Here is a 71,001-nt window from a genome sequence, read left to right as displayed (position 1 = left end):
TCATGGCTACATATATGGACTTCCCACCTTCACAGTTGAGACAGACCACAGCCCTTTGGTTGCCATCATAAAAAAAAACCTGAATGAGATGTCTCCAAGGATTCAACGACTCATGATGAAGCTGCAAAGATATGACTTTGAACTGATCTACACACCAGGCAAATACATAGTGTTAGCAGATGCACTATCCCGAGCACCCACAATGAGTCATGTGAGCTCTACCGAAGAAGACGTGGATGTTCATGTGAGTATGGTCACTGCTGCGCTGCCCATGTCAGACACAAAATCAAAGCAAATAGCAGAAGAAACAGTAAAAGATACAGTATTACAAACAGTAATAGAGAACATTCATCATGGTTGGCCAAAAGGTTCCTGTCCAAAATATTTTCACATAAGGTCAGAATTGAGTGTCGCAAGTGGACTATTACTAAAACAGAACAGAATAGTCATTCCACAGGCTCTACGTCAAGACATGCTCAAAAGGATTCATGAGGGACACCTCGGAATTGAAAAATGCAAAAGGAGAGCAAGAGACACTGTTTATTGGCCTGGCATAAATAAGGACATTGAGAGCATGATAGGCAAATGTGAGACATGTCAGAAACACCAAAACAAACAAACAAAGGAACCAATGATAGTAGCTGACATACCAACAGCAGCATGGCAAAAGGTTGGTATGGACCTTTTTCATTTAAATGGTAAAGACTATCTAATAGTGATTGACTACTATTCTAACTATCCTGAGATGGCGCTGCTCTCAAGCACATCAGCAAGCAGTGTCATAATGCATGTGAAATCCATCTTCGCCAGACATGGAATTCCCAGGATTGCCGTTAACGACAATGGTCCCTGCTTCAACTGTAAGGAGTGGCAACAGTTTGCAGCACATTATGACTTTCAGCACATCACATCCAGTCCTTTGTATGCTCAGTCAAATGGTAAGGCAGAGAAAGGTGTTCAAGTTCTCAAGCAGCTACTGAAGAAAGCGACAGAAAGCAAGTCTGATCCTTATCTTGCCCTGCTGAGCTACCGAGCCTCACCTTTAGACTGTGGTTCTTCACCTGCTGAACTACTAATGGGTCGCAAGTTGCGCACCACGCTACCCTGCTGTGCAAAAGAACAGCAAAGTGAGGAACTGAGACAGAGACTTCAACTGTTAAAGCTGAAACAGAAATCATACTATGCCAAGTCATCCAAAACTCTAAAACCATTGACAAAGGATGATGTTGTCAGGATTGAGGATCCAGATGCATGGAACAGGAAAGCTACAGTTCTTGAGGAAGTAGGACCAAGGTCATACACTGTTAGAACTGAGGAAGGACAGATTCTCAGGAGGAACCGCCGTTCCCCCCTAAAAACACAAGAGACTATTCAAGACCAGATTGATGACAATGCCGCAACTGCATCTTGTCATTCACCGCCAGAACAATCTCATGAAGACACATCAGACTTACCTGTGTTGAGAAGACCCACATGTGAAGTAAAAGAGCCTGATAGACTTAATCTTTGAGTACAATGTAAAGCTTTGAAAATGTGTTGACTGTTTTGAAAATGTTTATGTTTATAGAGCACTAACAAAAGTGTTACTGATATTATCTTTATTGTTTTCTTGAAAGTTGATTGATATTGATTTTGTTAAACCTCAAAGAAAGGGGGATGTAGTGATCAATAGCATGTCATTCTATAGTGGACACTAGGTGGAGCCGTAGAGCTGTATACAGCTATATATTATATTAAGACTACATTACCCATGAGGCTAGGCTACCCACAAGGCAGCAGTCAAGATGGAAGCCTCTACAAGATGCTGTACAAGTCCACATGTGCTCAATAAAGTAACTAGCAAAAGCTAGCTGTGTTCATAATAAGAATGTCTATTTATTAATGAACATAACAACCACTTGAGCCCATCCAGAAAGAAAGAAGATACAGTATCCCCCCCATCACCAGCATCCTACTGTTTCCTAAATTATTCCAGGCCCTACACCTCCACTTTCCTACTTCAAAGTCTTTAGGGGCTATATTGGATAAGGCCCGTAAATGGGCGTGGGGGGATCGCGATGTGCGATCTGCCCACCCGTTGAAAGTAGTGTAGGCATCATGATTGCAGCGCTGAGCCCGGGGCTCAAAGTGCTGCTGGTGGGCTCAGCGCTCAACAGGGGTCTCGATATCATGCCGAGTCTGCTCGCTATTTAAAGGTTGCCTGCAGAGTGAAAGGCTGTCTGCACTTTTTAAAGGGGAGGTGCTCTGTTACAGAAGTACCTCATTGTGACTGGAGCACTGCCTCAACAGGGGAGAGAAAGGGCACCTTGGTTCTCCGATGCAGCACTGGAGTGTCTCGCCTCCTGACTCCCCAAAACCTTTCCACCATCTACAAGGCAAAATTAAGGAGTGTGATGGGATACTCTCCACCTGCCTGGATGAGTGCAGCTGCAACAACACGCAAGAAGCTCGACACCATCCAGGACAAAGCAGCCCGTTTGATTGGCACCCCATCCACCACCTTAAACATTCACTCCCTCCACCACCGGTGCACCGTGGCTGCAGTGTGTACCATCTACAAGATGCACTGCAGCAACTCGCCAAGGCTTCTTCGGCAGCACCTCCCAAGCCCACGACCTCTTCCACCTAGAAGGACAAGGGCAGCAGGCGCATGGGAACCCCACCACCTCCAATGTTCCACTCCAAGTCACACACCATCCTGATTTAGAAGTATATCGTCGATCCTTCATCGTCGCTGGGTCAAAATCCTGGAACTCCCTCCCCAACAGCACTGTGGGAGCACCTTCACCACACGGACTGCAACGGTTCAAGAAGGCGGCTCACCACCACCTTCTCAAGGGCAATGAGGGATGGACAATAAATGCTGGCCTTGCCAGTGACGCCCAGATCCCATAAGCGAATTTAAAAAAAGGCCCCGCCTTAACACACCAATCAGAAAGCGAACATACAATTGGATGATTCTGGACCATCAGTCAAGCAGTCTTTTTTCCCCATGTCCAATATTTTTATAACTTGTAAACAAAAGAGTTTAAAGAATTTTTCTTTTAAACCATAATCTTTTAATGCCCTTATGATTTTTCTCCTAGGTTGCTCGGAGCAGTGCCCGGGAGATTAATCTTTAATTCCTGGAGACTCCAGGACAGTCCTGGAGAGTTGGGCAACCCTAGCTGTCTTGCCTGTCCCAGGAGATTGAGTGATTGGCAGGGGGTGGAGGGAGTTGGGTCAATGGCATTACCAATCTGTAGGGGGCGGACTTGATGGATCGGATGGTCCTTTTGGTGTGTCCAGATGGCCACTTTCTGGAAGTTTAAATCTGAGATTGATAGATTTTGCTAGCCAAGGGTATTAAGGGTTATGATGCAAAGGCAGGTGGATGGAGTTAGGATACAGATCAGCCATGATCTCATAAAGGGCAGAACAGGATCGAGGGGCTGAATGGCCTCCTCCTGTTCCTATGTTCCCTTGCCGGACGAGGCCAAGATCAGTCCCCCGCCCCCCCCATCGAATGCTGGGTTTATACCTGGGTTGAGGACTGGAGGACCCCCCGGTGCTTGCGAAACGACCCCCTAACAAAAGGCAGCAACCTCAGAAGAAAAGTGGACAAAAAATGAAAAAGTGCGGGTAAAATCTATCGGCAAATTCATGACAGTTTTTTTTTAAACAGTATTTTGAGTGTATTACTAACAATCTGTGAACAGTGGTTGTGTGTGTGCATTTATTAAAAGAATTATATGGCTTCTGGGTCTAACGTCATGGTACATTTGATAAGCTGTTCACATACGTGTATCCTTAGTGAATTGTTAATTCTCCCAGCTGTCAGCTCTCACACGCCTGGCACGAGACCTGTGCAGTTCAGCGTTGTCTCATGTGTGGAAAATGTTAGCTTATGCCAAACCACAGTCGCTGAGGTTTGTTTTTGAAAATTAACTCTGCATAGAGTGGGAACTGGTCGACGCATCGGGTTTTACAGCACAGACACAGGCCATTCGGCCCAAGGTCAACCTGCATTTATATAGCGCCTTTAACGCAGTGAAACGTCCCGAGGCGCTTCACAGTGGCGTCATCAGACAAGGGCCCAGAAATTCGGGTCTCCACGGGTGAGTACGCACGGGGTACTCACACGTAGGCCCAATGGAAGTGCCGGTTTCCTGCATGCACTGCGCATGCGCGGGAAACCGGCACTTCCGTTCCCCTGAAAGAAGGGGTTCAGAGGTCGAACGCGTGTGCGGGAGAGGCAGCGCGTGCGCATCGAACTTACGTTTTTTTCCCAGGTTTCCCCGGGAGGGTAAGTCTCCAGCAGTTACACTTTAAAAAGCAGTCGCAAGGCCTGCTTTTTACAAGGTAAGTGGTGAATTAATTAAAATTAAAACATTTTTTCCACAGGTTTATTATTTTTAAATGCTTTAACGAAAGGTAAGTTTATTTTTAGCCCCGTTAGAAAATGTAATTAATTGTCTCAAAAATTTAAATTATTGTTTAAAATAGTTATTTCATCTAATTTATAGTTTATTTTAAAAATGTGATGGTTTTTTAAAAAATTTATTTCAAGATTTAGCGATGTTTTGGGGCTTATAGTATTTATAGTTTTGACAGCTCTTCCTGTCAAACTTATGAATGAAGCATTCCCTGCTACCATTGGCTCTCCATGGCCCACGTGATCCCAGGGGACGCATCGAACGAACTGCGCCCCTGGGATACACAAGCACTGCGCGCTGGCAGCTGGAGGAGGCCCAGGATCGGAATCCCACACGGGCCCACAGCTCAACGGCCGGCGCGCTAGGTAAGTGCAGGTCGGGGGCTTGCAGCCACGGGAAGCCCCCGACCCGAATTTCTGGGCCTAGATTTGACACCGAGCCACATAAGGAGATATTAGGACAGGTGACCAAACGCTTGGTCAAAGAGGTAGGTTTTAAGGAGTGCCTCAAAGGAGGAGAGAGAGGTAGAGAGCAACGTTCCCTATAAGCGACACGATTGCGCCGGGCCCGTGCAGTCCGGCACCGGATTTTTCAATGTTAAGTTCCGCGCAGCCTTTTAAAAAAACAATTAGGGGGAACATTGGTGGAGAGGCGGAGAGGTTTAGGGAGGGAATTCCAGAGTTTAGGGCCCAGGCAGCTGAAGGCACGGCCACCAATGGTGGAGCGATTAAAATCGGGGACGCGCAAGAGGCCAGAATTGGAGGAGCGCAGAGATCTCGGAAGATTGTAGGGCTGGAGGTTACAGAGATAGGGAGGGGGCGAGGTCACAAGGATGAGAATTTTAAAATTGAGGCGCTGTCGGACCGGAAGCCAATGTAGGTCAGCACAGGGGGTGATGGGTGAACGGGACTTGGGTGCGAGTTAGGACACGGGGGCAGCAGAGTTTCGGATGAGCTCAAGTTTACGGAGGGTGCAAGTTGGGAGGCCGGGCCAGGAGAGCAACTGGTCTATGCCGGTGTTTATGCTCCACACGAGCCTCCTCCCACCCCTCTTCATCTCACTCTCGTCGACACATCCTTCGGTTCCTTTCTCCCTCACGTTCTTATCAGGGTCACCATCAACCCCCCACCCTCCTGGAAAAAGGAATGGTGCTTGGCCTGGGAAGACCCAAGAGGTTGGGAGAAAATTAAAAGAAATGGAAATGGGAAATGGAAGGGAAGCAGCTGGACACAAGATGCCAGAACAATGCAGCCGGCAAAAGACATTTGTGAAATGGAAGCGCTTTTCAGAAAATTACACCTTCACTGTTCCCAGCTGTAAACGATACTGCCTCACTCATCACTTCTGAAACAGTTCCACTTCAAATAAAAGGACTTTCCACAGGAACATTTCTGATTAATACGCTTCCTGCTCCTGCGGGGCATTTGGTCTGTGCCACATACACTGAAGACTGAGCAAATCAGTTATGCTCTCCGTTGACTGTATGTGCAACTGCTGGGATTTGGTGCATCAGAACTAATCTGGTACAAGGGTGGAAGCTACGCCGCCCTTGTGTGTGATCAGATTCCTCACTCCACTGGCTTAACGCAGTTTTAGGTTTGGGTTTGGCATGGGTTTATTAAGCTCCCGTACCAAAGAGTTGTCCTCGGTTGGAATTTCCGCCCAACACGTGCACGCGTGGTGTAGGGTAGAGCGTCCCTGTAGGATTAAGAAAACATTATTAAGATTCATTATTAAGATGCACGGTGGCATAGTGGTTAGCACTGTTGCCTCACAGCGCCAGGGACTCAGGTTCAAATCCGGCCTCGGGTGACTGTCTGTGTGGAGTTTGCACATTCTCCCCGTGTTTGCATGGGTTTCCTCCGGGTGCTCCGGTTTCCTCCCACAGTCCAAAGATGTGCGGGTTAGGTTGATTGGCCATGATAAAAATTGACCCTTAGTGTTAGGGGGGATTAAATATGTGGGGTTACGGGGATAGGGCTTGGGTGGGATGGCTGTCGGTGTAGGGACCGGGTGCTAGGGTTTGGATGATCAGCCATGATCTCGTTGAATGGCGGAACAGGCTCGAAGGGCCTACTCCTGCTTCTATGTTTCTATAACCATTTTTATATTACCATGCAGGAAACTTTCTGGTATCCGGCACGGACGGGACCGACCTGGTGCCGGTCCATCAACAATGCCGGATAACCGAACGCTATAGTTAAAACATACGGAGCTCAGAGCTCCGTCTAAAGCAACAAACCCTACAGCTTCAAAACAATCGGCACAACTTGCAAACGTCTCTGTAGCTTAGCAACAGCTTCAGCTACACGCTTGCACAGCCACAAATGAGTAAAAAAAGTAAAAAAAGTTATCTGAACCGACTCCTGAATTTTGCCGGTGGATAGAGCGTTCCGGTTATTTAGTGGCTGGTGAATCGAAAGTTTCCTGTAATATGTGAAATTGTATGTTAAAAACCTAAAAAGTCTGTATGAAATGGCGAATGGCTCAGACCAAAGCAGGATGGGAAATTATGCCAACCTGACTAAAAACCTCTGTTTTAAATTACTGGAGTAATGGAATGTGGTGCTAAGTAAATACAGAGACTGTCAGGGACATGGAGTTCAGGAATGTTATGGGAAAGAGATAAGAGAAGAGAGATAGGAGTTGGAGACATCCTTCATTTGTAGAAACTGGAGAATAGACAAACTGTTTAGAAAGCACCTCAAGGATGTTCTGTAAAGTGAAGTTCTTAGATAAGAGTATTTTGTTATGCGCAGAAAGAGGCCTAGTGGGATTAACGGAGTTATAAGATGATTGGCAAAGGAGAGGAGGGACATTTACTAGGTGTCAGAGAGCTAATTACAGGAAACTCGCGATTTACCGGCACCTAAATAACTGGAAATCTCGGTTAACCGGCAAAATTCAGGAGTAGGTTCAGGTAAGTTTTACTTCATATTGTACTTGCCTTCCTCGATCTGTTGCTGTGCAAGGGTGTGGCTGCAGCTGTTGCTAAGCTACAGAGATACTTGGAACTTGTGGCCATTGTTCTGCACCTGTTGCTAAGCAACAGGGTTTGTTGCTTTATACGGAGCTCTCAGCTCTCCGTATCTTTTAACTATAGCTCTCGGTTATCCGGAATTTTTGATGAACCGGCACCACGTCGGTCCCGTCGGTGCCGGATAAAAAAGACTTTCCTGTACTGCCAAGTAGGCAAAATGGGAGAAAAAGGGTATAAAAATGCAGATATTGAACACCGAAAGCAGCGTGGAGCCAGAGGAGGAAGAAGCTGCTTCAGTCAACAGAACACAGCAAGAGAATAAAGAGACTGCGCTACAGTCACTCGGAAGGAACGCCAGGGTTCGATGAACAAATCTTCTTGTTAAGTATTACTTCTTTGTACTGGATGTTTAATGCTTAACAAACCTGTTTTACTTAATCACAATATACCTGTACCCAGAGTGGTTTGTGTAGTCATGGACAAATTATTCTAAAGAGCTTTTAAAAGCTACAGTGGTTCAGTCAAGATTCAGATCTTCCTCTCTCTCTCTCTCTCATTCTGCTAGAAATAAATAGTCTTCCTTCCACTCCGGACGGCCCTATTTACGTCAGACGTCCTCCAGCAGCTCCCCCGAGCCGCCATTCTTCCTCTGGAGGCGGCCCGATCTTTCAAAATTATTAATAATTAAACCGGAAAATTATGGAAGTACTAGTCAGCAGGCCAGGCAGCATCTGTGGAGAGAGAAACAAAGTTAACGTTTCAGGTCGGTGACCTCTCGTCAGAACTTTTAAAATTATTCTTCGGGGTGTGGGCATTGCAGGCAAGGCTGGTATTTATTGCCCATCTCTGGTTACCCGTGAGAAGGTGGTGGTGAGCCGCCTTGAACTGCTGCAGTCCGTGTGGTACAGTACTGTTATGTGGGGGGGTTCCAGAATTGTTACCCAGTGACAATGAAGAAATGGCTGGTATATGTCCAAGTCGGGATGGTGTGTGACTTTGAGGGGAACTTGGAGCAGGTGGTGTTCCCATGCGCCCGCAGCCCTTGTCCTTTACAGTCTATCACCGAAGCCTCGTCTGCTCTCTCAGGTGGGTGTAAAAGATCCCGCGGCACTATTTTGAAGAAGATTAGGGGAGTTTTCCCCAGTGTCCTGGCCAATATTTATCCCTCAACCAACATCATGAAAATTTATGATCCGGTCATTGTCATATTGCTGTTTGTGGGAGCTTGTCACAACAGTGACTACACTTCAAAAGTATGTCATTGACTGTAAAGCACAGTGCGACATCCAGTGGTCATGAAAGGCGCTATATAAATGCAATCTTTCTTTCTATAAAGTTTATTGGGTGGAAAATCGGGTGGGCTGCGTAAGAGGCAGGTTATCCTCTGCGCTCGGTATTCCAATAAATGTTCCTAGCTCTGCACTGGAAGCAATAAAGGAAGAAATTACCCCAGTAAGCGTGTTCGGGCTGACTAACCATGGTTGACGACACAGCAAGGGGACAAGTCAGTCAATCTTACAACAACTTGCATTTATACAGCGCCTTTAATGCAGTAAAACATCCCAAGGCGCTTCACAGGAACGATTATCAAACAAAATTTGACACCGAGCTACATAAGGAGATATTAGGACAGGCGAAAGAGGTAGGTCTTAAAAAAGGAGAGAGAGAGGCGGAGAGGTTTAGAGATGGAAAGGGGAATCAAGGGATATGGGAATAGTGCGGGGAAGTTGAGTTGAGGTCGAAGATCAGCCATGATCTTATTGAATGGCGGAGCAGGCAAGAGAGTCGTATGGCCGACTCCTGTTCCTATTTCTTATGTAATTCCAGAGCTTAGGGCCTAGGCAGGGTGCAAAGTAGGAGGCCGGCCAAGAGAGCGTTTGAATAATCGAGCCTCGCAGAAGATTGATTTCAGCTTTAAGAGGCACATGTTGCTGTTCCTGCACCTGGGTCTATTGGATCATCTGGAATCAGTAAATGGAGTGCAGCGGATTGCAGTGGATGGAATATTGGGCAGGCTCCCTGTCCGGTATGTAATTTTTCCACCTGATTTTCCACTACTTATTGTGCCCAAACGATCCATTAAACACAGGCACAAGAACAGCAAAATCTGCCCCGATACCTGGTCCCCAAGTCACCAACGAGAACAAAAAGCCTTGGACATGCTTGATTGTGTTCTGCCACTTGAAGTTACTAAGGGGGAAGAACATGGTGGCTTCCTAAGGTCCTTCCATGGTGGCTGCTGTTGACATTCTAGATTTCTTCGACCTTCTTTGCTATTTCCAACATCATGGGCTCCCATTGCCCATTACAGGGTCCCAGTGTCAATGCATGGACTCCAATGCCCATTACAGGCGCCCATTGTCAGTGCATGGATCCCACTGCCCATTACAGGGTCCCGGTGTCAATGCATGGATCCCACTGCCCATTACAGGCTCCCAGTGTCAATGCATGGATCCCACTGCCCATTACAGGGTCCGGGTGTCAATGCATGGACCCCACTGCCCATTACAGGCTCCCAGTGTCAATGCATGGATCCCACTGCCCATTACAGGCTCCCAGTGTCAATGCATGGATCCCACTGCCCATTACAGGCTCCCAGTGTCAATGCATGGATCCCACTGCCCATTACAGGCTCCCAGTGTCAATGCATGGACTCCACTGCCCATTACAGGGTCCGGGTGTCAATGCATGGACCCCACTGCCCATTACAGGCTCCCAGTGTCAATGCATGGACTCCACTGCTCATTACAGGCTCCCAGTGTCAATGCATGGACCCCACTGCCCATTACAGGCACCCAGTGTCAATGCATGGATCCCACTGCCCATTACAGGCTCCCAGTGTCAATGCATGGATCCCACTGCCCATTACAGGCTCCCAGTGTCAATGCATGGACCCCACAGCCCATTACAGGCTCCCAGTGTCAATGCATGGACCCCACAGCCCATTACAGGCTCCCAGTGTCAATGCATGGATCCCACTGCCCATTACAGGCACCCAGTGTCAATGCATGGGCTCCCACTGCCCATTACAGGGTCCTGGTGTCAATGCATAGATTCCACTGCAGATAGCAGCCTCCCAGTGCCAACGGAAGGGCTCCCACTGCCCATGGATGGGCTCCCAGTGCCAATGCATTGGAAATTATTGTCCATAACAGTCTTTGTGTACTCACGATTGGGCCCCTACTACCCATGGGTGGGCTCAGTGATAATGGATGGGCCCCCACTGGCCATAGCAGGCTCCCAGTGTAAGTGGATGGTTCCCACTGCCCATGACAGAGTCCCACTTCTCTTAGCGGATTGCTAGGCTTTAAGATCAAGAATCCGAGCCCCCATTACACACAGCAAAGCAGTTTTATGCATGATCACCACTTGAAGAAAGCAGCCATACCGTGGAGAAATAGGCAGTAGGTTTTTTGAGGCATTTAATTGAATATCAGGCAGCCTAAGTCATGTTCTTTAGTCGCTACAAAAATGTTATTGTTGAGAACTTCAAGGACACAGTGAGGAGGAGTTCCTCAGGAGAGGGAGTGCTGGGTCATTCGTTGGAGACATTTCCTAAACTGATTACAGAAGAGACCTTCACAGTGCACAAAACAGAAAAGGCTGCAACAATAAAGTGTTGTGCTGGTTGAGTGCAGCACTTCACATCTTCCATTAAACCTGCCGTACAGTGGGCTTGCCGGTCGTTAAGTTGAAGGATGACAGTGTCCGGGAAATGGGCACGTTTCCTCTTTACAGCCGGTGATAGTCTCGGCCGCTCCTGGGTCAGGTGTCACAGAGGTTACATGCAATGTGCAGCTTCCTCCTACAACGTGCCTCAGCAGCGAGGTCAGAGAACCAGCTCCCTCCCAACTGCTCCACTTCAACTTGCCGACGGCACCTCCCTTTGTGGAATTCCTAAGTAACATTGTCTCATTAAGGCGAATTAGTGGTGAAGGCTGGCCTGAGCTGACTGGGAATGAGCCCAAATCATTTCACACAGGCCCATAAAGCCACCAGCAAGGAAAGTGTCACATCATCTCTGCAAAACAACAAGTATTCACATAGTGAAAGAAAAAGGTTTGCATTTCTATGGCGCCTTTCACGACCTCAGGGTGTCCCAAAGTGCTTTACAGCCAATGAAGTACTTTTATGGAGTGGAGTCACTGTTGGAATGTAGGAAACACAGCAGTTAATTTGCAACCAGCAAGATCCCACAAACAGCAATGTGATAACAACCAGATAATCTGTTCCAGTGATGTTGATTGAGGGATAAATATTGGCCCCAGGACACCAGAGAGAACTCCCCTGCTCTTCTATCGAAATAGTGGCCATGGGATCTTTTACATCCATCTGAGAGGGCAGACGAGGCCTCATTTTAAGGTCCCTTCACGAATGACGATGCAGCACTCCCTCAGCATTGCACTGGGAGTGTCAGCATAGATCGTTGTGCTCAAGTGTCACGGAGTGGGACTTGAACCCACAGCCTTCTGACTCCGAGGCAAGAGTGCGACGCACTGAGCCACAGTTGACATGTGCCTCAGTAAACAACACCGAAAGGTGCTTCACAGATAGTTGAACAGAAGAGATTATTTGAACTGTGCTCCCACCAAGTTCCCCTGCCCTTCCATATAGCACAGGATCTCGTAGCTAATCTCTGCTGCATGCCTCTATCTCTCTAATACCTCTTTTTTGTTTTGGAGTCACTTGCAATGGGTCTGGTTCCATAATACCAGCTGATTCCCATTTATATTTATTACTATTATTATCCCACTTATTACTTGTGGTGTGCCCCTTAGATCTTGGCGCCATGGTATTAATTCAGTTGGTTAAATATTGTCCAATTTAGGCCAGAACAAGGGGACATGACCTTAAAATTAGAGCCAGGCCGTTCAGGGGTGATGTCAGGAAGCACTTCTTCACACAAAGGGTGGTGGAAATCTGGAACTCTCTCCCCCAAAAAGCTGTTGAGGCTGGGGGGTCAATTGAAAATTTCAAAATTGAAATTGATAGATTTTTGTGGGTAAGGGTATTGAGGGATATATATGGCACTAAGGCGGGTAGGTAGAGTTAAGATACAGGTCAGCCATGATCTAATTCAAAGGCGGAACAGGCTCGGGGGGCTGAATGGCCTCCTCTTGTTCCTATGTCCCTTATACTGCAGGGCAGGTTCATGACAACAGAATAACTGCACGTGTAAAAGAAAGTCTTGCATTTCTGTAGCGCTGTTCACGACCACTGGACGTCTCAAAGCGCTTTACAGCCAATGAAGTACTTTTGAAGTGGAGTCACTGTTGTAATGTGGGAAACGTGGCAGCCAATTTTGCACACAGCAAGCTCCCACAAACAGCAATGACCAGATAATCTGTTTTTAGTGATGTTGGTTGAGGGACAAATATTGGCCCCAGGACACCGGGGAGAACTCCCCCTGCTCTTCTTTGAAATAGTGCCGCGGGATCTTTTACGTCCACCTGAGAGGACAGACGGGGCCTCAGTTTAACGTCTCATCTGAAAGATGGCACCTCCGACAGTGCGGCACTCCCTCAGCACTGCACTGGGAGAGTCAGCCTAGCTTTATGTGCTCAAGTCCCTGGAGTGGGGACTGTGAACCCACGACCTTCTGACTCGGAGGCGCGGGTGCGGCCCACTGAACCAGGGCTGACACTGTCAAAGATGTGCACAAGCGACAGGTGCTCAGAAGTCACCAATGTAGCTTTACAGCAACTGGCCAACTCTCTCACCTGTACAAGTAGCGCAAAAGTGCGTTCACAACTTTTGTCAAATGGGTCGGACATTCCCCGATGCCAGAAGGTGGTCCTACAGCACAAACAAGGTGCAGCCGCATTTGCTGCGCTCAGTTTGCCTGTGACCAGATCCAAGATGGCAGATCCAACACAAGTGAAGTCACCATTTCGCACACAGCGAGTTCTCACAGACAGCTGTGCGATGAATATCCAGTGAATCTATTTTCAGTGACATTGGTTGTGGAAGAACTGTTGGCTCGTAAGCCAAAAGAACTTCCTGCTCTTTTTCAAAATAGTGCCGTGGGATCTTTAACTCCACACAAATTGTAAAAAGGCAGACTGATACAAAGGCAAAATATTGCGGATGCTGGCAATCTGAAATATATTGGCCCAGAAATTTGGGTCTCCACGGGTGAGTACGCACGGGGTACTCACGCGTAGGCCCAACGAAAGTGCCGGTTTCGTGCATGCACTGCGCGTGCGCGGGAAACCGGAACTTCCGTTCCCTTAAAGGAAGGGCTTCAGAGGTGGAACGTGTGCGCCGGAGAGGCAGTGCATGCGCATCGAACTTACGTTTTTTTTGCAGGTTTCTCCGGGAGGGTAAGTCTCCAGCAGTTACACTTTTAAAAAGCAGTCGCAAGGCCTGCTTTTAACAAGGTAAGTGGTGAATTAATTAAAATTAAAACATTTTTTCCACAGGTTTATTATTTTTAAATACTTTAAAGAAAGGTAAGTTTATTTTTAGCCCCGTTAGAAAATGTAATTCATTTTTTCAAAAATTTAAATTATTGTTTAAAATAGTTATTTCATGTAATTTATAGTTTATTTTAAAAATGTGATTTAAAAAAAAAAATGATTTGAGGTTTTAGTGATGTTTTGGGGCTTATAGTATTTATAGGTTTGACAGCTCTTCCTGTCAAACTTATGAATGAAGCATTCCCTGCTACCATTGGCTCTCCATGGCCCACGTGATCCCAGGGCACACATCGAACTAACTGCGCCCCTGGGATACGCAAGCACTGCGCGCCGGCAGTTGGAGGAGGCCCAGGATCGGAATCCCACGCGGGCCCACAGCTCAACGGCCGGCGCGCTAGGTAAGTGCAGGTCGGGGGCTTGCACCCGCGGGAAGCCCCCGACCCGAATTTCTGGGCCATTAACTCTGTTTCTCTCTCCACACATGCTGCCTGGCCTGCTGCGTATTTCCAGCATTTTATATGTTTATAAGGCAGACAAGTACTTGCTTTAACACGCCATCGGAAGGAAAGCACCCTGATGCTGGCTGGAATGGCAGCCTGGAGTCAACTCTGAATCAACCTAAGGGCAAGGTTACCACAAAATAAACCAAAACACTTGCTCAAAATTATACGGTTAGGGTTGAGAAGTCAGGCAGAACTGTTCACAATTGAATTGTGGAATAAATGGCCAAAGCCTATTAAAACAGGTAGCGTAAACGGGTTCATGAAGAAATGAGAAGTGTTTCTGGATTGAGGAGGGGTACGGTGAGAAACAGGTAGGTTCGACTGCTCCATCAAAAGGACAGACTCGACTGAATTAGAGAATCTTGCAGCACAGAAGGAGGCCATTCAGCCAGTCATGCAGGGAGGATGTTTCCCCTGGCTGGGGGGGGGGGGGTCTAGAACGAGGGGTCACAGTCTCAGGATACGGGGTAGGACATTGAGGACTGAGATGAGGAGAAATTTCTTCACTCGGAGGGTGGTGAACCTGTGGAATTCTCTACCACAGAAGGCTGTGGAGGCCAAGTCACTGAATATATTTAAGAAGGAGATAGATAGATTTCTAGACACAAAAGGCATCGAGGGGTATGGGGAGAGAGCGAGAATATGGTATTGAGATAGAGGATCAGCCATGATCATATTGAATGGCGGAGCAGGCTCGAAGGGCTGAATGGCCGACTCCTGCTCCTAGTTATCTATGTATCTCTATGTTTCTATGTCTGTACCAACTCTTTGGTAGAGCTCTCCAATTAGTCCCACGCCCCTGCTCTTTCCCCATAGCCCTACACATTTTCCCCATCAAGTCCCTTTTGAAAGTGACGATTGAATCTGCTCCCACCACCCTATCATGCAGCGTATTCCAGATCACAACAACTCGCTGCGCAAATTATTTTTTTCCTCACGTCGCCTCTGATTCTTTTGCCAATTGCCTTAAATCTGTGTCCTCTGGTTACCGACCCTTCTGCCAATCTTATATACCCCATTTATTTAATCTTATAAAATGATTACGGATAAGGGTGGCAGTTTCGCCCCACTCAGTTTCATCCATTCGGAAAGATCCAATTGGCCCGACCTTGCAGTATTCAATTGCTCCTTGAATAATTCCAGGGTATTCACCCCATGACTCTGTTTGGAAGAGCATGCCAAATGTGGATTACTTTTTGTGTGAAGAACTCCCTGACATAAATCCTAATGTTGCCGTTGAACTATTTTGAAGCGGTATCCCCTTGTCCTACTCGTGCAATTTATTGTGAAGAGATATTTCACAGAATCATAGAAATTTACGGCACAGAAGGAGGCCATTCGGCCCATCTTGTCTGTGCCGGCCGAAAAAGATCTATCCGGTCTAATCCCACTTTCCAGCTCTTGGTCCATAGCCTTGACCTTGTAGGTTACGGCTCTTCAAGTGCCTATCCAAGTATTTTTTAAATGCGGAGAGTTTTTGCCTCTACCATTTAATTAATTAATAAATAATTCATGCCGTAGCTTTTTATATACCCCTCCTTTTAAAATGCAAAAAGCCCAAATGCCTCCAGTCTGTCATAACTAATTCGGATTTGTAAATCTGGGCAAAAGTTGTTCCTAAACACGACCAGATTGTATCGATAGATAGAGCACTTAAATATGTTTCACCCTCCGAGCCGCCGGGGGCGCTGTGGCCATTAATGGAAATCGCAAACTCGGGAGTGTTTCACCCTCCGAGCCGCCAGGGGGCACTGTGGCCATTAATGGAAATCTCAAACTCAGGAGTGTTTCACCCTCCGAGCCGCCAGGGGGCGCTGTGGTCATTAATGGAAATTGCAAACTCGGGAGTGTTTCACCCTCCGAGCCGCCAGGGGGCACTGTGGCCATTAATGGAAATCTCAAACTCAGGAGTGTTTCACCCTCCGAGCCACCAGGGGGCGCTGTGGCCATTAATGGAAATCTCAAACTCGGGAGTGTTTCACCCTCCGAGCCGCCAGGGGGCGCTGTGGCCATTAATGGAAATCTCAAACTCGGGAGTGTTTCACCCTCCGAGCCGCCAGGGGGCACTGTGGTCATTAATAGAATTGCAAATAAAAACAGAAAATGCTGGAGACACTCAGCAGGTTCGGCAACATCTGTGGAGAGAGAAACAGAGTCAACGTTTCAGGTCGATGACCTTTCATCAGAACTGGAAAAAGTTGGAGCTGGAACAGATTTTTAAGCAAGTGCTGGGGCTGGGAAAGAACAAAAGGGAAGGCGGGAGAGATTAAGAGACAAAAGGGATGATGGTGCGAGGCGAGAGGAGATGGTGATGGGACAAGTTAAGAAACAAAAGATGGCTCTAGATGAAGTGTAAATGGCAATGGCAGAATGATCGACAGCTGCCATGTGAGAGAGAGAAAATAAAAAGAATAAAAAGGATGGAGGGGGTTAGAGTCTGAAATTGTTGAACTCTATGTTGACTCCAGAAGGCTGTAAAGTGCCTAATTGAAAGATGAGGTGCTGTTCCTCGAGCTTACGCTGAGCTTCATTGGAACAGTGTAAGAGGCCGAGGACAGAGAGGTCAGAGTGGGAGTGGAGCGGAGAATTAAAGTGACAGGCGACCGGAAGCTCGGGTCACCCTTACGGACTGAACGGAGGTGTTCCGCAAAGCGGTCGCCCAATCTGCGTTTGGTCTCCCCAATGTAGAGGAGACCGCACCGTGAGCAGCGAATACAGTATACTAGATTGCGAGAAGTGCAAGTAAATCGCTGTTTCACCTGGAAGGAGTGTTTGGGGCCCTGGACAGTGGGAAGGGAGGAGGTAAAAGGGCAGGTGTTGCATCTCCTGCGCTTGCACGTGAAGGTGCCAGGCGAAGGGGACAGGGTGTTGGGGGTGATAGAGGAGCGAATCAGAGTGTCTCGGAGGAAATGGTCCCTACGGAATGCTGAAAGGGGAGGGGAGGGGAAGATGCGTTTGGTGGTGGGATCACTTTGGAGGTAACGGAAATGGCGGAGGATGATCCGTTGAATGTGCAGGCTGGTGGGGTGAAAGGTGAGGACAAGGGGAACCCTATCGTGGTTCCGGGAGGGAGGGGCAGGGGTGAGGGCAGAAGTGTGGGAAATAGAACAGACACGGTCAAGGGCCGTGTCAACCACAGTAGAGGGGAATCCTCGGTTGAGGAAAAAGGAAGTCATTTTGGAAGCACTAGTATGGAAGGTGGCATCGTCAGAACAGATACGGCGGAGACGGAGAAACTGGGAGAATGGAATAGAGTCCTTACAGGAAGCGGGGTGGGAGGAAGTGTAGTCCAGGTAGCTGTGGGAGTCAGTGGGCTTATAGTGGATGTTTGTCGATAGCCTATCCCCAGAAATGGAGGCAGAGAAGTCGAGGAAGGGAAGGGAAGAGTCGGAGATGGACCATGTGAAGGTGAGGGAAGGGTGGAAATTGGAAGCAAAGTGAATGAAATTTTCTAGTTCAGGGCGAGAGCAGGAATCGGCACCAATACAGTCATCAATGTACCGGAAAAAGAGGTGAGGGAGGGCACCTGAGTAGAACTGGAACAAAGTGTTCCACATATTCCATGTAAAGGCAGGCATAGCTAGGGCCCATGCGGGTTCCCATAGCAACACCTTTAATTTGGAGGAAGTGAGTGGAGTCAAAGGCGAAGTTGTTCAATGTGAGAACAAGTTCAGCCAGGCGGAGGAGGGTGGTGGTGGATGGGGACTGGTCGGGCCTCTGTTCAAGGAAGAAGCGGAGCGCCCTCAGGCCATCCTGGTGGGGGAGGAAGGTGTAGAGGGATTGTACATCCATGGTGAAAGGGAGGTGGGTGGAGCCAGGAAACTGTTGGCGGAGGGCCGAGCCGGCCAATAGGGAGCGCAACCTGGTGATTGACAGCCGGGCCAGCCAATAGGGAGTGCAACCTGGTGATTGACAGCCAGGCCGGCCAATAGGGAGCGCCACCTGGTGATTGCCAGCCGGGCCAGCCAATAGGGAGCGCAACCTTATAGCGTCCCCGCCACGTGATATGTAGATGATCGCAAACTCGGGAGTGCTTCACCCTCCCAGCCGCCAGGGGCCGCTGTCACCATTAACTATCAATCCCCCCAGTCCTATATTTAACCTCCCAGCCGCCAGGGGCCGCTGTCACCATTAACTATAAATCCCCCCACTCCTGCATTTAACCTCCCAGCCGCCAGGGGCCGCTGTCACCATTAACTATAAATCCCCCCACTCCTGCACTTAACCTCCCAGCCGCCAGGGGCCGCTGTCACCATTAACTATAAATCCCCCCACTCCTGCATTTAACCTCCCAGCCGCCAGGGGCCACTGTCACCATTAACTATAAATCCCCCCACTCCTGCATTTAACCTCCCAGCCGCCAGGGGCCGCTGTCACCATTAACTATAAATCCCCCCACTCCTGCATTTAACCTCCCAGCCGCCAGGGGCCGCTGTCACCATTAATTAACTATAAATCCCCCCACTCCTGTATTTAACCTCCCAGCCGCCAGGGGTCGCTGTCACCATTAACTATAAATCCCCCCACTCCTGCATTTAACCTCCCAGCCGCCAGGGGCCGCTGTCACCATTAATTAACTATAAATCCCCCCACTCCTGTATTTAACCTCCCAGCCGCCAGGGGTCGCTGTCACCATTAACTATAAATCCCCCCACTCCTGCATTTAACCTCCCAGCCACCAGGGGCCGCTGTCACCATTAAATATAAATCCCTACTCCTGCATTTAACCTCCCAGCCGCCAGGGGCCGCTGTCACCATTAACTATAAACCCCCTCGCTCCTGTATTTAACCTCCCAGCCGCCAGGGGCCGCTGTCAATTCAATTCAATTCAATTCAAATCGCTTTATTGGCATGATAAGGTACATCTTATGTTGCCAAAGCATCAAAATACATTTATGGTTGAACACATAAACGCAGTTCTATTCATACAGTGTATAAACAGGTATATCCCTGAGTGTATAAATATACATTCGCATTATTTATATATACTCTTCTTAGGTTTACTGGTTGTCCCTCTGTTCATGGCAAGCTGTAACATAGTGTGCCGCCAGTGCTACACAGCTTCTCTCCTCCCCCAGTAGGTATGGGAGTTTTTGGTCGTCATTCAGATTTCTGAATTCAGGGCATATTTGTGAGAATTTTTGGTAGAAATTCTCCCTGATGCCCTGATATTTTCCACAGGCTGTGAGGAAGTGCATCTCTGTCTCCACTACTCCCTGACTGCAGTGAGAGCATATCCTGTCCTCTCTTGGCAGCCTGGTCTGCCTGTGTCTGCCTTTTTCGATCGCTAGGCTATGTTCGCTAAGTCTGTACCTTGTCAAGGTTTTTCTCAGTTTGTGCAGCGACGCCCGACCAGAGCGGACCTGCGTGAGGTAGAGGCAGCGCGGCAACTTTAAAAGGAGGGGCGAGGCGAGGCCCGACCACAGCGGCTGACCTGGGAGTGCAGTGAGCAGCGACGCCCGACCAGAGCGGACCTGCGTGAGGTAGAGGCAGCGCGGCAACTTTAAAAGGAGGGGCGAGGCGAGGCCCGACCACAGCGGCTGACCTGGGAGTGCAGTGAGCAGCGACGCCCGACCAGAGCGGACCTGCGTGAGGTAGAGGCAGCGCGGCAACTTTAAAAGGAGGGGCGAGGCGAGGCCCGACCACAGCGGCTGACCTGGGAATGCAGTGAGCAGCGACGCCCGACCAGAGCGGACTTGCGTGAGGTAGAGGCAGCGCGGCAACTTTAAAAGGAGGGGCGAGGCGAGGCCCGACCAATTCAACAGCAGGGGAGAGAGGTAAAAAGTAATCGAAGTGTGACGTCACCAGGAAGGAGGTAAGTGATTGGTTAGATTGGTTGGTGAGTATTTCTTCTTTTTATTACAATCTTAAATTCTGCAGTTTTTTTCCAGGGTCTCTGTGCTGTAGTGGAGACAGTTGGTAAACCATTTAACTGGTGTAATTAGAGGGATTGATTTAATTTAAATCCAATTAATTAAAGGGGATACTAGCATCTATAATCGGGAAGAGGGTGTCCATAACTAACAATAAATTTTTTTAAAATTAATTACATAGAATGGAGCAGGTGATGTGTTACTGTTGCGAGATGTGGGAGCCGGTAGACCCCATTGAGGCTAACGGTGAGTACATCTGTGACAAGTGTCTGCTGCTACAGGATCTCCAGCTCCGTGTTGATGAGCTGGAGTCTGAGCTTCAGATACTGCGACACATCAGGGAGGGGGAGAAGTACCTGGACTCTGTGTATCAGGAGGTGGTCACACCTATGAAGTTAATTAATTCAGATGTAGCCCATGGCCAGGGTCAGGACGGTGTGACTACGAGTGAGGCAGGTACGGGGAACCAGGAGGTAGTGTTGGAGGAGCCGCAGCCCTTGCTCTTGACCAACAGGTTCGAGGTTCTTACTCCCTGTGGGGACGGGAGCAGGGGCTGCAGGGAGGATGAGCAACCTGGCCACAGCACCGTGGAACAGGGGGCCATTCAAGAGGGGGGAGTAAATAGAAATGTTGTAGTGGTAGGGGATAGTATTATTAGGGGGATAGATAGAGTTCTCTGCAGCCAAGAGCGAGAGTCCTGTAGGCTGTGTTGCCTACCCAGTGCCAGGGTTAAGGACATCTCCGCTGGGCTGGAAAGAAACTTGCAGTGGGAGGGGGTGGATCCAGTCGTCATGGTCCATGTTGGTACAAACGACATAGATAGGACTAGGAAGCCGGTTCTGTTAAAGGAGTATGAGCAGCTAGGGGTCAAATTAAAAAACAGAACCTCAAGGGTAATAATCTCTGGATTATTACCTGAGCCACGAGCGAATTTGGCTAGGACAAATAAAATCAGAGAGTTAAATGCGTGGCTCAAAGACTGGTGTGGGAGAAATGGGTTTTGCTTCCTGGGACACTGGCACCAGTACTGGGGCAGGAGGGAGCTGTTCCGTTGGGACGGGCTTCACTTGGCCAGTGCTGGGACTAGGGTCCTGGCGGATCATATAACTAGGGCTGTAGAGAGGGCTTTAAACTAACTAGTGGGGGGGAGGTTCCTAGAGAACAAATAATAAAAATGACAACAGAGAAGGTCATAGACTTAGGTAGCAGTGGGGAAATGAAAAACCAGAGCGTGTCAGGAAGGGGCAGAAGGTATGGAGTAAAAGGTAAAGTAATAAAAAGGGCAAAAGCAGGAACTAAGTGTCAAAAAACACATTTGAAAGTTCTCTATCTGAATGCACGTAGCATTCGTAACAAAATAGATGAGTTAATGGCACAAATAGCTACATATGGGTATGATCTTGTGGCCATTACAGAAACATGGCTGCAGGGTGACAATGCCTGGGAATTAAACATACCAGGTTATTTAACGATCAGGAAGGACAGGCAGGAAGGAAGGGGAGGTGGGGTGGCTATGTTAATAAAGGAAGGAATCACTGTAATACAGAGAAATGATATTGGGTCAAAAGATCAGGATAATGAAACAGTTTGGGTGGAGATAAGGAATAATAAGGGGAAAAAAACACTAGTGGGCGTAGTCTATAGGCCTCCGAACAGTTGCAACTCGGTTGGACGGAGTATCAATCAGGAAATAGTTGAGGCTTGTAATAAGGGAACATCTATAATTATGGGGGATTTTAACTATCATATTAACTGGACAAATCAAATTGGGCAGGGCTGCCTTGAGGATGAGTTCATTGAGTGTATTAGGGATGGGTTTCTTGAGCAGTATGTAACTGAACCGACCAGGGGGCAAGCAACCTTAGATCTGGTCCTGTGTAACGAGACAGGATTAATTAAAAATGTCCTAGTAAAGGATCCCCTTGGAATGAGTGACCATAACATGGTTGAATTCCATGTTCAATTAGAGGGTGAGGAGGTTGTATCTCAAACAAGCGTGCTAAGCTTGAATAAAGGAGACTATGAAGGTATGAGAGCAGAATTGAGCAAAGTGGATTGGGAAAATAGATTAAAGGGTAAGACGATACATGATCAGTGGTGTACATTTAAGGAGTTATTTTACAACTTCCAAAAAAAGTATATTCCACTGAGAAGAAAAGGGTGTAAAAGAAAAGACAGCCATCCGTGGCTAAGTAAAGAAATTAAGGATAGTATTCGACTAAAAACAAGGGCATATAAGGTAGCCAAATCTAGTGGGAGGATAGAGGATTGGAAAAACTTTAAAAGACAGCAAAAAATAACAAAAAGATTGATTAGGAAAGGGAAGATAGATTATGAAAGTAAATTAGCAAAAAATATAAAAACAGATAGTAAGAGTTTTTATAGTTATATAAAAAGAAAAAGGGTGGCTAAAGTAAATGTTGGTCCCTTAGAGGATGAGACCGGGAAATTAATGGTGGGAAATATGGAGATGGCAAAAACACTGAATGAATATTTTGTATCAGTCTTTACAGTAGAGGACACCAAGAATATCCCAACACTGGACAAGCAGGGGGCTATAGGGGGGGAGGAGATAAACACGATCAAAATCACTAAGGAAGTGGTACTCGGTAAAATAATGGGGCTCAAGGCGGATAAATCGCCAGGACCTGATGGCTTACATCCAAGGGTCTTGAGGGAAGTGGCGGTAGGGATTGTGGATGCATTGGTAATAATCTTCCAAAACTCCCTGGACTCAGCAAAGGTCCCAGCAGACTGGAAAACTGCTAATGTAACACCCTTATTTAAAAAGGGCAGTAGACAGAAGGCTGGAAACTACAGACCGGTTAGCCTAACATCTGTGGTAGGTAAAATTTTGGAGTCCATTATTAAGGAGACAGTAACAGAACATTTGGATAATCATAGTTTAATAAGACAAAGTCAGCATGGTTTTATGAAGGGGAAGTCTTGTTTGACAAATTTGCTGGAGTTCTTTGAGGAAGTAACATACAGGGTGGATAAAGGTGAACCAGTGGACGTAGTGTATTTAGACTTCCAAAAGGCATTTGACAAGGTGCCACACAAAAGATTATTGCTTAAGATAAAAAATCACGGGATTGGGGGTAATATTCTGGCATGGATAGAGGATTGGCTATCTAACAGAAGGCAGAGAGTTGGGATAAATGGTTCATTCTCAGACTGGCAATCAGTAACCAGTGGTGTTCCGCAGGGGTCAGTGCTGGGTCCCCAACTCTTTACAATCTATATTAACGATTTGGAGGAGGGGACCGAGTGTAACATATCAAAGTTTGCAGATGATACTAAGATGGGAGGGAAAGTAGTGAGAGAGGAGGCCATAAAAAACCTGCAAGGGGACATAGACAGGCTAAGTAAGTGGGCAGAAACTTGGCAGATGGAATACAATGCTGGAAAGTGTGAGGTTATGCACTTTGGCAGGAAAAATCGTAGAGCAAGTTATTATCTTAATGGCAAGAAACTGGAAAGTACTGAAGTACAAAGGGATCTGGGGGTCCTGGTGCACGAAACTCAAAAGGTTAGTATGCAGGTGCAGCAAGTGATTAAGAAGGCCAATGGAATGTTGGCTTTCATTGCTAGGGGGATAGAATATAAAAATAGGGAGTTATTGCTTCAGTTGTACAAGGTATTGGTGAGACCGCACCTGGAATACTGCATACAGTTTTGGTGTCCATACTTAAGAAAAGACATATTTGCTCTCGAGTCAGTACAAAGAAGGTTCACTCGGTTAATCCCGGGGATGAGGGGATGGACATATGAGGAGAGGTTGAGTAGATTGGGACTCTACTCATTGGAGTTCAGAAGAATGAGAGGCGATCTTATTGAAACATATAAGATTGTGAAGGGGTTGGATCGGGTGGATGCGGGGAGGATGTTCCAGATGATGGGTGAAACTAGAACTAGGGGGCATAGTCTTAGAATAAGGGGCTGCTCTTTCAAAACTGAGATGAGGAGGAACTACTTCACTCAGAGGGTGGTAGGTCCATGGAATATGCTGCCCCAAAAAGCTGTCGAAGCTACATCATTACATAAATTTAAAACAGAAATAGACAGTTTCCTAGAAGAAAAGGGAATTAAGGGTTACGGGGAGCGGGCAGGAATTTGGACATGAGTTTAGGTGCGGATCGGTCATGGCCCTGTGGGTAGCGGAGCGGGCCCAGGGGCCGTGTAGCCTGATCCTGCTCCTGTTTCGTGTGTCTAATTCTGTTGGATTCAGGAGATAGTCCTGTCATAGTGGATTGGCGGTTAGGATCAGATCAGCCATGATCTTATTGAATGGCGGAGCAGGCTCGAGGGGCCAATTGGCCTACTCCTGCTCCTATTTCTTATGTTCTTATGTTCTTATGTTACCGTGGTCAGGTACTCAGCCATGTTGTATTGTCTGTTTAGGGCCAAGTAGCAATTGAGTTTGCTTTGGGTTTTTGTTGTTTCTGCCCAATATGACAGGTATTTTTCCTTTTGTTTAGTGACAATTGTGTTGGGTCGAATTCTCTCTGCTACGATGTCACTGTCCTGGGGCTGGTTATTGTTAGTAGTGTTAGTGGTTGCTTCACTGAGTCCCAGGACTAGTTGACTGAGGGAGTTATTCTTTATGGTCCTCTCTTGGCATTTCAAGGCTTCGTAATGATAGCAGTGGGGGTTGCTCATTTTTAGGTGTTTCCAAAATTTGGTGGCTCTTTTTTGGATAGTAATTATTAGTGGAAATTGGCCTAGTTCTGCCCTGCATGCATTGTTTACGGTTTTCCTTTGAGTCCGGAGGATACTTTTACAGAATTCTGCATGTAGGATCTCAATTGGGTGTTTGTCCCATTTTGCAAAATCTTGTTGTGTTAGCGGTCCCCACACTTCACTGCCATAGAGTGCAATTGGTTCAATTACTGATTTGAAAATTTTGAGCCAAATGCTAATTGGGATTTCTATTTGGATTGATCTTTTAATGGCGTAGAAAGCCCTTCTTGCTTTCTCTTTCAGTTCATTCACAGCCAGTTTGAAATTTCCCGTAGAGCTGATTTTTATGCCCAAGTATGTGTAGTTAGTGGTTTGTTCGATTTTAGTTGTTCCTAGTGTGAGATTTATTTTGGGTCCCTGATGTCTGGATCTTTGTTGGAACACGAGGACTTTGGTTTTTTGGAGGTTTATTGTCAGGGCCCAGCCCTGACAGACTGATTCCAGCAGATCCAGGTTCTGCTGTAGACCCTCCTTAGTTGGTGACAGCAGAACCAGGTCGTCTGCATGGAGGAGGAATTAACTATAAACCCCCTCACTCCTGTATTTAACCTCCCAGCCGCCAGGGGTCGCTGTCACCATTAACTATAAACCCCACCACTCCTGTATTTAACCTCCCAGCCGCCAGGGGTCGCTGTCACCATTAACTATAAATCCTCCCACTCCTGTATTTAACCTCCCAGCCGCCAGGGGTCGCTGTCACCATTAACTATAAATCCCCCCACTCCTGCATTTAACCTCCCAGCCGTCAGGGGTCGCTGTCACCATTAACTATAAATCCCCCCACTCCTGCATTTAACCTCCCAGCCGCCAGGGGCCGCTGTCACCATTAACTATAAATCCCCCCACTCCTGTATTTAACCTCCCAGCCGCCAGGGGCCGCTGTCACCATTAACTGTAAATCCCCCAGTCCTGTATTTAACCCTCCAGGCCGCCAGGGGTCGCTGTCACCATTAACTATAAATCCCACCACTCCTGCATTTAATCTCCCAGCCGCCAGGGGCCGCTGTCACCATTAACTATAAATCCCCCCACTCCTGCATTTAACCCTCCAGGCCGCCAGGGAGCGGTGTCGCCACCCCTATCACGTGATTGGGGCCTGCTGCTGCGTCATCGCCGGTGGGGGAGACGCGGCGCTTCTCCGCAGCGGGTGAATCTCTGCGAGTCGCTGTGTGAGGTAGTGACGGCGGTCGAAACGGGCGGGCAGCGGGACTTTAATCTGTAAACTTGCGTCTGTGGGGGTTTATAATTGCCTGGATTGACGCCGGCGAACCGAACCGGCGAGAGCCGGGTCCCGGCGACAGTTGGCGCTGATCCTCCCCCCGCCTCGACGCTTCGAAGGTGGCGTGGTGATTGACAGCCGAGCCGACCAATAGGCAGTGCGACCTGGTGATTGATGGTCAAACCGGCCAATAGGCAGCGCAACCTGGTGATAGACGGCCGGATTGGCCAATAGGAAACGCGGCCGTCCAGCGTCCCACGACGTGATATGTAGATGAGTCGTCACACGGACCAGGACGGGCTGCCCCTGGGTCTCTGTGCCCGCAGATGAGCAAGGAACGTCGAGGCCATTCAGCCCCTCCAGCCTGTCCTGTTCCCCTCTCACCACCTCAATTGGCTCATCTATAAACGAGGCCAGTGGCAGGGCTGGAGGGAGCTGGTACTTTGAGATGTATTTCCTGGGATGAGAGTGTTGTCCTATGAGGAGAGATTCAGTGGACAAGAAAGAAAGACTTGCATTTCTATATTGGTTGAGGGATAAATATTGGCCAGGACACCAGGGAGAACTCCCCTACGATATAGTGCCATGGGATCTTTTACGTCCACCTGAGCGAGCAGACGGGGCCTCGGTTTATCGTCTCGTCCGAAAGCCACACCTCCGACAGTGCAGCACTCCCTCAGCACTGCACTGGGAGTGTCAGCCTCGATGTTTGTGCTCAAGTCTCTGGAGTGGGACTTGAACCCACAACCTTCTGACTCAGAGGCGAGGGTGCCACCCACTGAGCCACAGCTGACACGAGGCCTATATTCCCCAGAGTTTAGAAGAATGAGAGGTGATCTAATTGAAACATATAAAATTCTTAAGGGGCTTGACAGGGTTAATGCTGAGGAAAGTGTTTCCCCCTGGCTGGGGAGTCTAGAACCAGGGTCACAGTCTCAGAATAAGGGGTCGGCCATTTAGGACTGAGATGAGGAGAAATTTCTTCACTCAGAGGGTGGTGAATCTTTGGAATTCTCTACCCCAGAGGGCTGTGGAGGCTCAGTCGTTGAGTATATTCAAGACAGAGATCGAAAACATTTTGGTAACGAAGGGAATTAAGGGATACAGGGATTGGGCGGGATGGTGGAGTTGAGGTTGAAGATCAGCCATGACCTTATTGAATGGCCTAATCCTGCTCCTATTTCTTATGTTCTTATGCGATAAAGGGAAGCCAGTCCCAACTGGCAGGTTTCACCACAACCTCTAACTTTTTCCAGTTCTGACGAAAGGTCACAAACCTGAAACGTTAACTCTGTTTCTCTCTCCACAGACGCTGCCTGACCCGCTGAGTATTTCCAGCACTTTCTGTTTTTATTCCAGACTTCCAGCGTCCGCAGTATTTTTGCTTTTGTATTGTGGGTCAGTGCAAGCTGGCTTTGAAAGATCTTCGTCATTTTTAAAGATTTTACTCAGTGAGTTGTTATGATCTGGAATGGTTCTGGAAGCAGATTCGCTGGTAACTTTCAAAAGGGAATTGAAAAGGAAAAATTTGCAGAGCTATGGGGGAAGAAAAGGGAGTGGGATTAATGGGATAGCTAGTTCAAAGAGCCGGCACAGGCACGATGGGCTGAATGGCCTCCTTTTTGATTCTATCAGAAAGTTATAGTATTTATTTAATGCTTTTCACGACCTCGGGACACCCCAAAGAGCTTTACAGCCAATGAAGTACTTTTTGAAGTGCAGTCACTGTTGGAATGTAGGAAATGCGGCAGCCAATTTGTGCACAGCAAGCTCCCACAAACAGCAATGAGATAATGACCAGATAATCTCTGCAGATGCCTCCTGACCTGCTGGGAGTTTTCCAGCATTTTCGGTTTTTATTTCCGATTTCCAGCATCCACAGTATTCTGCTTCTGCTTTCGGTGATGTTGATTGAGGGATAAATATTGGCCAGAGTACCGGGGGGAACTCTCCTCTTCTTGGGGGGGGGGGGGGGGGGCAGAATTCTCTACCCCGGAGAGCTGTGGCGGCGGGGGGTGGGGGGGGGGGGGAGGAGAATTCTCTACCCCGGAGAGCTGTGGCGGCGGAGTCATTGACGATATTCAAGGCGGAGATAGGCAGATATTTGAGCTACAGGAGAGTCGAGGGTTACGGGGAGCGGGCGGGAAAGGAGTCGAGGCCAAGATCAGATCAGCCATGATCTTATTGAATGGAGCAGGCTCGAGGGGCCGAATGGCTGACTCCTGCTTCTGTTTCTTATGTTATGTTGCCTCTAAGGTGTGCAGCCGTGCACCACTCGCAAGATCCCACGCAGGCCACTGGAAGAGATTTGTACTTCCCCAAATTATTTGCAGAGAACCCTCGACTCCTATGTTGAAGTCTAGCAACAATACCAACCAGTTACCGAATGGCACAACTAGATTGGTCTGGAGTACACGATCCCATTTAAAACTTTACTTTTTTGTTAAGTCCCCGTCATCATTGTAAAATATGTAATATTTTGGCGTACATTTTCTCGGAGCATCCAGTTTTTTTAAATTCTACTTTTCGCAATTTTTCTCCATCTTTGCAAACTTTATCAAAGGCTCCTCACTCTGCTTAATTTAAAAAAAAAAAAAAAAAAACCACAGAAGCCTAAGCAGGAAGAAGTTGGGCTTCTTGTGTGCTAGGGTGAAAGTGAAAAGGAGAGAGAATGAGTGTGCATATTTATTTTTGGGACAGCGGGTACATAAAAGGTTCAAACTGGGAACAGGTTTAAGTGAGGAGCAGCGTTGGCTTAAGGGGATGGGTTTATTAAATTGTATAAACTGGCTCTTAATTTGACCTCCCATTAAATGTCAACCTGCGCTCTTTTTGAGCAAGTCATCAGCTCGACAAAGTTTGATGAGAAATGATTGCTCTTTTCTGATGCATGGGTGGATTATTTGCAAATACAATCATAAGAAATTTACGCCCCATCTTGTCTGCACCGGCCGAGAAAGAGCTATGCACACGATATGTTGCGGTCAGATAAGCAACAGGGATAAAAGTGGATTTCATTTCTCGCGTGACTGACCTTTGAGTCGATCACCTCCCTCGAGAGGCAAAAACAACGACCCAGCAAGAAATCGGTTTAGAGGCTGTGCTGCCGTCGGTTTAAAAAAAAAAAAAACCCTCGCCTGGGTTGGGGGAGCGTGACCCAGTCTGCGACTCCCAGCCGCCTTCTGTCCATCTTAGCCCGCCGCTCTCCGTATCTTCGCCTCCTGTCTCGAAGGCCCATTGTTAGACACCCTTATTGCCTCGGAGACGATGACCCGCCTCCTGACGTTGCTTGGGCCGTGGGGTCAGACTAGGGGTTAAGATGCGGCGGACGCCCGGCCTCGAAGCCAGGCCTTGGCGGGCTGGCTAGAATCCGTTGGCAGGCCGTATTTTTGCCCGCGACTGGGTTTAACGTCTCATCTGAAACGACGGCTTCAGCGACACTGCAGCGCTCCCTCAGTAACGCACTGGAGTGTCCGTCTAGATTTTGTGCTTATGACTTGAACCCATGACCAACTGAGTCATAGCTGTCCCCCTAAGAGATCGAAACTCTTCAAAAATTGCATTTGTGCCACTTTGTCTCAGTTGGTCGCTCTCTTGCCCCCTGAGTCAGAAGGTTCAAACCCCGTTCCAAGACGCTAATCTAGGCTGACGCCTCAGTGCTAGGCTGAGGTAGCCGCTGTGTTTTGGATGAAATATTAAACCAAGGCTCTTTTTTTTATATATAAGAACAGGGAGTTCTCCTGGTGTCTTGGCCAGCATTCATTCCACGAGCCCCACCACCGAGGCAGATTAACTTGTGGGACCTCGCTACACAAATTAGCAGCTGTGTTTGTCGTCATAAGAGTGGCCACACTTCGAAAGTAGCTCTTTGGCCGTGAAGCACTTTGGGACGTCGTGAAGATGTGAAAGGGAGCCCAGAAATGCAGATTTTGTTTGCACTTGCTGGGTAACGTGCCAATGAGTCCATTATAAAAGATGTAATAGCAGAGCACTTGGAAAACAGTGACAGGATCGGACAAAGTCAACATGGATTTACAAAAGGTAAATCGTGCTTGACTGCTGGAATTTTTTGAGGATGTAACTGGTAGAATAGATAAGGGAGAACCAGTGGATGTGGTGTATTTGGACTTTCAGAAGGCTTTCGATAAGGCCCCGCATAAGAGACTAGCGTGTAAAGTTAAGGCACATGGGATTGGGGGCAAGGTACTGACTTGGATAGAGAACTGGTTGGCACACAGAAAGCAAAGAGTTGGAATAAACGGGTCTTTTTCCGAGTGGCAGGCAGTGACTAGTGGGGTACCGCAAGGATCAGTCCTAGGACCCCAGCTATTCACAATATATATTAATGATCTAGACGAGGGAACTAGATGTAATATCTCCAAGTTTGCAGACGACACAAAGCTGGATGGGCGTGTGTGCTTTGAGTAGGATGCCGAGAAACTCCAGTATGATTTGGACAGGTTGGGTGATTGGGCAGATGCATGGCAGATGCAGTATAATGTGGATAAATGCGAGGTTATCCACTTTGGTGGCAAAAACAGGAAGGCAGATTATTATCTGAACGGCAATAGATTGGGAGAAGGGGAAGTGCAACAAGACCTGGGTGTCCTTGTGTATCAGTCACTGAAGGTAAGCATGCAGGTGCAGCAGGCGGTTAAGAAGGCAAATGGTATGTTGGCCTTCGTAGCGAGAGGGTTCGAGTACAGGAACAAGGATGTCTTGCTGCAGTTGTACAGGGCCTTGGTGAGACCACACCTTGAGTATTGTGTGCAGTTTTGGTCGCCCTATTTGAGGAAGGATGTTCTTGCCATGAAGGGAGTGCAGCGAAGATTCACCAGACTGATACCTGGGATGGCAGGAATGACGTATGAGGAGAGATTGGGTCGATTGGGCTTGTACTTGCTGGAGTTTAGAAGAATGAGAGGGGATCTCATCGAAAGTTATAAAATTCTAACAGGACTAGACAGACAGGATGTTCCCGATGGCCGGGGAGTCCAGAACCAGGGTCACAGTCTAAGGATAAGGGGTAAGCCATTTAGGACTGAGATGAGGAGGAATTTCTTCACCCAGAGAGTGGTGAACCTGTGGAATTCTCTACCACAGAAGGCAGTTGAGGCCAATTCATTAAATATATTCAAGAAGGAGTTGGATATATTTCTTAAGGCTAAAGGGATCAAGGGATATGGAGAGAAGGCAGGGACAGGGTACTGAGTTTGGATGATCAGCCATGATCGCATTGAATGGCGGAGCAGGCTCGAGGGGCTGAATGGCCGACTCCTGCTCCTAATTCTTATGTTCTCTGGGGAAAGGAACCACTTCTCACAGAAATCACAGAAACCCCATAGTGCAGATAGAGGCCATTTCGGCCCATCGAGCCTGCACCGACACATATCCCACCCGATCTCCGCAACCCCTACACCAACACATATCCCACCCTATCCCCGTAACCCCACGTATTTAATCCCCCTAACACTAAGGGTCAATTTATCATAGCCAATCAACCTAACCCGCACATCTTTGGACTGTGGGAGGAAACCGGAGCACCCGAGGAAACCCACGCAAACACGGGGAGAATGTGCAAACTCCACACAGACAGTCACCCGAGGCCGGATTCGAACCCGGGTCCCTGGCGCTGTGAGGCAACAGTGCTAACCACTATGCCACCGAACTTCTGTGTAGTTCTCAGCATTACGGCAATGATAGAGGGAGCTCAGATGCAGGAACATACCGTTGAGAGAGGGTACAGAGGAGGTGGACGAGGATTCTGCCAGGACTGGAGAATTTTAGCTGAGGAAAGATTGGATAGACTGGGGGGAGAGGAGGCTGAGGGGAGACTTAATTGAGGTGTATAAAATTATGAGGGGCCTAGATAGAGTGGATAGGAAGGACATATTTCCCTTAGCAGAGAGGTCAATAACCAGGGGGCATAGATTTAAAGTAATTGGTCGGAGGATTAGAGGGGAGTTGAGGAGAACTGTTTTCACCCAGAGGGTGGTGGGGGTCTGGAACTCACTGCCTGAAAGGGTGGGAGAGGCAGAAACCCTCATCACATTTAAAAAGTAATTGGATATGCACTTGAAGTGCCGTAACCTACAGGGCTACGGACCAAGAGCTGGAACGTGGGATTTGGCTCTTTTTTTGGCCGGCGCAGACACGATGGGCCGAATGGCCTCCTTCTGTGCCGTAAATTTCTATGGTTCTATGAAATTACAGTATTGCATTCTGTTATTCAGATTATTCAAGCAACATGACCAGCACACTCTACAAGACCATTGTTCAGGGGGAGGCCTCCGAGACCGACTCTGAGGAGGAGCTGTACCTCACGTCCACGTCAACGGCCCACGTCTTGCAGACTGGAGCGAAAGTGCCGGGCGAAGCGTCGGAAACCGACGAGGAGGAGGAGGACGCGGACTGCGCGGCAGCGGCAGTCCGAGACATCCAGCAGGCCATTCGGCGTGGCCTGCCGCCGCTGGTGGTGGTCCGCGACGAGCGGGCGGGCGCCCCGACCGGGGTGGAGGAGCGGCCGGCCGTGGCCACCCGCCGCCCGGGCCGCTTCGGCACGCTGCTCCAGCAGAAGCTGAGCGAGAGCAACGGGCGCCTCCACCACGACGTGGAGCAGGCGGTGAAGCAGATGTACGAGAGCGCCGCCAGGGAGATCCGGACCGCCACCGGCCACCTCGGCAGCTCCCAGGCCGGCATCATCAACGCCTCGCACAGCATCCGCCTGATCTTGGACGATTTGAAATCGGTGACGGAAAAAATGGACATAATCACGAGCTGCAACCTGCTCCCCAACATCCAGATTCCCCCCTCAGCAGCGAGCCTCGCACGGGTCTGAGCTGGTTTCTAGAGATAGATAGAGTCTCCTTGCAGATTGAAGCCCCCCCCCCCCCACAAGGCCTTCCAAGCAGCGGGGCGCTTCGAGCACATTGCGAGCTCTGACTACTCAAATGACTGTGTATTTTCGGCTCATTTGTAAAAGTGGCTGGGACCCACGCTGCAAGCACTTTGGCAGGTTTTATTAGAAACTGAGTTCGGGAGTTCTGCCGGGGTTTGATTTGCGTTGCCCTGTTGCTTGTTGCCCGCCACTGGCGGTCCCCTAGATCACGCATATTGCTCACCTAGCGGTAGAATCCCGAGTCCTTTGCAAGCACAGTGCTGAGCTAATTTATGCCAGCGTTGTCGCTGGGTTAATCTGGTACTAATAAACTAAAGGGGGGAAAATCCCCAGCACGCTTCAGAGATGTCCGATAAGAGTTGTGTGATGCTCTTAATTCATCGCCTCCAAATTGCTCCCATCCACTAGTAATCCGAGTGTTTTACAGCTCTCTATTTGGAAGGGCAGCATCTGTAATTGCACCTTTGGCGTTTATGTAGAGTCACAATAGGACACAAAGTTAACACCCTCCCTTTTGTGTTTAGCTGAAATGCTGGAGGCCGCACTGTAGTAGATGTAAAGATTAAGTATTGTCGAATTCTTTGACGAGTGTGTCACACTGAGAATGGGTAAGAGCTGATTGTGTCTCAAAGGCCTGAAATGAATGCTGTATTGTTGCATGTGTCCTGTGATTCTGTCAGAAGATGGACTAAAACTGCCTTATATCCGTGTTTATAACAAGACTCTGAACGCATCAGTAAAACAATTTTTGCACTTTTTCTTAAGCCGGCTGCGTGTTTCTGGAAGCGAGGCTTTCTGTGTAAGAGTTGATGCTGCCGCCGCCGCCATCCCGCACCTTTCAGTAACTGTGGCTTTCAAGCAGTCCCCCTTGTGGCTGGGCTGCGGCGTGACAGTCGGGTCGGAGGCTTCCCGCGGGTGCAAGCCCCCGACCTGCACTTACCTAGTGCGCCGGCCGTTGAGCTGTGGGCCCGGGTGGGATTCTGATCCTGGGCCTGCTCCAGCTGCCGGCACGCAGTGCTTGCGTATCCCAGGGGCGCAGTTAGTTCGAAGCGTCCCCTGGGATCACGTGGGCCATGGAGAGCCAATGGTAGCAGGAAATCTATTCATAGATTTGACAGGAAGAGCTGTCAAATATTATGAATACAATTCAGCCCCAAAACATAACTAAAACTTCAAATAAATTGTTTAAAATCACATTTTTAAAATAACTATAAATTACATAAAATAACTATTTTAAACAATTTAAATTTTTGAAAAAATTACAGTTTCTAACGGGGCTAAAAATAAACTTACTTTTCTTTAAATTATGTAAAAATAATAAACCTGTGGAAAAAATGTTTTAATTTTACTTAATTCACCACTTACCTTGTTAAAAGCAGGCCTTGCGACTGCTTTTTAAAAGCATAGCTCCTGGAGACTTACCCTCCCAGAGAAATCTGCAAAAAAAACGGAAGTTCCAGACGTACACGCTGCCTCTCCGGCGCACGCGTTCGACCTGTGAAGCCCTTCCTTTAAAGGAACAGAAGTTCTGGTTTCCTGCGCATGCGCAGTGCATGCACGATACCAGCACTTCCATTGGGCCTACGGGTGAGTACCCAGCGCGTACTCACCCGTGGGGACCCGAATTTCTGGCCCATGATGTCTTTGAGGCCAGTGGCGGAGCTGTGGGTTGCCCAGGCTGGCCGGCAGTATTCGGCTTGTCATCTAGTCCGAGCTGATCTGGCCTTGCCTCCGGCGGGGCACTCAGCCTGGGAGGGTTGCGCCAGCAGTCAGCTTGGCTGCATCCCTCTCCTTTCAGTAACCGTGGCTTTCAAGCGGTCCCCCCTGTGGCTGGGCTGCAGCGCGACGATCGACCCAGAAATTCGGGTGTGATAATCTAACTGGACTAAGGGGTCCAGAACTGGTTTTTCATCAGCTGTTGTCCTTTTAATACTCGAAGACCAAGAGTGACGCTACAAAAGAAAGATCAAGCAATCCCTTCACTCTCACTTCTTAGGCAGTCCCTCGGAACCGAGGATGACTTGCTTCCACATTAAAGATAAGTTCTCGGGTGACTGATGAGTCACCGGTGGGGCAGACGGTGGTTGAAGGGGCACTGTTGGGGTTGTCCATGAGGGTCCTGGCGTTCCAGGTCCCGAACTTCATTTTAAAGGGTGGAAGATGCCTGTGTGTGAATTCTTTTAACGTGGGGTGGCCGTCACACACCAGCTACCACACGGGCTTGACAGAACAAGGTCTTGGTCCAAGGGCAAGGGGATCCAAGACGATTGGAGACCAGGCTCTGCTACATCGGCCTAGCGCACACACACACACACACACAAACATACTCTTACTGCCCTCCTCCCTCCTTCCCACAGGTCCCCTCTGCTTGGGTTTCATTGGCTGCAGTGTGGTCCTCCCAGCCCCACTGCTGGTCCATGCTGTGCCACTCCTGGGGCTCGTCCTCGCTCCTGCGTAACGTCCTCGCTCCTGGGCCTTGTCCTCGCTCCTGCGTCCCGTCCTCGCTCCTGCGTCCCGTCCTTGCTCCTGGGCCTCGTCCTCGCTCCTGGGCCTCGTCCTCGCTCCTGGGCCTCGTCCTCGCTCCTGGGCCTCGTCCTCGCTCCTGGTTCCCGTCCTCGCTCCTGGTTCCCGTCCTCACTCCTGGGCCTCGTCCTTGTTCCCGGGTCCCGACCCTGCCCCCGGGCCCCATCAGGAGTGAGGTCGGGAGCCAGGCCCAGGAACGAGGACGGGACCCCGGTTTATGTGCTGATGAGCAGAGGTCCCTGGCTTCGACCTCCCTCGAAGACGGTGGACAGCGCGCAATCCAATCCGCACAGGGCACGGACACTGCGGTCACAAGTGGAAGAGGAGGGACAACCTGAAGTGCGACTGGCCACGAGTCCCAGACCACTGAACACATCACGTCAACCCGCCCACTATGATCTGGTGTGGGAGGGACCTCATTTCTCCACTGGGCATCTCAGGAGGCCATCGGATGGATAGTCAAACCAAACATTCCATTATCAACTTTTTTCGTCCTACGAAACGACGACAGCAACAAGTGCTGATTGCAGGGGGTGAACTTAATAACTCAAAGCAGTTACTCTAACTAACAACTTGCCAACAGAATCATGTTCTCACAAACCGTACGTTTCAAACCCGTTTACTCCTGCGATTTTGTGCAGCTCACTAATTATGGAGCGATACAGGCACTTGCTCGCCCTGAATGTTGCCCGGTCGTGTTAGCGCTCCTACTTTGGTGGGCTTCTGTTGCAGCCACAAAGAGAACGAGGTCGTCATTCTACTTTTCAAACTGGGCACATTTCTAACCGTTTTTCAGAAGGCGAGAAAGAAATGGAACTATATTCACTTAACTATCTCTCCACTCCATTTGGCTGTATTTTATGTTTTGAAGGTGTGCTTGCTGTATCCTTAACTAGTTCCTGAGGTGCAAACGATTAATTTGTTTGCAACTTAAGTCACCTTGACTTAAACAGGAAAGTTTGGGCTGGTGAAGAGCCTTGAATCAGCTCTCCCTCCAGACCAGCCTAGGAATGACTTTCCCTCTAATACAGTGAAGAGTGGTCTCTGCTGCATAGCAGACGTTGGCAAATCAATGGTCCAGGTCATTAGGTTGGTATTCAAGGGACACAGACTTGAACGGATATGGCGGACAACTGGTTTAGCCATTCACCGCCAGATCTGGCTGGACCACAAAGCATTATCGGGTCCTGCTCTTGTCTGCCGAAACTGCTCACTATTCTGGGATCATTCTGGAATGCAAAGATAACGCCCGGCTACTATTCTCCACTGCTAACCGTCTTCTTAAACCCCTCTCCCCTGTCTCCTCCACCCTCGCCTCCGACAGCAAGTGTGAGGAGCTCATGGACTTCTTTGTCTCTAAGATTGAGACCGTCCGATCAGCTGCCTCTGCCACTTCCCTTCCTTCCCCTAGCCCACCGGGCCAAACTTCCTCCAAGGTCCCCCCCTGCCCGAGCCCTGAACTCACATCTTTCTCTCCAGTTTCTCTCCAATCTCCTCTCTTGACCTCTTCATGCTTATCCTGTCCATGAGACCCACTTCCTGCTCCCTCGACCCTATTCCCACTGAACTGCTGACCACCCAACTTCCTTTTCTGACTCCCATGTAAGCTGACATTGTTAATGGTTCGCTCTCCTCAGGTACTGTCCCCCTCTTCTTCAAATCTGCCATCATCACCCCTCTCCTCAAAAAAACAACCCTTGACCCTGTTAGACTCAAATTTTCGGAGCAAAAACAGACGGCGAGACGGAACTGCTGACAAAGTTAAAGTTTATTAGAAAACGGCCGGGAGGCCTTGTGCACAAAGGGAGGGAGACTAGCTTCCTCAAGCTCGTACATAACTCTCAAAAGGAAAAGCTGCAATACAAGCATGTTTATACCTTACAATGGGCAACGCCCACCGGTTACAAAATGTGGGCGTACACGTACAATCAGCGTCACTACAGTTACTCTCTTATTGGTTGACGTGGTTGTCACTCAACTGTCAGGGCCCGCCTTGAGGTGTCCTGTGACACTAAACATCTCACACTAGTTGTAGTTACTTATCAGTAAGCGCATAGTTTTCAGACATTGAGACTCCACAAAGTAGCTTTCAGCAAGGCCGCAACCATGCTTATCACCCCTGGTGTTATTGTGCTAGCCCTGGAGATGCGCAGTTACTTCATTACTCTCTCGAGAAAAGCTTGTTGGAATAAACAATGTCAGCTGGAGCTTCGAGCAAACACTCCAAAGGGAGATAAGGTGTTTGAAGCGAGGATTGTCTCAGAAATGGCTGATTCCTTTTAGTGTTTAACTTGGTGGCCACAGCTTGTTGTGGGATTTCAGAGACCTCTTATAAATGTTGTATAACCCAATTCTACAGTCGGAGCCAGTGCCTGAAGGTTTGTAACTCCAAAAGGACATGTGTCTCCCCTAACCATCGAGCAAACAAACCAACAAGCCACATATTCTGTGGCTAGTGCCCTTACCTCTTAAAAGGGCAAGCTATGTTGAACACTGCTTCTGTGAAGCTGATAACAACATTCCAGAATGTTTGGAGATACGTGGGGTGGCGGCCCGCAGTCTGGCGAATCTGCTTTGGTCATCTATTCTACAGTACCAGTTAAAAGAGTTAATATATAATGGTCAAGCATCCCATCATGCTTTGCAGCTATCTAAATGCTACATGTATGCTTTTATAATACATATATATCTCAATAATGTAAAGCTAATCATCCTTTAATATTGATTTCTAGTATTACAGCCTAATGGTTTATGTATTAGAGACTGGAGGAGTCAGGCTTTGGTGCACAGGCCTAATTTTGCAATCCAACAACCCCTTCGTCCTTGCAAACTACCACCCCATCTCCAACCTCCCTTTCCTCTCAAGTCCTTGAACGTGTTGTCACCTCCCAAATCCCTGCCCATCTTTCCTGGAATTCCATGTTTGAATCCCTCCAATCCGGTTTCCACCCTTGCCACAGTACCGAAACGGCTCTCATCAAAGTCACAAATGACATCCTTTGTGACTGTGACAAAGATAAACTAGCCCTCCTCGTCCTTCTCCGTTCTCCTCCAACGCCTCTCCACCAGCGTCCAGCTGGGTGGGACTGCACTCGCCTGGTTCCATTCTTATCTAATGGTGGCCAGAAAATCACCTGCAATGGCTTCTCTTCCCACTCCCGCATCGTTACCACTGGGGTCCCCCAAGGATCTATCCTTGGCGGCCCCCCCCCCATTTCTCATCTATATGCTGCCCCTTGACGACATCATCCGAAAACACAGCGTCAGTTTCCACATGTACGCTAACAACACCCATCTCTACCTCAGCACCACTTCTCTCGACCGCGCCCGCCCCCCCGCCCGCATGGTCTCTAGATTGACGCACTGCTTGTCCGACATCCAGTACTGGATGAGCAGAAATTTTCTCCAATTAAATATTGGGAACATAAGAAATAGGAGCAGGAGGAGGCCATTTGGCCCCTCGAGCCTGCTCCGTCATTCAATAAGATCATGGCTGATCTGGTTTTGGCCTCCACTCCACTTTCCTGCCCACTCCCCATAACCCTTGACCGCCCCCCCGTAGTTCAAATATCTGCCTATCTCAGCCTTGAATATATTCAATGACTCCGCCTCCACAGCTCTCTGGGCTAGAGAATTCCAAAGATGCACGGTGGCATAGTGGTTAGCACTGTTGCCTCACAGCGCCAGGGACCCGGGTTCGAATCCGGCCTCGGGCGACTGTCTGTGTGGAGTTTGCACATTCTCCCCGTGTTTGCGTGGGTTTCCTCCGGGTGCTCCGGTTTCCTCCCACAGTCCAAAGATGTGCGGGTTAGGATGATTGGCTATGATAAATTGACCCTTAGTGTTAGGGGGATTAAATACGTGGGGTTACGGGGATAGGGTGGGATATGTGTTGGTGTAGGGGTTACGGGGATCGGGTGGGATATGTGTCGGTGCAGGCTCGATGGGCCGAAATGGCCTCTATCTGCACTGTGGGGTTTCTGTGATTCTGTGACCCTCCGAGAGAAGAAATTCCTCCTCATCTCCATTTTAAATGGGCGACCCCTTACTCTGTAACTATGCCCCCCTAGTTCTCGATTTCCCCACAAGGGGAAACATCCTCTCGGCATCTACCCTGTCGAGCCCCCTCAAAATCTTATGTTTCAATAAGATCACCTCTCATTCTTCTAAACTCCAATGAGTATAGGCCCAACCTGCTCAACCTTTCTTCATAAGACAACCCCTTCATCTCCGGAATCAACCTCGTGAACCTTCTCTGAACTGCCTCCAATGCAAGTATATCCCTCCTTAAATAAAAAACTGCACACAGTACTCCAGATGTGGTACAGTTGTAGCAAGACTTCCCTACTTTTATACTCCATCCCCCTTGCAATAAGGGCCAACATTCCATTTGCCTTCCTAATTACTTGCTGTACCTGCATGCTAACTTTTTGCGTTTCAAGTATGAGGACCCCCAGATCCCTCTGTACCGCAGCATTTTGTAGTCTCCATTTAAATAATAATTTGCTTTTTTATTCTTCCTACCAAAGTGGACATTTTCCCATTGTTTTCAGTCCCTGCCACAAACTCCGTTCCCTAGCCACTGACTCCATCCCTCTCCCTAGCATCTGTCTGAGGCTGAACCATACTGCTCGCAACCTTGGTGTCGTATTTGACCCTGAAATGAGCTTCCGACCACATATCCGTGGCATAATTAAGACCGCCTATTTCCACCTCGCAACATCGCCCGTCTCCGCCCCTGCCTCAGCTCATCCGCTGCTGAAACCCTCATCCATGCCTTTGTTACCTCTAGACTTGACTATTCCACCGCACTCCTGGCCGACCTCCCACATTCCACCCTACGTAAACTTGAGGTGATCCAAAACTCTGCTGCCCGTGTCCTAGCTCGCACAAAGTCCCGTTCACCCATCACCCCTTGTGCTCACTGCCCCGTGTCCTAACTCGCACAAAGTCCCGTTCACCCATCACCCCTTGTGCTCACTGCCCCGTGTCCTAACTCGCCCCCAGTCCCGTTCACCCATCACCCCCTGTGCTCACTGCCCCGTGTCCTAACTCGCACAAAGTCCCGTTCACCCATCACCCCCTGTGCTCACTGCCCCGTGTCCTAACTCGCACCCAGTCCCGTTCACCCATCACCCCCTGTGTTCACTGCCCCGTGTCCTAACTCTCACCCAGTCCCGTTCACCCATCACCCCCTGTGCTCGCTGCCCCGTGTCCTAACTCACACCGAGTCCCGTTCACCCATCACCCCCTGTGCTCGCTGCCCCGTGTCCTAACTCACACCCAGTCCCGTTCACCCATCACCCCCTGTGCTCGCTGCCCCGTGTCCTAACTCACACCCAGTCCCGTTCACCCATCACCCCCTGTGCTCACTGCCCCGTGTCCTAACTCGCACCCAGTCCCGTTCACCCATCACCCGTGCTCACTGCCCCGTGTCCTACCTCGCACCCAGTCCCGTTCACCCATCACCCCCTGTGCTCACTGCCCCGTGTCCTAACTCGCACCCAGTCCCGTTCACCCATCACCCCTGTGCTCACTGCCCCGTGTCCTAACTCGCAACCAGTCCCGTTCACCCATCACCCCTGTGCTCACTGCCCCGTGTCCTAACTCGCACCCAGTCCCGTTCACCCATCACCCCTGTGCTCACTGCCCCATGTCCTAACTCGCACCCAGTCCCGTTCACCCATCACCCCCTGTGCTCACTGCCCCGTGTCCTAACTCGCACCCAGTCCCGTTCACCCATCACCCCCTGTGCTCACTGCCCCGTGTCCTAACTCGCACCCAGTCCCGTTCACCCATCACCCCTGTGCTCACTGCCCCGTGTCCTAACTCGCAACCAGTCCCGTTCACCCATCACCCCTCTGCTCACTGCCCCGTGTCCTAACTCGCACCCAGTCCCGTTCACCCATCACCCCTGTGCTCACTGCCCCATGTCCTAACTCGCACCCAGTCCCGTTCACCCATCACCCCTGTGCTCACTGCCCCGTGTCCTAACTCGCACCGAGTCCTGTTCACCCATCACCCCTGTGCTCGCTGACCTACATTGGCTCCCGGCTAAGCAACGCCTCGATTTCAAAAATCTCATCCTTGTTTCAAATCCCTCCATGGCCTCGCCCCTCCCTATCTCTGTAACCTCCTCTAGCACCACAACCCTCCGAGATATCTGCGCTCCTCTAATTCTGCCCTCTTGAGCATCCCTGATTATAATCGCTCCACCATTGGTGGCCGTGCCTTCTGTTGCCTAGGCCCTATGCTCTGAAATTCCCTCCCTAAACCTCTCCGCCTCTCTACCTCTCTTTCCTCCTTCAAGACACTCCTTTAAAACCTACCTCGTTGACCAAGCTTTTGGTCACCTGCCCTAATTTCTCCTTGTGTGGCTCGGTGTCAAATTTTTTGTCTTAAAATACTCCTGTGCAGCACCTTGGGGCGTTTTACTACATTAAAGGTGCTATATAAATGCAAGTTGTTGTATTCAATCTAATTACTGGCGGAGGTAAGTCTATGGCTCCAAACTACCCATAATTTGTGCTACATAATGAATGATGGGGGCGTGAAATGGAAACGTCGAAACCCTGTTCTTGTGAGATTGGGTTTAAAGTGCATTGTTGGGGCAGGGTAAACGATGCTTCACTCTTTATGTAACTTGCCACTTGGTGATTGGCATGGGTGAAGCACCAGAGTGGTAAGAACACCATTTATCTCTTGGCTCAGCTCGGAAAGATCAAGAACTGGATAGGACACAATGCGAGGCAATGTTAGCAAGCACTTTATTTTGTTCTTTCTCATGTAAGAAAAATACAGTTATCAACATAATGACTGCACACAGTTTCTGATTTACAATGACACAGCATTAGATGGGTTCAGCCTAGCTTAGAATAATTGTAAAATTCGATTTACAAGATTGAAGTAGATGTTTGGCAAAGTTGCATAGAAATTACAGCACGGTAGCAGGCCATTCGGCCCAACTGGTCTATGCTGGTGTTTATGCTCCTCACCAGCCTCTTCCCACCTTTCCTTCTCGCCCTGTCAACATATCCTTCTGTTCCTTTCTCCCTCATGTACTTGCCTAGCTTCCCCCTTAAATGCATCTATGCTATTCGTGTAGCATAGATGCATCCTTGTAGCATGTTCCACATTTTGACCAGTCTCTGGGTGAAGAAGTAACTCCTGAGTTCCTTAATGGATTAATTATTGACTATCTTATGTTTGTAACCCCTAGTTTTGCAGTTAACCGTTATAATTTATACAGCAAAGTTACAGATTTTTTTTAAAGTCGTACTTGGATGGCATTTTTATAAAGATATATAGGCCTAGAAATTCAGCTCCATAGCGCCCAATTTTTCAGCGCTACGGGTGTCGTTTTGAGTCCAAAATGGCGTCCACCAGGCGCACACAATTCTGGTGCGGGCAGCGCCGGACGCCATTTTGGTAAGGGCCAAACAAGCGGCGTTGTTTGCCCACGTCCGAAGCAGGCGTTAGGCCATTAACATTCGAATAAGGGAGCGAACGCCTGCTTCTGCTCCCTCTTGCAAATTTTGGTTTGCGTCTGAGGCAGCCAGCGCTGTTTGCCTCGGGAAAATCAAAGCTAAAACAACACGCAATTTAAAAAATAAATAAAAGTACTTAATCATTATCATCGCCGCTTCCAGTCCTCCGATCTCCCCCCCCCCTCCCCCCCCCCCAACCCCGATCTTCCCCTGCCCCCTTGATCTTCTTACCTGACCCCTGACAGCCCTCCGATCACGGGCTCCGAGGCCCAACCTGCCCGGGCTCCTCCCGCAGCACCACCTGCACGATCATGTGGTCCGAGGAGCAAACTCTGACGCTCCTCCGACCTCCACATTTGAGCATGGGCTGTTGGCACTCTGCAGGTAAGGCCCCCCCCCCCCCCTCCCCCCAAAATGGACACTACCGAATTTCTAGGCCATAATCTCTTTTTGTTCAGGTAACCTATGAACAGTTCAGTTTATACAAATTAAATGATTGAGCAAGACACTAGTCATTTTAACTATTGGTAGGTTTTCTCAAGCTCTAAGGCTTCGGGAGTATGTGGTCACCCACTTATATGTGGCCGTCTGCCTGATTTTGTTACCAGTGAACTGAACCCTGTTGGATTAAACCTTCTAAAATCACCCAGGCAACAATTCTCTGAGGAGGAAAGGAACTCGTTGAGACATTTCTTTCCAGCATGAGCCTCATCATAACTGGGATTATGTTTACTATCCTCCTCATCTGCAGGAAGTTCTCCTCAATGTATTCATGGAGGTTGCTATCTCGGTCCGTTAAGCACTGATAAGCCTGTCGGATCTGCTGCCCTGGGTTCATTTCCCCATTTCTTTGCTTGGGAGGTTGGTCGTGCCCGCTGGAAACGAGCGGAGCGCTTTCCAAAGGATTTTCCTGTGATGCTGGCACTATCACAGAAACAACTTTTTAAGTGCCTCAGCTTATCAAGGTCTTGGTGAGGGTGCAAAGGAGTTTTACCGGAACGATGCCAGGGATGAGGGACTTCAGTTGTCTGGAGAGCTCGGACAAGCTGGGATTGTTCTACATAGAAAAGAGAAAGGTATGAGGAGATTTAAGAGAGGTATTGAAAAGTATATGATAGCAAAATACTGCAGATGCTGGAAATCCGAAATAACAACAGAAAATGCTGGAAAAACTCAGCAGGCCAGGCAACATCCATGGAGAGAAATTAGAGTCAACGTTTCGGGTCGAAACCCTTTGTCAAGACTAAAGAGGCACAGGGAATGAAACCGATTAAAAGGCCAGGCTGGGAGAGAACAAAAGAGAAGAGACATTAAGAGGTATTCAAAACGAGACGAGTTGGTGGTAGGACTAGTGGAGACAAAAGACGGCTCTAGATTAGGTGTGAAATGCGCTGGCAGAATGGGAGACAGCTGCCATGTGGGAGAGAGGGGAAAAAAAGGAAAGGGGGGGGGGGGGCGTGGGAAACCAAAACAAAGGTGTGGATAAAAAATATAAGTAAAAATGTAATATTTATTGAAAAGTATATGGTGTTTTGAGGAGGGTCCCCGACCAAAGGACACAGATTTAAGATAATTGGCAAAAGAACCAGAGGCGAGATGAGAGATTATTTCACGCAGTGAGTTGTTATGATCTGGAACGCGCTGCCTGAAAGGGTGATGGAAGCAGATTGAACTGTAACTTGCAAAAGGGAATTTGATAGATACTTGAAAAGGGAAAGAATTGTAGGGCAATGGGAGTGGGACTAATTAGGCTGCTCTTTCAAAGAAGCACAGTGGGCCGAATAGCCTGCTGATGTGCTGTAAGATTCTATGAAGACAAAAGCATTACTTTAGGCACTCTGGCCCAAGCGCTCCTTCATCAAGGTGAGAATTTTGATTAAACCTGTACAAATAGCAGTAAAATTCAATTGACCAACTAATGCTTGGAGGTTCTTCACATCTGCACTTAACAAAGCACGTATTCTTGTTGACTGCGCTACGATTCAATGATCAATTCATAGGAAAAGATGCTCTTGCCTGCCTCAGATCCTTATGATTATTATTGTATGTTCAAGTCAGTTAGGTTGAACAGTCAGGTGGTATACTTGAGGGATCATTACCCTGTAGAGAAGTTCATTCTTAAGAGTTGAATTTTTAAAAATAATTTCTCCTTCGCTCTATGACCTCTCATTCAAAACTCGTAGCCTGGGCAGGAGACGAGATTGTTCTTCTCCCCAATAATCTGCTTCCAAGAAGCAATTCCATCTTCCTTTTTAAGGAATAATCTAGATTAATTGTATACGGCAGAATGGTTTTTGCATCTTTAACGGTGAACCTGTAACTGATTGATAGAAACTTCTGAAAGATTTCGGGATCTCCATCCAGTGCCAATAATTTATCAATACTGGACTGGATTAACTGCAACTCTTCCGAGGAGTTTTCATAAATGGTCCACAGTAGCATGTCGTCATCGATACTCTTTTCTCCTTCACTTAACTCCTTCCTTTGCTCTGCATCTTCCAAGCATTGCCAAACCCAACTGAGACGGCATGGCCAGTTGCTGGCTAAAATCACCCAGGCAACAATTCTCTCAGGAGGAAAGGAACTCATTGAGACATTTCTTTCCAGCATGAGCCTCATCATAATCGGGATTATGTTTACTATCCTCCTCATCTGCGGAAAGTTCTCCTCAATGTATTCATGGAGGTTGCTATCTCGGTCTGTTAAGCACTGATAAGCCTGTCGGATCTGCTGCCCTGGGTTCATTCCCCCATTTCTTGGCTTGGGAGGTTGGTCGTGCCCGTTGGAAACATTCATCAGTGGAACGCTTTCCAAAGGATTTTCCTGCAACCTGTTTGCTTTGAGTCGCTTGGGCTGCGGTGGGCTCCCTTCCATGAGGGCATTCTTGCCTTCCACGACTTGCTGGAGGAAGTCGAGTTTGGTTTGAGTGTCCATTTTCGGGACAGAAAAGGGTAGCGTCACAATCCTGTCCAGGAACTCATAGCCATTGTCTGCCATACCTTTGAGGGTACTAGATTTCTCCACACAGGCTACAATGATACTCGGATCAACAGCAAGCACCGAAATAAAGGGAGCATCCGGATCTGAGAGAAGGATGTTCATAGCATCTAAGACCCCGACAACTTTATCTGGCGTGCACCTGTCCAGGCTCATGATTTCCAGCACCACTTTGATCTTTCTTCGCTCAAAGACTTCCATGTAGTGGATGAAGTTTGTCAACACTTTAACTTCTTGCTTGACCTCATTCATGAAGCCCAGTTGAGCGCTGAAGTCTGACTTATTCATCAGGCTCTCCATTTTGTCCTTTTGGCTGACAAAGACATTCCTGCCCACCATGAGGGAGTTTTTCATCGTCATGAGGGCAGAGATCCCGATTAGGCCAAAGCCCACCCCTTCGGCGGCCACAATGTAGTCATTGCCAATCTCGCCAATGGTGAAGCCGTAGAGTGAAATGACGAGTGCAAGTGCCGCAGCCAGCGACAGGAGAAAAGTGAAAATAAACCACACTGGAATTCCCAGGAGTCTTTTGGCCACCCATTCACGGCTTGAGTCACTCTGTTGAATCGTGCTCTGGTGACCGAGGGCCCGCACAATGCCGGTCGGAATGCATCCAAACTGGTTTTTAATGTTTTCGCACAGTGTGGTTATGAGCCCAGCCCACAACTTTTCACTGCCGGCAAACTCCCACGCCCTGAACTCAACGAATATGAATCGGACGTTTTTCCGCTTCTGATGCTGCTCTGTCAGTTGAGGCTTGAGAAAAACCAAATGCCACAACAGCGAAAGAAATCCAAGGCCCATGGCTGCCCGAGGCTTCTCCTGGGTCCTCGCCACCTCCTTCTTCTCTCTGCTAAGCGCTTCTATTATCATCTGTTCTATAAAAGGATGACATTGTCGGCATATACACATGTTCACTTTTCAAATGTAGATGTAACTGGTTTAATTTTAGGGTGATATTTATAAACCTCAGCTAGGAGGAGTGCGCAACCATCCTTGATTCACAAGTTCAGATCAATTTGTGTCGAGCCAAAGCTAAGCACAGATTGAGCTTCCTGTACTATCAATGCTTAAAATGTCCCTCCAATTGCTAACAGCTCTGTTCTGTAGATAGAAAGAACTTCCATTTATATACAGGAAACTCTCGTTTAAACGGCAACTAAATATCCGGAATTCTCTATTAACCGGCAAAATACTCACTCCGAAAACAACACCTCAATAACCGGCAATGTTGCCGAGTCCGAGTCTCCCGTGGTGGCCGAGTTAGTCAGTGGGGGTAGTTCTCCAAACTGCCACTACTCGGCTTCTTGGCGCTGTCGGAAGTCCGAACACCTCACTTTAAGTAATTAAAGAGTTATGGATTACCCTCAACTGGCAGTACTGTACTTAATCAAGCATCTTCCACCATCCATTTAACACAACATTCTGTAGGCGAGTACCCAATTACTGTATACTGCACATTTCTTGATTTTTAAAAAATTTTTGTTTGTTAAAAATAGCCTCGGTAGATAACCCTCTCCGTCATCCGGAATTTTTAATCAACCGGCAACACGCCGGTCCCGTGGATGCCGGATACCAACGAGTTTCCTGTAGCGCCTTTCGCAAACTTGGGGTGTCCCAAAGCACTTCTCCAATGGAGCAGTATGTCTGTACGCTATTACATGGTACAACGTGGTTATGTAAGAACATAAAGAGCAGGAGTCGGCCACACGACCCCTCGAGCCTGCTCCGCCATTCAATAAGATCATGGCTGATCCAATCCTGTCCTCAACACCACTTTCCCGCTCTCTCCCTATAACCCTTGACTCCCCTGTAATTCAAGTCTGTCTATCTCCGCCTTGAATATATTCAGTGACCCAGCCTCCACAGCTCTCCGGGGTTGAGAATTCCACAGATTCACGACCCTCTGAGAGAAGACATTCCTTCTCATCTCCGTCTTAAATGGGCAACCCATTATTCTGAAACTATGCCCCCTAGTTCTAGATGCCTCCACTAGGGGAAACATCCTCTCTGCATCCACCCTGTCAATCCCCCTCAGAATCTTATATGTTTCAATAAGATCACCTCTCATTCTTCTAAACTCCAATGAATATAGGCCCAACCTGCTCAACCTTTCGTCATATGTCAACCCCTTCATCCCTGGAATCAACCTAGTGAACCTTCTCTGCACTGCCACCAATGCAAGTATATCCTTCCTTAAATATGGAGACCACAACTGTACGCAGTGCTCCAGGTGCGGTCTCACCAGCGCCCTGTAAAGTTGCATCAAAACTTCCCTACTTTTATACTCCATGCAGTAAAGGCCAACATTCCATTAGCCTTTCTGATTACTTGCTGCATCTGTATGCTAACTTTTTGTGATCTAGATTCTTTCCTGCCATTTCCCCACAGTTAGACCATTAAGAAAAGAGGTTGTTGCCACTGGGAGGGAGACACTGTCAGTGGAAAAGAAACCTGCATCACACACACACACACACACACACACACACACACACACACACACACACACACACACACACACACACACACACACACACACACACACACACACACACACACACACACACACACACACACACACACACACACACAACAGTGGTAGCATTTGTCAAGGCCTGGGAGAAGATATACTTCTCAGTTGGGGAATGGCAAGATTATGTGGCTCCGCTCAATATCATTCTCCATCCCCTTTTGCTCCCTGCAGTTTGAGAGGAGAGATGGGCCACCTGAAGCTTGAGAGGGGCGATGGACATCCTGTTTCAGGTCTCTGCCAGTGGCAATCCAGTTGAGGGGTGAGCTGAGGAGTGACTTTCCTTCCAGTACTTTCTCCATCCCTGTAGGGAACAGCTTAAGTAGTATAGCTGAGAGTGGCAGCTCGGAGGCATAGGGCAGCCTTGATCAGTATCCATTCCACAAAAGAGTACTTTGCGTGGAAAACATCTCTCCTATTCTCCAGTCTTATTTGAGGCTTGCCAAATTTAAGTTTATCTTCTCTAGCCCTGCAGTGACTGTTTATAGGAACAGGAGGAGGCCATTCAGCCCCTCGAGCCTGTTCCGCCATTAAATTAGATGGCTGATCTGTACCTCGGCTCCTTCTGTCCACCATTGCTCCACATCCCTCGCTTCCCTTCCCTAACCAAAATCTATTGATCTCTGTCTTGAAAATTTCAATTGACCCCTAGCAGCCATAGCTTTTTGGAAGAGCAAGTTTCAGATTTCCACCACCCTTTGTGAGCAAAAACACTTCCTGATTTCATTCCTAAAATGGCCTGGCTCTAATTTTATTATGTCCTCTTGTTCTGGATTCCCCTCACCAGAGGGGAAACAGAGAAACTACCAAATTCCTTAATCATTTACAGGAAACTTTTTTTTATCCGGCACCGACGGGACCGACGTGGTGCCGGTTCATCAAAAATTCCGGATAGCCAAACGCTATAGTAAAAGATACGGAGCTCAGAGCTCCGTATAAAGCAACAAACCCTGTTGCTTAGCAACAGGTTCAGAACAATGGCCACAAGTTGCAAGCGTCTCTGTAGCTTAGCAACAGCTGCAGCCACACCCTTGCACAGCAACAGATGGAGCAAGGCAAGTAATAAAAGTTACCTGAACCTACTCCTGAATTTTGCCGGTTAACCGACATTTCCGGTTATTTAGGGGCCGGTTAATCGAAAGTTTCCTGTAAAATACCTTGATTCGATCACCCCCCTCAATCTTCTAAACGTAAGAGAATAGAAGCTACGTTTATGCAACCTGCCCTCATAACTTATCCCTTTAACATTCTGGTGAATCTGCACTGCACACCCTCCCAGGCCAATATATCATTCCTGAGGTTTGGTGGCCAGCGCTCCAGATAGGGTCTGACCAAGGCTTCGTGCAACTGAAGCATCGCTTCCTCACTTTTCAATTCCAACAGCTTTTGGGATACAGGCCAACGTTCCATGAGCGTTTTGTGATTACCTTTGTACCTGTGGACTGGCTTTTAGTGATTCGTGTACACGGGCACCTAAATCCCCCCCCTTTGTTTCTCCACAGCTGCTAGTCTCCGTTAAGTAAATATTCGGATTTGTCTTCCCCAGGTCCAAAGTAGAAGGCCTCACACTTCCCCCCCCCCACATTAAACTCCATCTGCCATAGTTTGCCCACTTGCTGGCCGGAATTTTTCTATTAAAAAAAAATAAACGGGTGGGTTTGGAACGTAGGGGCAGTTTAAATTGTTTATAAATGGGATTCCCGACTCGGTTTCACTGGAAGCAGGACGGGGCCGGGACATGGGGCGGGCAACCGACCCGCTCCCAGGGGGCGGAACATCAATTTAAATATTGTAATGAGGTTGGAAGCCTCTTTTTTTCACCTCCATTTTGAATTTACCTACCTGGGGACGGGTTTCACACGATTCGTGAAGCCCAGCAGTTAAACCGAGGCGGGGACTGCTGCACACCCAGGAGGTAAGTGGCTTTACACCGACCTCCTGGATCCAGGGTCCCTGCCTAACCCAGCCCCCCATGATCGGAGACTCCACCACGAGGCCCCTCCCCAACCCCCGATCCTCTCTTTCCTGCCCCCCCCACTGATGATCCGGCCCACCCGACCCGCCCCTGCCGATCCCCAACCGAGCCAGCCTATCCCTGACTCTCCTCTCAATCTGGCTGGCTGCGGGTGGGGAATCCGAGGCCTCGCATGCGAATCAGGCCCTGACGTTCATGTCGGAATCACAGCCTGTGGGAATCACGGCCTCCCTGGACTCTCGCCCGCCTACCTGGAGAAAATTCTGGCCACTTAGTCTATCTCTGCCCCTTTTTAACTTCCTGCTCCCATCCACACAACTTGCCATGCCCCCTAACTTCGTGTTGACTGCAACAGACACAAGTGGAGCCTTTGCCTTTTAGGAGTGTGTACTGGTTTTGTATTTTAATGGGCCGTATATTCCGATCCCTACGGGTGTGTACGCGCTGTGTACACACCTGTAGGGACATCGGAAATGCCGGTTTTAGGCATGCGCTGAAAACCGGCATTTCCAACCTGTCAATAATGCTCTTGACAGATCGGACGCCTGTCCTGGAGAAGGGCTTCTGCGGGGGGGATGTTCCGCTTTCTGGAGAACCTTCGCCCCAGAAAACCCTTAGAAATCTTACGCTTGGTAAAAGCAGGCGTGGTCTGCTTTTACCAGGATAAAAGTTGAAAAAAAAACATTTTTCACTCATATTTATTATTTTTAAATACTTTAAAAAAGGTACGTTTATTTTTAGCCCCGTAAAAAATTAAATTTTTGTTTAAAATATTTAATTTATTGTCATTTCAACTCATTTTAAAAATGTGATTTAAAAAAAAATTATTTAATGTTTTACAGTGTTTTTTCATTGATCTCCACTCATATATTTGACAGGTCTATCTGTCAAGTGTATGAAGGGAGATTTCCTTCTTTGATTGGCTCCCCATGGCCCACGTGATCCCAGGGACGCTTGCGAACCGCCCGCGCCCCTGGGATACGTGGGCCCTGCGCATTTGGAGTTTGGAGAGGCCCAGGAGCGGAAGTGTCCGGACCTCGGGAGCCCTCGGGTAAGTCCGTCGATTTTTCCAGATCAGAGGCCCGTTAAATATTTCTTTGAATACTTGCCACTGTTTCTCTGAGGATTTAACCATTAACAGTTCAGCCCAGTTTATTCTGGTCAATTTATTTCTCATCCCTTTGAAATTTGGCTTAATTAATTTTAACAACAACAACTGGTATTTATATAGCGCCTTTAACTTAGTAAAACGTCCCAAGGTGCTGCACAGGAGTGTTATAAGACAAAAGTTTGACACCAAGCCACATTAGGAGATATTAGGGCAAGCGACCAAAAGCCTGGTCAACGAGGTAGGTTTTAAGAAGCCTTGTAAAGGAGAAAAGAAAGGCGGAGAGGTTTAGGGAGGGAATTCCAGAGCTTAGGGCCCAGGCAGCTGAAGGCACGGCCACCAATGGTGGAGCGATGAAAATCAGGGGTGCTCAAGAGGCCAGAATTAGAGGAGCGCAGAGATCTCGGGGGGGGGGGGGTTGTGGGGCTGGAGGAGATTACAGAGATAGGGAGGGGGCGAGGCCACGGAGGGATTTGAAAACCTTGTTTTGTGACTCTCCCTTCTCCCTCTCAAACTAACATCAAATTCAATCATATTATGGTGACTATTTGCAAGATTCTCTCTTGCCGTCAGATTGTTAACTAATTCTGGTTTGTTAATCATCACTAAACCCAGTATGACTTGTTCCCTTGTCGGTTCTGCAACATATTGTTCTGGAAAACTATCCCGAATACACTCCAGAAATTCATTGGGGGCTAAATTGGAACATGCAGCACCCGTGTTTTTAGGCACTGCGCAGCCACACAAGGAGTGAAAATGGGGTCCGAGATGCGCGGGCTCACGCCAAACAACCACCAGCAACATCCAGAGCAGGCAGAGCATGACACATAGCAACATAGAAAGATAGAAGCAGGAGCAGGAGTAGGCCATTCGGCCCCTCGAACCTGTTCTGCCATTCAATGCGATCATGGCTGATCATCCAAACTCAGTACCCTGTCTCTGCCTTCTCCCCAGATCCCTTGATCCCTTTAGCCTTAAGAAATATATATAGAAGTGGGATTCGAACCCACGCCCCTAGAAAGGGACCAGAATTCACCAACCTTTGGTAAGGTAAGGATTAACCGTCCTTGAATCTGGCGTCTTAGACCACTCGGCCATCCTGACAAAAGGTGTACTGATGGAGGGGGCCACCTGTTCATGTTGGAAAAGATGGGCTCCAATGTCTGCGCAAAGCCCTGTGCCAGGTTGGTGCTGGACTCCTCCATGCTCCTTGATATTGTGCACAGGCTTTCCAGTGCATCAAGCATTTGGTTGTGTACCCCTATCAACCACCTTCTGTAGCCTGGGCTACAGTCATCAGCTGACTCCTCTGCAGCAGAACTAGTGTGCGACCTCGCCCTCCGGCGAGCTGGCACCTGCGCTCTCCTTCCCCCCCTGCCCTGGCTCCTGTGCACTTGTGCCCATTGTCTCACCATGTGCAGATCCCTCCTCTATTCTAGCCTCTAAAATACGCACAATGTCAGTCTCTGAGCTGGTGGCTGCGAGTGTAAGATCGAGTGACGGTGTCTCTTCATCATCATTGTCTTCTACCTCTTCCTCCTCTGACTGGGAAGGTTAGAATCATAGAATGGTTACAGCATGGAAGAAGGCCATTCGGCCTGTGCCGGCTCTCTGCAAGAGCACTTCAGCTAGTCCCACTCCCCCGCCTCCTCCCCGTAGCCCTGCACATTTCCTTCCCTCAGATGCTTATTCAACTCCCTTTTGAAAGCTGTGATTGAGTCTGCCTCCACCACCCTTTCAGGCGGCGCATTCCAGATCCTAACCACTCGCTGCGTAAAAAAGTTTTTTCTTATGTCGCCTTTGGTTCTTTTGCCAATCACCTTAAATCTGTGTCCTCTGGTTCTCGACCCTTCCGCCAATGGGAACAGTTTCTCTCTATCTACTCTGTCCAGACCCCTCATGATTCTGAACACCTCGATCAAATCGCCTCTCAACTTTCTCTGCTCTAAGGAGAACAACCCCAGCTTCTCCAGTCTATCCACGTGACTGAAGTCTTTCATTCCTGATTCTTCGGTATCTGAAATGAAAAAGGGACAATGGTTGAGTGTGGTGAGGGGTAAGAAGTACATGCTTACACCATCTGCAACTTGTGAGTCAGAAGAGATTGTGAGATGAGGGAGAAGTGGAAAGAGAGAAGGAGGATTGGGTATGCTGATACCTTCATCATCAATACCTTCAGCCCTGCCAGTGGCCACGGCCTCAGAAATGCCCCTTCCTGTGATGGCCAGCGCTATCTCCTCCATGGGGGTTAGAACATGCAGGCGTGCTTGTCCGCCTCCAACTCTTTCCTGCTGTCCTCTTTTATGCGCCACCTTCTCCTGCAAGAAAGAGGGAAGTGTGTCAGTGAGTGTCCTCTAATATGTTTGGGCGATGCGGCTGTCATGGTTGAATAGCTGCCAGTGTGTGCGAGCTGTGACTTGTGGGTACGAGGCTTGCAATAGTGCTAAGTGTGTGAGGGTGAGGAAAAGCATATAAATTAAAAGGTTGAGTACTGATTGATAAAGGTTGTTGGTAGGTGGATGATGGGGGTGCAGCGAATTGAGCAGTGGTTGAGGCTAGTGGTGCGGGATATGCCATTTGAAGATTGAACTCACTCACCTTGACAACTCGTGTCAGATTGTTAAACTTCTTCCCGCACTGCATCCATGTTCTTGGAGCTGCACTCCGCCGCTACTTCTTCCCACTGCCTCCCGAGCATGTCTGGAGGGCCTCCTGTCCCCCTGTCGATACAGGATGTCTCTCCTTTTCTCCACATCTTGCACCAAGACCCCCAGTGCGTTGTCATAAAACCTTGGTGCTCACTCTCTCCCATGTTCAGCCATTCCTCAAAGTATCACAGTACAGATTCACTTTTCAAAAAACTCCCACCGCTTTTTGTAGCCTTCCCTTTAAGAGGTGCAGGCCACCTTTAAGTAGTGCTAGCCACATGCGATATTCAATTTCAATTTCAATTTTATTGGTCGCATAACTAAATACAAGAAGTGTAATCTAGTCAGTGAAATGCTTTTTTCTTAACGAGCTGAGAGCACCAAGCAGCAAGAACACTGAGCTGCCTGGTACGCACGGAGCTCGCAAGGACGGTAACCATCTTCATCGGCGCCATCACAAAAAAACACATACCGACATATACACGCATACATACTTTAAATATAAATAAAGCAGACATAAAATAAATAAAAGACATAAAAAGACAGCACATAAAATGAACAAGCAATCATGTAAAAAAAGTAATTTCTACAGTAATTACATTGATATTTCTACCCAGGCTTCTAGAATAATCTCTGGTTACAGGGTGGCCGCACTGGGAGAGCATCGTGAGGAACTCACAACTTATAAATAAATAAATTTAATTAATTAATAAATTAATAACATTAAATAAATAAAGTGCCCCCTCAGTCTTTCTCGATGTTTCCATCTTGGTCTCTCTCGATGTTTCCCCTCTCTCTCTCGATGTTTCCTCTGTCTTTCTCGATGTTTCCTCTCAGTTTTTCTCGATGTTTCCCCTCGGTTTCTTCCACACACCTGGCCTGCACATTACCCCTGGCTGTCCAACTTGGCATCCTGGTAACCGGGTTCCGCTCCAGCTCTCGACCTTCAAACTGTCACTCCAGCTCTCATCCTTCAAACTGTCTCTCCAGCTCTCGACCTTCAAACTGACTCTCCAGCTCTCGACCTTCAAACTGTCTCTCCAGCTCTCGACCTTCAAACTGACTCTCCAGCTCGCGACCTTCAAACTGTCTCTCCAGCTCTCGACCTTCAAACTGACTCTCCAGCTCTCGACCTTCAAACTGTCTCTCCAGCTCTCGACCTTCAAACTGCTCTCTCCATCACATTCCCCTTAAGTGCCGAGGAACGTGAGTTCCCTCTGGCCTATTCTATGGTGGTCAATGAAAACATCGAGATGTTTGAGAGGCTCCTGAGAGGCATTTACGCTCCTCTTATTTATTGGGCCCCCTGCTGACGCATGCAGTCAATGAACAGTGCGGGGAGAGCTGGCTGCACATAGCAATCATCTAAAACAGCAGGCAGCACGAATTTAACATGCTGCTTGCATCGCAGTCAATGGGCATGGGTTAATTGGGTAGGGCAAGGGAAGGCACTGAAATTATTACAGAAATTGAGATCCCTTCAGGATGGAAGTGGGGCTGAAGTTAGCGATGAACTAATAATAGTTAATATATTAAATGATTGCTTCTTAAAAGTATTCACCGGAGAAAACACTAGAAGCGTTCCACCCATCATAGGTGGTTCCATAACTAAATTTCATGACTTTGACATTGCTAACAACAAAGTTCGAGTCAAATAAAAACACAAAATTCTGGAAATGCTCAGCAGCTCAGGCAGCATCTGTGGAGAGAGTCACAGAGTTAACGTTTCAGGTCGATGACCTTTCGTCAGAACTGTTCTAGTCGAGCTAATCTATCCCCAGTGACAGACGGCAAGTACCCAAAGGTACCGAGACTAGTGATGTAATTAACAAAGTGCTGAGAGTCAATGAATACAGGAAGGTCCCAGTGGATTACCTAGGCCCCAAGCTCTGGCACTCCCTCCCTAAACCTCTCCGCCTCGCCAACTCTCTCTCCCCCTTTAAGACGCTCCTTAAAACCTCCCTCTTTGACCAAGCTTTTGGTCACCTGTCCTAAGATCTCCTCATGTGGCTCGCTGTCAAATTTTGTTTGATATTCGCTCCTGTGAAGCGCCTTGGGACGTTTTACTACATTAAAGGTGCTGTATAAATGCAAGTTGTTGTTGTAGCCTACCAATGCAAAGCTTTGAAGGATGGAAGGCGGTTGTCCCTTTCCCACCCAGTGTGGAGCAGTCGGATACTCATTGAGGCTGGACTACGAGAGACTCCTCAAGAGGTGGTCCTTTATTGATGGACTATGGCCAACAAAAGTTGTTGTTGGAAATAAGCTCGTTTAGCACCTATTTTTAAAAGATTCAATAAAACACACTCAACTTACTAGAGACCCATTACTTTTAGATTAATAACTGGTAAAATAATGGAATTGAACAATAGGAACACACTTTTGGGATCATCTCAGTGTAGCAAACGGCAGACAACGTGGATTCAGAAGAGGCTATTATGCTCGACCAACCTCGCTTTTTGAGGACGTGACATCCCAGGTATACACTGGAACACCTTATGATCTGGTGTACCTAGACTTTCAGCAAGCCTTCGATAAAATTCTACATGAAAGGCTGATAAGGCAGTGTGTGTGAGCAGGCACACAAGGTAGAGTAGCCATGTAAGCATATATACATGTATTAAACTAACTCAGAAAGAAAGACTTGCATTTCTATAGAGCCTTTCACGACCACTGGATGTTTCAAAGCGCTTTACACTGAAGTACTTTTGAAGTGTAGTCACTGTTGTAATGTAGGAAACGCGGCAGCCAATTTGCGCACAGCAAGCTCCCACAAACAGCAATGTGATAATGACCAGATAATCTGTTTTTGTTATGTTGATTGAGGGATAAATATTGGCCCAGGTTGCCAGGGATAACTCCCCTGCTCTTCTTCGATCTTTTACATCCACCCGAGAGAGCAGACGGGGGGCCTCGGTTTAACGTCTCATCCGAAAGACGGCACCTCCGGCAGTGCAGCACTCCCTCAGCACTGGCACTGGGAGTGTCGGCCTAGCTTTATGTGCTCAAGTCGCTGGAGTGGGACTTTGAACCCACGACCTTCTGAGTCAGAGTGTTACCCACTGGGCCACGGCTGACACATGGGCCCAGAAATTCGGGTCTCCACGGGTGAGTACGCACGGGGTACTCACCCGTAAGCCCAATGGAAGTGCCGGTTTTGTGCATGCACTGCGCATGCGCAGGAAACCGGCACTTCCGTTCCCCTGAAAGAAGGGGTTCAGAGGTGGAACGCGTGCGCGGGAGAGGCTGCGCGTGCACATCGAACTTACGTTTTTTTTGCAGGTTTCTCCGGGAGGGTAAGTCTCCAGGAGTTACACTTTTAAAAAGCAGGTGCAATTCATTTTTTCAAAAATTTAAATTATTGTTTAAAATAGTTATTTCATGTAATTTATAGTTTATTTTAAAAATGTGATTTAAAAAAAAATTTATTTGAAGATTTAGTGATGTTTTGGGGCTTATAGTATTTATAGGTTTGACAGGTCTTCCTGTCAAACTTATGAATGAAGCATTCCCTGCTACCATTGGCTCTCCATGGCCCACGTGATCCCAGGGGACGCTTCGAACTAACTGCGCCCCTGGGATACGCAAGCACTGCGCGCCGGCAGTTGGAGCAGGTCCAGGATCGGAATCCCACGCGGGCCCACAGCTCAACAGCCGGTGCGCTAGGTAAGTGCAGGTCGGGGGCTTGCACCCGCGGGAAGCCCCCGACCCGAATTTCTGGGCCATGGAGTTGTTGTGTGGGTTAATCAGGTGCCGGGATGCTAGTCAGTCTGGACGTTGTGACAGACAGGATTTAACAATAGCTTGTATGAAGAGTCCAAAGATGTGCGGGTTAGGTTGATTGGCTATGATAAATTGACCCTTAGTGTTAGGGGGATTAAATACGTGGGGTTACAAGGATAGGGTGGGATATGTGTTGGTGTAGGGGTTACGGGGATCGGGTGGGATATGTGTCGGTGCAGGCTCGATGGGCCGAAATGGCCTCTATCTGCACTGTGGGGTTTCTGTGATTCTGTGAGAAAGGAATGTGGACAAACCGATTTGACGACAAGTATTCTGGATATTGGAAGGTGAGTGTAAAGCATAAATCAAGATAGTTGTAAAATATGTCAAGTCGAGATAAAAGAGAGAAGGCCACGTCTGACAGTCATGGTTACTCATCTCGATGGTATTGTGCAGTAGGAGAATTGCACAGTTCGAGACGACGGGATGCGTGAGTGTATGCACGTATTCATTAGACGTAGACGGATGCACTGATGTAACAGCAGCATGTTAGGAAGACGTTATTAACCCTATAAACACACACGGGAGCCCCACAGGGATTCTATCTAGTTTTGCTTAGCTGGGCGTGAGCTGTCAAGAAGACATGCTTGTTAGAATATTTTTTAATGGTTTCAATTGGTCACACCTGGCTTTGGCATTTTAGCCAGACAGCGAATGTGGAGGAAAGCGGCAATGTATGAACAAAGGCAGTTTGGAAACTCAAAAAGACAGTGAATTGTAAATGCCCAGGTCAAGATTGGCCCATACCGAGATGAGGGAGCAGTTGCTAAGACACCATGGCCGAGAAATTCAGTGGGCTGCGCCACCAGTTAGCGCCCAAAGAGGGCACTCAGTGGCTTTAGCGCCACTGGCCACGCCTCCCGCGATATTTAGCGGGGCGCTAATGGCGGTGTTAGCTTGTAGCGCTGCGCCGCCACCGATGACGTCATTGGTGTGCGCAGCGCCCCGCTCCCGCCCCGATCGCAATATTTGGTCGCGCCCGCCTCTGTAACGCCGGCCGCAAATCGCGACCAGTTCACAGGGCCTACCTGTGGCGGTAGTGGCGCAAATTAAGGTGGAGGTGCGGGGCGGCCATTTTTTCTGGTGGCCGCCTGCCAGCATCTCCTCGCGCCGCCCTCCCCAGCCTCCTGATCCACCCCCCGGGCAGTGCCAGCTGTGTCCCAAAAGCCCGGCACTTCTCCTCGGTGTCGGGCTCTTTTGCTGGCACTCGCGATCGGTGATCGCGCTGGTGCAGGCCCCTCCCCCTTAAGAAGGGGAGGAAGGCCTGCAGTACAGCAGCGCGCCGTGCCGCAGCATGTGGCGCTGTGGCACGTAGCGCGGCGATATTCAGTTTGAGCGCCCATAGCGGGACGCGGGGAGCCTCGAGCAGCGCCCCGAGTCCCTCTTGGGGCGCTCCCACTGAATATCGGGAGGGCGCAAGCGGCTCTGGCCGGAGCGCAAATTCCGGCGCCCAGGCGAGCTTGGCGCCCCAAACGCGGCGCCACCGAATTTTTAGCCCCATATATGGTAAAACTGCAAGGCCACTTTAAAGGGCCAGAAACAAAGCTTGTAGAACAGAGATGAAGGCCGAAAGATTAGAAGCAGAGGGTAAACTCCTCAATACATGGCCTCAGCAAATGTGCACCGACATATGTGTTGTACGCAGACACAGCCCAAGGTAGCTGAATAGTGTAAGAATGGTCAGAGCACTCTCGGGGGTAGTCTGGAAGTCCATCCGCGAAAGATTACATCTGATCAGCTTGAACGAGACTTCGTGGAAAGATAAACAGGTTGTATTATTTGCTCGCCACTGAATCTAATACCGTCAGACAGTTGTGTAAAACCAATGCCATTATTAGTTGATGTCTATTAAAGCTTGTTGTTTAAAACCACCTGGGCCTGAATCTGAGCGGAGGTTATTGTTGCTGTCAGGACTGACAACACTTTGTTGTGACCGTAACCACAGTAATTCATAGAGTCATAGAGTCATAGAGTTTTACAGCACAGAAAGAGGCCCTTCGGCCCATCGTGTCTGCGCCGCCCATCCATCCCTGTCCAGTCTAATCCCATTTTCCAGCATTTGGTCCATAGCCTTGTATGCAATGGCATTTCAAGTGCTCATCCAAATGCTTCTTGAATGTTGTGAGGGTTCCTGCCTCTACCACCCTTTCAGGCAGTGAGTTCCACATTCCAACCACCCTCTGGGTGAAAAAGTTCCTCCTCAAATCCCCTCTAAATCTCCTGCCCCTTACCCTGAATCTATGCCCCCTTGTTATTGACCCCCCTACTAAGGGGAAAAGTTCCTCTTTGTCTACCCTATCTATGCCCCTCATCATTTTGTACACCTCAATCAGGTCCCCCCTCAGCCTTCTTTGCTCCAAGGAAAACAACCCCAGCCTGTTTAGTCTTTCTACATAGCTGAGGCGCTCCATCCCAGGTAACATCCTGGTGAATCTTCTCTGCACCCTCTCCAAAGCAATCACATCCTTCCTATAGTGAGGTGACCAGAACTGCACACAGTACTGCAGCTGTGGCCTCACCAGCGTTTTGTACAGCTCCATCATAACCTCCCTGCTCTTATATTCTATGCCTCGGCTAATGAAGGCAAGTATCCCATATGCCTTTTTAACCACCTTATCTACCTGTTCCGCTGCCTTCAGGGATCTATGTACATGTACACCAAGGTCCCTCTGACCCTCTGTACTTCCTAGGGTCCTACCACTCATTGTGTATTCCCTTGCCTTATTTGTCCGTCCAAAATGCATCACCTCGCACTTTTCAGGGTTAAATTCCATTTGCCACTTTTCCACCCATCTGACCAACCCGTTTATATCGTCCTGTAGCCTGAGGCTTTCCTCCTCGCAATTTACCACCCCACCAATTTTCGTGTCATCTGCGAACTTACTGATCATACCTTTTACATTCTCATCCAAATCATTTATGTAGATCACAAACAACAAGGGACCCAGCACCGATCCCTGAGGTACCCCACTGGACACAGGCTTCCAGTCACAAAAGCAACCTTCGACCATCACCCTCTGCCTCCTGCCACTCAGCCAGTTTAGGATCCAACGCGCCAAGGCACCCTGGATCCCATGGGCTCTTACCTTCTTGACCAGTCTCCTATGCGGGACTTTGTCAAAAGCTTTACTGAAGTCCATGTAAACCACATCCACAGCATTTCCCTCATCCACCCCCCTAGTCACCCCCTCGAAAAATTCAATCAGATTTGTCAGACATGATTTACCCTTGACAAAGCCATGCTGACTATCCCCGATTAATCCTTGCCTCTTCAAGTGGAGACTAATTTTGTCCCTCAGAATTTTTTCCAATAATTTCCCTACCACAGATGTTAGGCTCACTGGCCTGTAATTCCCTGGTTTATCCCTGCTACCCTTCTTGTATAATGGTACTACATTAGCTGTTCTCCAGTCCTCTGGTACATCCCCTGTGGCCAGAGAGGTTCTGAAAATTTGTGTCAGAGCCCCTGCAATCTCCTCCTTTGCCTCCCACAGCAGCCTGGGATACATCTTGTCCGGGCCTGGGGATTTATCCATTTTTTGGCCTGCTAAAACCGCTAGCACCTCCTCCCTCTCGATGCTAATATGTTCAAGTATGTCACAGTCCCCTTGCCCGATTTCTATGTCTGCATCGTCTTTCTCCATAGTGAACACAGATGCAAAAAATTAATTTAAAACCCCGCCTACATCATCTGGCTCTACACACAGATTGCCACTTTGGTCCCTAATGGGCCCTACCCTTTCCCTGGTTATCCTCTTGCCCTTAATATACTTATAAAACATCTTAGGATTTTCCTTTATTTTGCTCGCCAGTGTTATCTCATGGCCCCTCCTCGCCCTCCTAATTTCTTTTTTAAGTATGCCCCTGCACTTTTTATACTCCTCTAGGGCTTCTTCCGTCTTTAGTCTTTTGTAACTGCCAAAAGCCCCCCTTTTATTTCTAATGCATTTTTGTATATCCCTTGTCATCCAAGGTTCCCTTTGCTTGTTGGTCCCACCCTTGACCTTTACAGGAACATGTTGGCGTTGTACTCTCTCTATTTCCCTTCTGAAAGTCTCCCACTGCTTTGATGTGGATTTTCCTATAAGTAGCTGCTTCCAGTCCACTTTGGCCAGATCCTGCCTTATCATATTAAAATCGGCCTTCCCCCAATTTAGAACCCTTATTTCCGGGCCGTCTTTGTCTTTTTCCATGACCACCTTAAATCTCACCGAATTATGGTCACTGTCGCCAAAATGCTCTCCTACTGATACTTCCACCACTTGCCCGGCTACATTCCCCAGAATTAGGTCCAGTACCGCCCCCTCTCTTGTAGGACTTTCTACATGTTGGCTCAAAAAGCTCTCCTGGATGCACTTTAAGAATTCTGCACCCTCTAAGCCTTTCACACTCTGACTCTCCCAATTTATATTGGGGAAGTTGAAATCCCCCACTATTATTACCCTATTATTTTCGCACTTCTCTGAGATTTGCCTACATATCTGTTCCTCTATCTCCCCCTGACTGTTTGGGGGCCTATAGTACACTCCCAGCAAAGTGCTTGCCCCCTTTTTGTTTTTAACTTCTACCCATATGGCCTCATTAGAGGAACCCGCTAATATATCATCCCTCCTTACAGCAGTAATTGACTCCTTAATTAATATTGCAACACCCCCTCACCTTTTACACCCCCCTCTGTCTCGCCTGAAGATTCTATACCCCGGAATATTGAGCTGCCAGTCCTGACCCTCCCTCAACCATGTCTCCGTGATAGCAACAATATCGTACTCCCATGTGTTCAACAACAACTTCAATGTTTCCGAGACCCGATGAGTCCGTTGCACCAATGTCTTTCCGCACCAGTCTCTTGGGCACGGCACGTGATGGGTAGTATCAATGATTAATATTTGTCAGACAGCAGTGAACTCATTGAAACTTACAAGATTCTGAGGGGGATTGACAGGGTAGATACTGAGAGGCTGTTTCCCCCTGGCTGGAGTGTCTAGAACTAGGGGGCATAGTCTCAGGATAAGGGGTCGGCCATTTAAGACCGAGATGAGGAGGAATTTTTCACTCAGAGGGTTGTGAATCTTTGGAATTCTCTGCCCCAGAGGGCTGTGAATGCTGAGTCTTTGAGTATATTCAAGGCTGAGATCGATAGATTTTTGGACTCTAGGGGAATCAAGGGATATGGAGATTGGGCGAGGAAGTGCAGTTGAGGTAGAAGATCAGCCATGATCTTATTGAATGGCAGAGCAGACTCGAGGGGCCGTATGGTGGAGCAGGCTCGAAGGGCCGTATGGCGGAGCAGGTTCGAGGGGCCGTGTGGCGGAGCAGGCTCGAGGGGCCGTGTGGCGGAGCAGGCTCGAGGGGCCGTGTGGCGGAGCAGGCTCGAGGGGCCGTTTGGCGGAGCAGGCTCGAGGGGCCGTATGGTGGAGCAGGCTCGAAGGGCCGTATGACGGAGCAGGCTCGAGGGGCCGTTTGGCGGAGCAGGCTCGAGGGGCCGTATGGCAGAGCAGGCTCGAGGGGCCGTGTGGCGGAGCAGGCTCGAGGGGCCGTACGGCGGAGCAGGCTCGAGGGGCCGTATGGCGGAGCAGGCTCGAGGGGCCGTGTGGCGGAGCAGGCTCGAGGGGCCGTGTGGCGGAGCAGGCTCGAAGGGCCGTATGACGGAGCAGGTTCGAGGGGCCGTGTGGCGGAGCAGGCTCGAGGGGCCGTGTGGCGGAGCAGGCTCGAGGGGCCATTTGGCGGAGCAGGCTCGAGGGGCCGTATGGCAGAGCAGGCTCGAGGGGCCGTGTGGCGGAGCAGGCTCGAGGGGCCGTATGGCGGAGCAGGCTCAAGGGGCCGTATGGCGGAGCAGGCTTGAGGGGCCGTGTGGCGGAGCAGGCTCGAGGGGCCGTGTGGCGGAGCAGGCTCGAGGGGCCGTGTGGCGGAGCAGGCTCGAGGGCCGTATGGCCTACTCCTGCTCTTACTTTTTATGTTCTTATGTCTCAGTATTTCCTAGTCCACGATTAAGGGCAAGGATAAATGACTATCCTATAAAACAAACACAGTGGGTATCCCGGTTCAAGCTTGGAGATGGATAAGAAATTATTCCTTCCACCCCAGTGATTTGGGTGAAAATGTTGAAACGAAGTGAACTTACTTTGCACATTGTTCAGAAGGTGGTTGATTCCTGATCCCCAGGGTGCATATAACCCTACTGTCATGGGGGTAGGGACGTAGCACAGGGCTTTACCAAGGCAGTTTGCATAATTGTCGTATTCAGTTTGACCTGGAAAAGTAAATCCAGTAAAAAGGGTAATTCATTGACGTAGAAAGGATGTTTCCACTTACATAGGATTCCATCGGATATACGGCACAGAAACAGGCCATTCGGCCCAACCAGTCCATGCCGGCATTTATGCTCCACTCGAGCCTCCTCCCATCTTTCCTCATCTAAATCTATCAGCGTAACCCTCTGTTCCCGTCTCCCTCATATGCTTGTCCAGCCTCCCCTTAAATGCATCTATACTATTCGCCTCAACCACTCCCTGTGGTAACAGGTTCCACATTCTCACATTAGTTTCTCAGTGCTGAATATCGTAAATTGACTTCTAGCCAAGAACTTCGTTCATCGAACACCCATTTTCGCTACATCATTTTGTTGTAATTCCACCTTTATTGTCATAAGTAGAAATCTCATTGTTACTCTGTGTTTCTAAAGGGAAACTATTGTTGAAGCAGATTCCATGAGTACTTTTAAAAAGCTTGTTACTTGAAAATGAGGAATATTAAAGGGTATGAGGAGTGAGCAGGAGGGTGGGATTAGACTGGGTGGGATATTAAAGGGTATGGGGAGTGTGCAGTAGAGTGGGATTAGATTGGGTGGGATATTAAAGGGTATGGGGAGTGTGCAGTAGAGTGGGATTAGACTGGGTGGGATATTAAAGGGTACGGGGAGTGAGCAGGAGAGTGGGATTAGACTGGGTGGGATATTAAAGGGTGTGGGGAGTGAGCAGGAGAGTGGGATTAGACTGGGTGTGATATTAAAGGGTACGGGGAGTGAGGGGGAGAGTGGGATTAGACTGGGTGGGATATTAAAGGGTACGGGGAGTGAGCAGGAGAGTGGGATTAGACTGGGTGGGATATTAAAGGGTACGGGAGTGAGCAGGAGAGTGGGATTAGACTGGGTGGGATATTAAAGGGTATGGGGAGTGAGAGGGAGAGTGGGATTAGACTGGGTGGGATATTAAAGGGTATAGGGAGTGTGCAGTAGAGTGGGATTAGATTGGGTGGGATATTAAAGAGTACGGGGAGTGAGCAGGAGAGTGGGATTAGACTGGGTGGGATATTAAAGGGTGTGGGGAGTGAGCAGGAGAGTGGGATTAGACTGGGTGGGATATTAAAGGGTACGGGGAGTGAGGGGGAGAGTGGGATTAGACTGGGTGGGATATTAAAGGGTACGGGGAGTGAGGGGGAGAGTGGGATTAGACAGAGTGGGATATTAAAGGGTACGGGGAGTGAGCAGGAGAGTGGGATTAGACTGGGTGGGATATTAAAGGGTACGGGGAGTGAGCAGGAAGGTGGGATTAGACTGGGTGGGATATTAAAGGATATGGGGAGTGAGCAGGAGAGTGGGATTAGACTGGGTGGGATATTAAAGGGTACGGGGAGTGAGCAGGAGAGTGGGATTAGACTGGGTGGGATATTAAAGGGTATGGGGAGTGAGAGGGAGAGTGGGATTAGACTGGGTGGGATATTAAAGGGTATAGGGAGTGTGCAGTAGAGTGGGATTAGATTGGGTGGGATATTAAAGGGTACGGGGAGTGAGCAGGAGAGTGGGATTAGACTGGGTGGGATATTAAAGGGTGTGGGGAGTGAGCAGGAGAGTGGGATTAGACTGGGTGGGATATTAAAGGGTACGGGGAGTGAGGGGGAGAGTGGGATTAGACTGGGTGGGATATTAAAGGGTACGGGGAGTGAGGGGGAGAGTGGGATTAGACTGGGTGGGATATTAAAGGGTATAGGGAGTGTGCAGTAGAGTGGGATTAGATTGGGTGGGATATTAAAGGGTACGGGGAGTGAGCAGGAGAGTGGGATTAGACTGGGTGGGATATTAAAGGGTGTGGGGAGTGAGCAGGAGAGTGGGATTAGACTGGGTGGGATATTAAAGGGTACGGGGAGTGAGGGGGAGAGTGGGATTAGACTGGGTGGGATATTAAAGGGTGCGGGAGTGAGCAGGAAGGTGGGATTAGACTGGGTGGGATATTAAAGGGTATGGGGAGTGAGCAGGAGAGTGGGATTAGACTGGGTGGGATATTAAAGGGTACGGGGAGTGAGCAGGAGAGTGGGATTAGACTGGGTGGGATATTAAAGGGTGCGGGAGTGAGCAGGAAGGTGGGATTAGACTGGGTGGGATATTAAAGGGTACGGGGAGTGAGCAGGAGAGTGGGATTAGACTGGGTGGGATATTAAAGGGTATGGGGAGTGAGAGGGAGAGTGGGATTAGACTGGGTGGGATATTAAAGGGTATAGGGAGTGTGCAGGAGAGTGGGATTAGACTGGGTGGGATATTAAAGGGTGTGGGGAGTGAGCAGGAGAGTGGGATTAGACTGGGTGGGATATTAAAGGGTACGGGGAGTGAGGGGGAGAGTGGGATTAGACTGGGTGGGATATTAAAGGGTACGGGGAGTGAGGGGGAGAGTGGGATTAGACAGAGTGGGATATTAAAGGGTACGGGGAGTGAGCAGGAGAGTGGGATTAGACTGGGTGGGATATTAAAGGGTACGGGGAGTGAGCGGGAGAGTGGGATTAGACTGGGTGGGATATTAAAGGGTACAGGGAGTGAGCGGGAGAGTGGGATTAGACTGGGTGGGATATTAAAGGGTACGGGGAGTGAGCAGGAAGGTGGGATTAGACTGGGTGGGATATTAAAGGGTACGGGGAGTGGGATTAGACTGGGTGGGATATTAAAGGGTACGGGGAGTGAGCAGGAAGGTGGGATTAGACTGGGTGGGATATTAAAGGGTGCGGGGAGTGAGCAGGAAGGTGGGATTAGACTGGGTGGGATATTAAAGGGTGCGGGGAGTGAGCGGGAGAGTGGGATTAGACTGGGTGGCTTGTATGCAGAAAACAGCTTTAAACGCAAAGTCACAAGGTAATTACAGATGAGGAAGGCCATTCAGGCCATCTTAATTTATCCGTCTAGACTTACATTAAAGTCCCCCCCACAGTTACAGCATCTTGAATGATTCCACGATTTCCACCTTCATTACTCCCCCTGAAGTGGAGATGAATGATGAAAATGTAATTTGGAAGCATTAAACGTAAGATAGTTTGCAGTTTAGATTAGTGAGAGACACAATAGAAAATGAAATTACCTGCACAGGTAATATTTGAGCTGGAGGAACTTGCAGTTACTGAAGTTAGACACGAGAATTCATTTAACTTACAACAGTAACAGCAGACTGACCAACCCGATGCAATAAAACAAACGCCGTATTATCCGAGTCAGATTTGAAGCACTTTCTTACCCTTGAGTTCACTGTTGGACATCTTAGTCTGTGCTGTTTCCAGTGGAAACGAACAAAGGCAGCTGCAGATAATGGTTATAGACAACTTCTGTAATACGAGAATGTTTGGATTCTGCTGCTAGGGGTAATTATGCTGTTTGGAATCGGATGACTCAATCTCCGCTCCAGGGATATGAAGGAAGGCGGTTCTGCCTGATTATCAGATAGCACCACTTATCACGGGTGTGATATTTTCCTCAGGGGGTTCTCAGAATCATCTGCACCCCCTCCAGCACCTTGACATCCTTCCTTTTTTTTAAAATTCATTTTTAGAAACATAGAAACATAGAAGATAGGAGCAGGAGTAGGCCATTCGGCCCCTCGAGCCTACTCCGCCATTCAATGAGATCATGGCTGATCATCCAAACTCAACAATTTCAGACTATAACCTCTGCCCCTATCATTTTTTTTCTCTCTCTCACATGGCTGCTGTCGATCATTCTGCCAGTGTCAGTTACAATTCATCTAGAGCCATCTTTTGTTTCTTAACTTGTCCCATTACCATCTCCTTTTGCCTCGCACCATCATCCCTTTTGTCAGTCAATCTCTCCTGCCTTCCACCCTATCACAGACCTTCCCTTTTGTTCTTTCCTCCCTTCCCCCCTTTCCCTGCCCCTACATTTGCTTAAAAACCTGTTCCATCTCCAACTTTTTCCAGTTCTGACGAAGGGTCATCGAACCGAAACATTAACTCTGTTTCTCTCTCCACAGATGCTGCCTGACCTGCTGAGTATTTCCAGCATTTTCTGTTTTTATTTCTTGCATTTATATAGCGCCTTTCCCGTCCACCATGTAATGATCAATAACGTCATTCTAGAATAGTACACTAGGTGGAGCTATAGAGCTGTATATTTAGTTGTATGTGTTTAAGACTACACTACCCACGATGCACTAGGCTACCCACAAGGCAGTAGTCAAGATGGCTGCCTGCACACAGAAGTACACATGCTGACTCTCTACAGATGCTGTACCTAGAGAACGTGTACTGAATAAATGACTAGCTAGAAGCTAGCTGTTCATAATAAGAATGTCTAGTTAGTAATGAACATAACACACCAGACATCTCAAAGCGCTTCACAGCCAATGAAGTACTTTTTGAAGTGTAGTCACTGCTGTAATGTGAGAAACGGGGTAGCCAATATGCGCACAGCAAGCTCCCACAAACAGCAATGTGATAATGACCAGATAGTCTGTTTTTGTTATGTTGGTTGAGGGATAAATATTGAAATATGAAGGTTAACAATGGTGTTGCTAATGCTTTCAGCTTGTTTTAACAGATTTGCTTTTCCTATACGTTATAGTTCTAGGTTTTACTTCAATCCATGAATTTAAGTTCCCAGCAGCTAATAACCAGAAAGACGTCATTCTGAAATTTGCTGATTTTCTGAAAGCCTTTTTTAAAAACCTATTTCCCTGTATGTTGAGAGTATTTTTGCAATGGAGAATATCAAGCAACATGTAAGATTAAGTGCTGAATGACCTGTTTTTTTAATAAGCTTTCAAAATGTCTATCGCATAACATGTGTAAAAATAGTATTTAAGTAATTTAAATGTAAGTTAATTTTTTTTTAATTATTCGTGGGATGTGGGCATCACCAGCCCATGAGCTGCCGCAGTTTGTGTGATCCTTCTTTGTAGCGGTTGAATACAACTGAGTGGCTCGCTGGGCCATTTCAGAGGAGCAGTTAAGAGTCAACCACATTGCTGTGGGTCTGGACTCACATATAGGCCAGACCGGGTAAGGGTGGCAGATTTCCTTCCCTAAAGGACATGTCCTCCGATTTTTGCCATAGAGGTAGTAGATAGAGCCTCCAGAGCTTTCTTGGACGCGGGATCTTTCTGAACACAGTCAATCACAAGATTCCTGATGGGTGGTGTTCCATCACTAAACTCAATCGAGTACAATTAACTGTTGCTATTTCTTTAACAATAAACCAACGTGAATGTGAACCAGATGGGTTTTTACAATCTGGATTTCAGAGGGGCTGAGAGTTTTTTTTATTCGTTCATGGGATGTTGGCATCGCTGACAAGGCCAGCATTTATTACTCATCCCTACTTGCCCTGAAGAAGGGCTGCAGTCCATGTTGTCACAACTGAGTGGCTCGCTCGGCCATTTCAGAGGGCAGTTAAGAGTCAGGAGTCTCATATCGGCCAGACCAGGTAAGGACGGCAGATTTCCTTCCCTAAAGGACATTAGCGAACCAGATGGGTTTTTATGACAATCCGGTAGTTTTATGGTCATTGACACTAGCTTTTTAGTCCAGATTTATTTAATTAAATGAATTTAAATTCCCCAGCTGGCACGATGGGATTTGAACTCGTGTCTGTGGGTCGTTAGTTCAGGCTTTTGGATTACTAGTCTAGTAGCATAACCACTACGCTACTGTTCCTGTAAATGCACTTGGAGGATTTTTGTTTAAAGTTTTTAGAAAGTAAAAGGGAGAGCAGCAAGTCTGCAATAATGGCTAACTCCAACCCCAAGGTTTTTCCAACCAGTAATTAACCGCATCCTTCTATTTGCTGAGTTGCCATTCAAGGTGAAGACGTCACCTTGTCTTGCAGCTTTTTTTGGACTTAGTTTGAGTGACTTTTGCTACCAGCCACATTTCCCACGGAGACAAAAGGAAATCAGGGATTAATGTTTGCTCTGTGGTTCCAATTAATATTCTATGTTCTTCACTACAGGTTATTCTTGCTGTATGGGTTTTGCGACTGTGAAAGTACTTGTTGAACAAGTTCTTCCGAGTTAGGGTACACCACAGGTAATAGACAGCTACAATGTTTATAGGGCAGGTAATGAAAGGAATGTGCACAATACCGGGAAGAGACCAAAAATGTCACATTCCGTATCACCCTCATGCATCAGGGCAGGTAGAAAGAGCAAATCGTACATACCATCAGAACAATGTTGAATAAGGTGGTTGAGGAACCATAGAACAGTACAGCATTTGGCCCATCGAGTCTGTGCCGGCTCTTTCGAAGGGCCATCCAGTTAGTCCCACTCCCCTGCTCTTTCTACACGATGCACTGCAGCAACTCGCCAAGGCTTCTTCGGCAGCACCTCCCAAACCCGCAACCTCTTCCACCTAGAAGGACAAGGGCAGCAGGCGCATGGGAACACCACCATCTCCAAATTCCCCTCCACGTCACACACCATCCTGACTTAGAAGTATATCGCCGATCCTTCATCGCCATTGGGTCAAAATCCTGGAACTCCCTCCCTAACAGCACTGTGGGAGTACCTTCACCACACGGACTGCAGCGGTTCAAGAAGGCGGCTCACCACCACCTTCTCAAGGGCAACTAGGGATGGGCAATAAATGCTGGCCTTGCCAGCAACGCCCACATCCCATAAACGAATAAAAAAA

At 48.4% G+C, this 71,001-nt stretch overlaps 2 protein-coding genes across 7 annotated transcripts; one reads left to right on the top strand and one right to left on the bottom strand.

Annotated features, from left to right (window-relative positions):
• The first annotated feature begins 25,885 nt into the window (after positions 1-25,885).
• Positions 25,886-33,809, top strand: bloc1s3 (biogenesis of lysosomal organelles complex-1, subunit 3). Of its 4 annotated transcripts, XM_085973543.1 has the most exons (3): positions 25,886-26,107; positions 29,879-30,193; positions 32,386-33,809. In XM_085973543.1, the coding sequence occupies exon 3, from the start codon at positions 32,400-32,402 to the stop codon at positions 32,988-32,990; it is 591 nt and encodes a 196-aa protein (XP_085829669.1). In that variant the 5' UTR covers positions 25,886-26,107; positions 29,879-30,193; positions 32,386-32,399; the 3' UTR covers positions 32,991-33,809. The 4 variants fall into 4 exon arrangements, with proteins under 4 accessions (XP_085829669.1, XP_085829668.1, XP_085829670.1 ...); XM_085973542.1 differs by lacking the exon at positions 29,879-30,193 and having other exon boundaries at positions 25,898-26,107; XM_085973544.1 differs by lacking the exons at positions 25,886-26,107; positions 29,879-30,193 and adding an exon at positions 26,146-27,603.
• A 9,443-nt stretch (positions 33,810-43,252) lies between these two features.
• Positions 43,253-67,629, bottom strand: nkpd1 (NTPase, KAP family P-loop domain containing 1). Of its 3 annotated transcripts, none has more exons than XM_085973539.1 (3): positions 67,593-67,629; positions 64,223-64,351; positions 43,253-46,935 (listed from the first exon to the last, which is right to left on the bottom strand). In XM_085973539.1, exons 1-3 carry the CDS (start codon positions 67,612-67,614, stop codon positions 45,227-45,229), a joined length of 1,860 nt encoding a protein of 619 aa, XP_085829665.1. In that variant the 5' UTR covers positions 67,615-67,629; the 3' UTR covers positions 43,253-45,226. The 3 variants fall into 3 exon arrangements, 2 of the variants coding, with proteins under 2 accessions (XP_085829665.1, XP_085829664.1); XM_085973538.1 differs by lacking the exons at positions 64,223-64,351; positions 67,593-67,629 and adding exons at positions 47,258-47,393; positions 50,430-50,579; XR_015074565.1 differs by lacking the exons at positions 64,223-64,351; positions 67,593-67,629 and adding exons at positions 47,258-47,393; positions 50,430-50,579 and having other exon boundaries at positions 43,255-44,117.
• Positions 67,630-71,001: the final 3,372 nt, after the last annotated feature.

The sequence above is a fragment of the Somniosus microcephalus genome, chromosome 34, assembly GCF_052327205.1.
Source record: "Somniosus microcephalus isolate GS21.2 chromosome 34, FLI_Smic_1.0, whole genome shotgun sequence".
NCBI classification, from domain to species: domain Eukaryota; kingdom Metazoa; phylum Chordata; class Chondrichthyes; order Squaliformes; family Somniosidae; genus Somniosus; species Somniosus microcephalus.
Note: the sequence above shows the minus strand (reverse complement) of the source record. Positions and strands in the feature narration are given on the sequence as shown.

Coding starts and splice junctions, on each gene's coding strand:
- bloc1s3 (XM_085973541.1), top strand. CDS start 27,614: ATGATCTGGAATGGTTCTGGAAGCAGATTCGCTG. Junction 27,648..32,385: donor TTCTGGAAGCAGATTCGCTG/GTAACTTTCAAA, acceptor TCTGTTATTCAG/ATTATTCAAGCAACATGACC.
- nkpd1 (XM_085973539.1), bottom strand. CDS start 67,614: ATGTCCAACAGTGAACTCAAGG. Junction 64,352..67,592: donor GTCCAACAGTGAACTCAAGG/GTAAGAAAGTGC, acceptor TTACTTTTCCAG/GTCAAACTGAATACGACAAT. Junction 46,936..64,222: donor CCTTCTGAACAATGTGCAAA/GTAAGTTCACTT, acceptor ATCCTTTTATAG/AACAGATGATAATAGAAGCG.